Here is a 72,089-nt window from a genome sequence, read left to right on the forward strand (position 1 = left end):
CATGACAATGGTCGCCTGTCGCAGCATGTTTCCTGATCCGCTGCTCAGAGAAAGGGAAACTTTCCGGGGATTCTTCTACTTCTTCACCGACCTTGTCAATTAAACAGAATAATGGATGCACGTGCACGCATCTGTGCACAATGTACAGCCAGTCTGTCCCGCAGGAAAAATGAAACCATTTGATTCGATTTCAGTAATTGGCAGAACGCCGTCACCAGTGTACGTTCTTTGTAGGCAAACAATAACCTTTCTCCACTCCCAGCGCTGCATGATGGGTTGAATATCTGACACGACCGAAGCGGCCTTTCCTTTTACGTAAAGCACCTCACCACTCCCCTATTCACAGGAAAGTAAGTGTAATTTAGGAGAAAAACTCTTCCAGTATCTATAAATCTTTTTTTGTCCAGTAATTTCATATTATAAGCAAACAATGATTAACTGATTTCCATGAAATGGATCAAGCAGAAGCAACCCTCACTGATTTGTAGTAATTTTCCAAAACTGACTCAGCGTCTGCCATAAGGGAATCTGGTTATGTGACTGATAAATACCAACAAGGGGACACTCACAGTTATTTTGCTCCGATATGTTGTCAGATTTCATTAAAAAAATGATTGAGGCAAATGGATTTTAAAATCACAGTCAACGAAGATAGGGTGTAAAATCCAGTCTCTATAAAAAAAAAATACAGTTCATAAAATGTTCATATTTCATCAGAATGTTGAAGAACAAAAACAAATGAATTGATCCAATGTTATTAAATCTCAAAGGTGCAAAAACTGCCATATTGGCAAGCCTAGATTCTTTTGATATTATGTTATATAAAATCTGTAGCTTCTTTGTCAACATTTATAATCTCTAAAATAAGTGAAGTTTTATTAATTTCATGCTTACATTTGATTGTTTCCTGCATTTTACATTTTATCACATGTTGTGGCATTCAAACTAAAAATGAACAAAGAATTTTCTGTCTTCATATGTATCAGACCAACTGTTGTCGTGACTGAAATGTTGACTTTTTTTTAAACTATTTATTCATACGTTTAGTTTCAGTTTCCTTAGGTTAACTTAACAAATCTTCTATATCTCCATACTGAATCAAACTTATAAAACACACATTTACTGAGATACAATCTGAATGTTCTTTGGACTTATTAATGACTTTGTGACACAGCATTGATTAGATTCATAAATAATTTATTTTAGGAGATGTCATACGTTTATTATTTTATCATTACTGTCCAACAAACTGAAGCCTCAAGTATTGTTGCATAACACCAACCTTTCTATCTCTTCCCATCATCCTTCTCTGCCCTACAGCTAATTGGATGATTTGGCATAAAGCATTGAAGTGTGTGTGTGTGTGTATGTTAGGGTAAGTGTGTGCATATTGCATAATCTCTTATTTGAGGAGTGCTTGAAAAGGAAGTCAAGCACTCTTCCTACAGGGTGCTGTCAGTCATGCCACTGAATCTAGCAGCGGGACTAAAAACAGAGAAACAGAAAGACATGATCTAAAAGAAAAGTAAAAATGAAAGAGCGCCGTGCGGATGCACAACAGGGAATCACAACACCCGTAGGCCAGCCTCGGATCGGCCCACTGGGACATGGCTGTCAGGACACAACCAGAGCGGCTGTGGAGATGGGGAGAGGGAAGGGTGAGGTACGAGGGAGGAAAGGAAGAGGCAGAGCTGAGAATCGAGGCGTCTGAAGACCTCTGAGAATTAAGAGTTAGCGAAAAAAGAATAAGAAAATGTGCAAAGGGAGCTGAAATATCTTTCAATGCAGTGAGTCAGCACCTTTTTCCCCCAGCAGGTCACCAACAAAATCAGATATTGAACACCATCCCTACTGAGCTCACATCCTGATAAAAAAAATGTGGTGACATTAAAGTTGTGCATGAATGCATTAAAAGTTTTTTTTTTTTTTTTTTTTTATGAAGGAATTTTCAAACTACACAAAAGTATCTCAAGATGAAGGGAGACAAGTACTGAGAAACTAAAGTTTATCTTAAGTTTTTAGAGTTTAGAAGACAGTTGTACTGCAATTTTTATGCTCATACTTGAGGAACTTGAATAAAGTCACAAGTGAATCTGTTCACATTCTAATAATGTGAGCGACCAAAAACGTGGCATCTGAGTGACCTTATAAAACTGGTGCTCTGTGTAGTTGTTGTCCACAACCTGCAGCTCATCAAATTCTGACACAGCATTAAACATGTTTTTCCCACAGCCATTTCAATAAATTGATCTTTTTCCCTTCAGCTAACTCACCCGACACACACACCCACACTCCCCACTCACTCCTCTGATTTCATTGGCTGAGCTGCAACAAACAGGTCCTTTCTCATGTTTTAAGTTATTGCTTAACAAATCAAGTGATATTTGTATATGTCAGCTGAGGTTAACATATCAAAATGTCTGGAATTTATTTGATCTTAACCTGGTCTTTAAGTCACGAATGTCCTCTCTTTCTCTCTCTCTCTCAATTTTGTATCTAACTTGGAAACATGTTGCAATGCATATTGTTTGAAAGTGATGATTAATCTGCCAAGATTGATGATGATCCTCTCCTATTTTCACAGTACTATGTTTATAGAGTGCCTTACAAAAGTGTTCACACATTAAAAACGCACACTTTTATTGTGATTTATTGGGAGTTTATGTGACGGAGCACAGCATAGTTGTAAAATGGAAGAAAAAAAATCAAATCTTGAGATTCAAGTATTCGTTTGAATCATAATAGCTACAAGAAACTGTAAACTGAGAAGGCGTCAGAGTACAAAAACTCCCACGTCTCCTTTCTCATGCTTGGATTATTAACTTCGTTTAACCAACCTCAGTTGCCTCAACTGTAAAAAAACAAAACAAAAACAAAGGAAACTCTGTAAAAGCCAGTGCTGACGTCACTATTGACTTTGATGACTGTGCATGTTAGGCCCTGTGTAAAGTTGAAGGGGGGTATTTGGTAACAAATACAAAGGTGGAGAAAAAAAACGAGGACGAGGAGGAAGAAAAAGGGGAGGAGGCCTGTGTTTTGGTTTTGACGAGCACAACAAAAGTGTGTAAAGGGTCCGGGCCAGGACGGAGCCAGAGTATAAACATGCAGGAGGAACTAATATGCGTACGCCCCTTAATGAGCATGAATGAACACCAGATTACTATAATTCACGGACAATGGGTCATACAGTGTGCTACGTGAGCTGCTTTCATTGCCCTTTCTGTGTTGTACTTTTTTTTTTTTCTTATTTCCCTTTATTAACATAGAAAATAGAAAATGTGTTGTCATATTTGGCTTTTTCTGACCTTTTCAGTTCTTTTATACCCAAGTGCACGATTTAATCACTGAGTATTTCACGTCTTTTATTCATAGTGTCTATAGGTGCAACCACAAGATTACTGTACTGCAGAAAACGCTTTCCTATTTTATTGATTATGGACCATTAACCAACAAGATCTTCTGTGTAAACACCACTAAGGAAATCATTGTAAAAAAAAAAAAAAACATGTAATCCAACAGTGATGGCAATGTCAAGGTTCGTAAAATAACATTTGCATGAAATTGGATTTGCTTCGAGGTCCTGTTTACGCCTTGAGGTGACATGCTGAATCCCTCCTAAAAATAAAAAAAAGTTCAAACTATCTCGTTAAAAAATATTTAAGTCATATTATTTTCTCAGCCGCATAATTAAACCCAAGTAACTATGCAGACAGGTGATACATGCTAACTTTGGTTCTGTAGAAGAATTTACCTGCTGTTACTTTTCCTCAAATCATTTTAAAATCTAGCTACGCAATACATTACGATCAAAACGTACCAATGGAAAACAAGGATGTCCTACTTGGATTTAGCACTAGGGATGTTCATGCCATCCACTGTGTGATCGAGTTTCTAAAATCACCCTCGCCGGTAGGTTTAGAGTTTCCATTCCAAACTGTTCCACTTGTAAAAGGAAACTCAGAAATGCTGACCCTGGGGATAGCTGTGGGAGCCGGCCAGTCAGCCAACGGAGGGATCACGCAGAGTGGAAGACATAAGTTACCCATTGATATTCCTATGCAAAGTTCATTTTTCTTTTAATTCTACACTAGCTGTATGAACAGTTTTGTCCTGCGCCTTGCTTTTTTTTTTTTTTTTTGTACTAAAAGAGAAAAAAAAAAACCTGAGCCAGCATCAGAATTGACTAAAATCAGAAAGCACTGATGCAGGAAACATTAAAAGGAAACGCTGAGAAGAATAAAGAGCCATCGCCTCCTCACAGACCATCAGACACTTTATGCTTCCTGTAGCTTTTAAAAGAGCCGCACTGACCGTAAGGTTATAAGAGGGTTTGTGCGTTCAGCAACACACAAAGGCTACTGACAAAATAAGCAACCTAAGAATTTGTGCATCATTTCTTTTTAAAATCTTTTTTTTTTTGGCTTTTTCAAACCTCCTGCACTTTCAGGTATGGCATTGTGTGGCGTGTGTTTGGCTTTGACCTGCAGGACACCAGCTCAGACTGCCGTCTCCATGGCGAGGGGCTGTTTCCTGTCATCAAAAGGCCATATTTCCTGTGCTATGGACATAGTTACAGTATAGTACATTCAACACTTTTCTGCATGACACGTAAATCCTCTCACACTCCATAAATGACCTGCTGATGTGGAGTTTTTTTTTTTTTTTTTTTTGCAACTGAAGTGCTAAAATGAAGATTAGACTTTAAAAAGTAATAATAAAGAAAGAAATAAAAACAGTAAACGTGCAGGTTCATCCCTTAGTGTTGCAGCATGTCATACACACATCAGGGAGGAAGCCGTCTTAGCTCTAAAGAGGTTGCATGACTCACTTTCTGATCCTGATTAGACAAAAAGGGTGGAGCCGAGCTGAAAACTGGAGGCTGAGTGAAGTTTCCAGCAAAAGTATGTGAGGAGGAAGCTTCTCAAAATAGCAAAGGCAGGCTTGTACTATTGTCTGAACTGTTCCAGTGTCTTTTCTTTTCCTCTTGTACACTTCATCCCTCCCTGTTCACCCCACCCCTGCATTATACTGAGTGGACAGCAGACACGCAGGCACCAGGGGGGAAGCAGTTTCTCTGCACGCTACTCTTTTTGGATAACTATTGTAATGTATTGGCTCGGAGCTGGAGGAGGGCTCTCTAAATGAGGTGATCTTGCAGATCAGTTTGCCAAACGTAGAAACCAATATCAGTGATTCCACTGGGTTGTATTTCCTAGTGAGTTAATTTTAAACTTGGACTCCAAATGTGCTGTTATCAACATTTACAGCACAATTATGCTCTTTATAAGGTGAATATTTGTTAGAAAATATGTAAGGAGTCCGACCATGTCATTCGCTTGGATGTGAAAGCTTCACATTCTCTATATTTTAATCACCAAAAGAAGCATCAAAGAACATCTCATGAACTTTTCACCTTAGTCTGCAATAAAGCTGTGACTGATTGAAAATGGTCATTTCAAACACAGAAATGCAAAGCAATTCTAGATACCTGAAACAGATTTATTGCAAAATATAAAACCTGTGGTCAGAAATCTTTGCCTAAGAGAAATGTTTTGTCTTCCTATCGTTGTCTGTGTTGTATTGGCTAGTTTAAAGTCACAAGGCGTCTCACAATATGCAAGGACCATTTCTAAAGAATCCAGATTTAAGACTGGAAGTTGTAAAACTTCAGTCCTTCCTGTGTATACCACCACATCATCAACATACAATGGTATTTTGGTGTCATGAAATGATATTTAAGCATACCCGCACCCATACTCCACTCTCAGCTCAGTGGACCCCGTTGGAGCAAGCTGCTGTGCTTTGGGATGACGCCGTTTAGTGATGAGATAAGGATCATTTGTTGGCCAGAGCCACCTACGTCACGAGTCCATCTTCAGACGATGTGTGGATCCATGCGACTCTTTCACTGGATTCCTTAGTAGCCGCTATAGGGAAGCCAGACTGACATGTCAGAGTCTTACATTACAGGGAAACCCTCACCCTGAACCTGAAACCAGAGCAGCAGCCAAAAGCAGCCCAATGACCCACCTGTTTTTATTTAGAAGAGTATCCGAGCAGAATTTGAAGAGTAGAGGAAAATGCATCTGGATTTTCTAATTCAAATGGAATTGAGATTACCCATTTTTTTTAGTGTGCAAAAGTTTTCTTTGCATTTTACACTTATGTAAGACCTACCGAGAATATTTGTTCAAATGCAGATACCCATCGTCTGTCCCGTACAAGATAAAAGCACACACTGACTCTTATTGAGCTACTCTAGACTCATGTATGATTGTGTTGGCAGCTCTGCAATATCTGATGAAACTGCTCTTGTGACGACACTTGACATTTCAGTCGGCATGATGTTTCTCCCTGCACCGTGAGGCAGTCATTATCCTTACATAAGAGCTTATATGGATCTAGCAGAGCCACACAGAGTAGTGAAGGTTTGGAGAAGGCCCAAAACTTTTCAATTGTGCAGGGTGTTTGTGTGAGCTTTTCGCCATGTTTTACGTTTCTATAGGAAACTCTATAGTATCAGACAGAAAATGAAGAGGAGTTAGTTTTGCTGCCTACTCAGAGATTAACACGCAGGAGAATCCCGGACTGAAAACAAACCATGATGTATGTCCTTTACGGTGTGGGATTTTTGTGAGACTTAACTTCATGTATTATTAAACGGGCTAAAGAAGCAAACAAACACAGATCTGTTCCTAGAAATGTACAAATAAAGCCTTTTCATTTTAGTTGACTCACTTCATTACCTTACTCTCCCTTTTAGTTGCTGGTCATTTGGCCCCATTGCCGTTTCAGTTTTGGTTTGTTGTATCCGACTCTTTGTGGGACAAAACTTCCATTGGCCATTGTTGACCTCTCTAGGGGATGTTTCATTCTCACTGTAACAACTATTGATTAGAGGTAAGATTTTAATCAGAGATCACTCAGAAAAAACAGAGATTACTCAGAAAAAAATACAATTAAATTAAAATGTATGCGAGATTTAAGAATTTTTCTCATTGTGGATCTCTTGAATTCGCAAAAAGATAAAGATGCCAAGAGGCATACACTCACACACAAATCCTGAGTTCATTCATTTACTTATGGGTACAGAATGCAACAAAACAGCAACATGTTGGTGAAAACAGGAGTTGCACAGAGCAATGACCTCAGGGCCGCCTACGTATTTCCCCTCCAACCCACATTTAAACATTTGAAACAACAAACATAGAGTAACAGCCAACATTATAGTGTATTACTAATTAAAAATGTACATCCACCAAGATACAGATGATAGGGATTCATGTATTGTTTGCATTAGAATCCTCGAGCTTCTGCCACTCAAAGTGTTATCTCTCACAGTGAGTTCCGATTTAAATACTTAGTTCAAAGTATATTCTTCAACAGTCAGCAACAAAGCAAAGGAGCCTGTAAACAAATCAAATCACACAATTATGCGTACAATAATTTAGCTAAATATTCAAATTGCGTGATGTGTTCTGTTCACATTTCTGATTTCTACACATACAGAACGTGAACATGCTGACGTTTTATTTCACCCAACAGTGAACCCAACAGCCCTGTCACCAGCTGATCTCCTCTCTTTGTGGTTATGTAACAGTGAAGGTTATGTCTAAGTTTGCTCCAATGACAAATTAATTTCACTCCGACTGCAACCAAGACAGTGATGTAACATCCACGTAAAGTCAAACAAATAGCCCTTGCGCACTCATGAGCGCATAAACAAAAGTCATACAATAGTTTGCATGGGAATTTGACAATAATAATACTGAAAAGATTGAAAGAATTAGACAAGTGGATTAAATATTAGTCATTTGACGTTCTTTGTCAATAGGAGGCAGTGTTTCTTCCTCATTATGTAACTCTTGTGCATGAAGCAACTTATTGTAAACAGAAGTTTTTATTCAAACCAAAGGTCATAAAAAAACTAAATTTAATATAAAGAAAAATAAAACATTGTTACGCTTAAAAGTCTTTATCGCCTTTTAAGATTACCAGAACACTGAAATGTTATAAATCACAAGGGTTAAAGCAGACAAGTTTTTTTTTTTGAGTTTTTGCAAGTCTAATAAAATTCATGTACTTAAATGTAAAATTAAATCATTCAACATTAAGTTATTTTCAGAAGATATCTATTACAAACTTTCACCTCGCTGCATAACTGACAGAATAGCACGACGACCAAATCTCTGTTTCTCCAGAATCTGTAAGAGATCAGTGCGAAGATCTCTTACAGATTAGATAAAATACAAAATGGTTAAAAAAAATAATTAAATAACTGTATAGGAGGAGTGTGGTATTTTAACACCTTGAGGCAGAAAGCTGTTTACAAGTCTAGTAGTTCTGCTTTTGATGTTTCAGTACTGTTTGCCTGATGACTGCAGTTCAAAGAGTTCATGAGGAAATTCTCAGGAGTTTCTGAAAAAGATCAATTCCCTCTTACTGCAGCTGTTCTGAAATAGATCAGAGTATGGAGGCTGAAAGCAAACTTTCAGCTCCCTTTGACATCTTCTACAGAACCCTACAGACGACACTCAACCATGTTGCACGTACACAAGGATGATTGACAGCGCTAAGGCCTGCATTTCTTCAACAACAATAGTAGCTCAGAGAGTAGGTGAAAGAGCTTTATTTTTTTCACAATTTACCACTATAAAGTATAAAAAAGTGTACATGTTTTTGTAAGTTACATTCTGTAGCCCTAAGCCTGTTGTTTCATCTTGTTTGAACACCAACTTGAAATTATGCTGCATTCTGTGTACACAAGTATAGGAAAATCAATGTTTTTGTCCCTGCAATTTACCCATCCACGGTTCTATATTTCACTTCTGTTTTTGTGACTTTTGCGGGTAGAAAGTGTTGAATAGCCAAGCTCATTGTCCCAGTTCACACAGCACATCCACTGACTTATGAATGGGCACATATTTGTTGGATTTACAGGATCGTAATTAGCCAGAGAAACACATTTTTCTGTTAGCTTCAAGCAACATGCATCTCCAGGGAGGAAGTGTAGACTGTTGAGGAGAGGAAGATAATTTATGAGAGAGAAGATGCACAAATCAGACGAACTCGAGAAAAAAAAAGGGGGGGCATTGCTTCATCATCAGAAAGGCTAATTAGAAGAACGACAACCTGCTAAAAAAAGTTTTCCTTTTCCCTGACCGTAAATAAAAACATTCTGAGGGCAAATCAGGACAACAGTGGGAAATGTAGAGCCAGGAATAGAGAGTAAAAGAGATAATTGATTAAATGTGGGGAATTTTAAACTTGTGAAAAAGAGAGAAGAGGGAGCGTAGATGAAAACCACCAGCAGCAAAACTGTGACATCCCATTTCCTGTCTGCCTTCCCAGTGTCTCTGACCAGCCTCTTTGAGACAGACTTCTCTGTTCTGTATGCAAGGCATGTCCCCATCCCCTCATCTGGCCCTGTGTGTTCATGTGCATGCACAGGCACAGGCACATCAAAATTAGTCAGTCACCAAGTAGTTTCACTGGGCTTACCGTCCTCAGACCTGTCCCCTATGCTCATTGGCTCAGGAGATGCTCTGCCTCAGCCAATAGCACAGCGGCAAGATTTTATGGTCGTTGTGGTTTCAATGTCAGTGTGTGCATGTGAAAATACTCAGCATGAGGGAGAGGAGGAGAGGGGAAAAGAAAGCAGGACAGATGGTCAGAACGGCGCATTAATCAACACAAATATGTACGCGACAATTTTTGTGTCGCATTCAGAAATGAAGAACAGGCAGTGTAATGAAACGTAAGAGGAAGCCAAGTTCTTTAACTGAAAAATACAATTAACAAAGTCGGTACATGTCCGTTTTTCTCCTCTTGCACCAGTTTATAGGAGGAATCAACTAGGTTGTACTGGATTTTATTTAGGGGTGTCAACAAACTAAACCTACCAATAAGCTTTACAGTCATGCATTACTTTCTTTCAATCTGGCACATAAAATTCTAACATTTGTATTGTAATGTAAGAAACTGAAAAAAAAAAAAAAGTGAACGTGTATGGATACTTTTTCAGTGTTATTTCAATGTTAACTGTAAAATCAGAAGTAAAATGTTTGCAATACCTTTTGATTACCTTGAGTAGGACAAAGAAAACACAAAGTTTAATACCGATCCAAGTTTTTTGCTACACATAGTTGTAACAAACTGTTTGCTTTGGTTGCGAACTGAGGAGACATTTGAACGCGTTTTTGCCATATCAGCAAAAACAGGTTTATTCTCTAATGGCAGAAGCAGCCAATCATTCGTGGGTAACATGCCATCAAGTTCGCAAGAGCTTTCCACAACTTACTAATTTGGCTTAGATTTATAGAGTTTACAGGTAATGGATGCTTTCTCCCACTTTAGGTCCATACGGATGGATGGCTTATTAGATTGTGTATGCTAAATAGACAATAAATCATTTAGCCAATGGAAAAACATATCCTTTACATGCAGTGTGAGAAACATTTGTGCAAAACGAAGAAGCTATTTTTCTGACTTAAACATAACAAAAAAAAAAGTTACATCACAAGCATGCTGTTTGCTGTTTTAAAAGAGGTGAGCACACTGCCCACTCATCTGTTACAGTTGCAGGTAAAGCAAATGTCAGGTCTGATGTTCAGCAGCTCATCATGAGTCACGTTGCTCTGCTTGGCGATGCTTATTTTTAAAGTGTTTATCATTTACACATAAAATTATTCCAAAACAGATGATATCATCAGTGATTAATCAAAAACTGTGCATGTTTTAATAAAAAATAAAATAAAAATCCTGACATGGTTCCTTTTGGGAACAAATACCGCAGAGTGATTTGTTTCGAGGTGGCACACATTTCCGTGTAGCCTTCTCATTTTTGGGGGAATTTATTTTCGTATTTTCTCTTTCGTTGGGAGAATTCAGTTCTCTCCTGCAGCTCAGAGTTCCCTCGAACATGGCTGGAAGATTTCCATTTCAAAGCACCTCTGTAGTGTCTGAAGTCTGAGTCTGGGCGTATTCGCACGTGTTTGAGTCCTCGTGACGGGATGTTGGAGTTTGTTGTAAGTGTTGGTCGGCTCAACACTTCGATAAAGACAACTTTAAAAAGAAATGACGCTCAAGTGTTCAGTGATATCGCTGTTTCCAATCATAAAAATGTAGACCTGTATTTACAACTCAGAGGCGTAAAATTTAGTGGCTCTGACTTTTTTTTTTCAAAAAAAGTAAAAGAGATGAGAAGCAAATAAAATCAAAACCAATGTAAACCAATTGTACTCACATTTCTTGATCTTGCAGCAACAGCTTATAACGTTAAAACCTTTAAGAGATGTATGTAGACAATTGATTTATTGTGATGTAATAAACAAAAGCAGATTATTTGAGATAATGATGTTGTTCTATGTTATGTAGTTCTGAAGTCTTAAAGAGTTAGTCACATTTTGTAAGTGATTTTCTGTTAAGTAATGTTTTGTAACTGTTCCCTGACCCTTAGAAGAAAATTGTAGCATCACCATAAGTTTTTATTTTTGGAAATTAGCTAAATCTTCAAACTTGTGGTCTAGTAGCTGCTAGTCAAACATGAACCAGTTGCTTTAGTCCAGTTTAAAATAACTCAAAATGAAAATATTATTATAAGTGTGAAGCAATTATAAATGCTGCTATATTTTAGCAAATACCAACAATCTGCAAGATATATATATATATTTTACATTTGATGTTAATTTACTTGGTGTAACAATGTGTTTTTGACTGACATTATCTTGGTTGAGCCTGCCTGGAAAAAAAAAGTTATTTTTAGCAGCCTCCTCCCCATTCTGGAACACTTTTACGCAATCACAGAACAGCAATGAACACAGACTTCACCAGCGTGATGAAAAGCAGTTTATATAATAAAATATTCCATAAAACACACTGTTCTAGGGGGAGAGAAAAGAAAAAAAACATTCTTGGCCAAGTATTATGTGGGATTTCCAGCAATCGATTTTCATCACCAGCAAGGACAAGCTGTTTACTTGAGTCACTGAGTTAATTGATGTCACACAGATAGCTGGAAGTTCAGGGGGTGTGGGGGGATAACTTAACAGGCAAGTACAAACATTTATTGGAAAAAATGCATGTACCAAATATATGTTGTGTGTAAACTCTTGTAATGAACAACTTGAGATCTGGACGAGGATGAGGGCTGTTAGGTCAAATGCATCATACTTTACAGAATAAACAATCAAATGTCCACACAAGGTGGTCATGCTTTTTCCAGCTCATCATCCATGACACACTTGCTAAAACAGGGTGAATGTGTTTTTTTGTTCTATCCTCTTGTCACCATGTTATGATTTGTCACAGTGAGAAATGCTTTTATTTATTTCGATTGGAGCACAATCACCATATCCAAGATATTGATTTGATGATTTAAACGTTAATTCAGAACATCATTGAATTTTTTTTCTTCCACGAGAACATGAAATACTAAAACAAAAAAGTGTATACTAATCAAAAAGAAGAAGCCATTTCAGATGGCAGAAATCTAAAAGACAACTGAAAACTGGAAATTGTTAGAATTTTTAGGGACAATTTAATTTATATAACACGAATTAGAAAGTGCTGACAACACTCACAGTATAAAAGACGAATGTGATCTGGAGGAGTATCGGCAATATGGGAGTATATGTAGGGTGAAGGGAGAGAGTATGTTATAAGAACTCTCAACTCCTCTGGAGATAACAAATCCATGTAAAACGGAGTGAAAAACAAGCCTGAAAGAGAAACAGATGAAAGAGAATCGGAAAGTAGCAGAAGAAAGTTATTCTCACAGGAATGGCATCTCGTTACGCTCTCCCCATGCCTGGAATTGTACAACAGTTTTGAACTTATATATAGTATATTTATCATTGTTTATTTAATGCATTGGCATAGAAGAGGCTGTGTATAGTATGTAACTAACCAGTGGGGGAAGAAGCTTCAGAGTGACTAGAATAGTCTACTGCTCATTTGAGAAAAATATTCCCATTTATCTAAACAGTTTCTGCCAAAACTGAATATAAGTGAAGAAAAGACACAAACTTACCCATGCTTTAATTATAGGTTTGGTAGAGAATATATTTACATTTATACTACCAAATTACATCCGTGAACAGATGCTTAATGTTATTTAATTTTAAGAAGTACTCACTGAATACAGAGACAGCTAGTTAGTAATAATTGACAGCTTGTTAATGGACTTTATCAATACACCCTGCTACATCTGGGCTTTTGAGAAAATGTGTAATCTTGATGTGATCCAAAATGAAAATGAGTTTCACATAAAATCCCAGCAATGAAAAAAAAAAAGATGAACACATCTAGTGTAAATGTGATAAAATGTAAAAGAAAAAAACCCCTAAGAGTTCTGAGCACTTTTGCAACACTCTGTGTGCTGAATATCACTCTTGCCTTTGCACTTGTATTGCATTATTGCATGAGCAAATCCAAGGAGGACGCTCACATGATGAGCGTCCTCCTTGCTGTATCATTCTGTGGAACTTATAAAGTTCATGCATTTCATCAAACCCATTTTGAAAGCTCACGGGCGATTTTCAATTCTTTCTTTCATCTTGGAAAAAAATGGACGTTTTCCACTCGCTGCTTTTGTATTTGTGCAACGAGAAACAAGAGCAATGTCCTGCTCTATTCAATCCTTTCATTAGCTGCAATTTGTTTCCTTCTCTATCCTTTCCCCCACCCCTCTTTTTTGTCCTCTGCTCAGACTTTGTTTGACCTAAAGCTGCCTCTTCCTGATTCTTTGTGTTGTGACCTTGTTTGGTTGAAATACTAATGTTCTCTAAGAAGAAGGCTTGTGCTGAACTGAATCACTAATATAACCTTATAAATGAACTAAAGTAAGGACTGCATGTAATCCATTATGCCAGGAAGCTTTCACTTTTATGTTGGCGTCAGAGTCAGAAAATAAATGCGCTGAAAGGATGTTAGAGGAATTAAAATAGTATGTCTACCAAAAAAAAAAAGAACTTTATGTATCCAGTAGCTGTGGAGCTAGGTTAGCCTAACTTTTACTGACAACTCACTTTATGTGTTATGTTTATGAGTTTGTGTGTGTTGTGTACAAGAAAAAGCAGGCTACATTCCTGGGGGGAAAAGACCAAGACTCATATCAAATGCTCTTTATGAAAGAAAACTGTCACCCCCTGTCAGATCTCTCTTTCTCCCTTCATCGCTCTCTCTCTCTTCTTTATATTCGTCTTGCTCCGTTCGCTCACATCTACTCGCTCCCCCCTCCAGTTCGCCCTCTCTGTTTTTCATCTGGCTCTCTATGTCTTTTTCTTAGAATCCGTCAGGATTTCGCTTTGAACCCGCTTCTCCACTCGCTCAGTCCATGTCGAGGGCATTCATGATGAAACTGAAATTTTTGCCTTACATCTGCCAGCCTGCATTTCGCCTTACTCATGCGTTCTACTTCGCACTGAGAGATTAATTCATTCTTCCCTTGGAATCTGCTGGAAGGTTTGATAGGAAGATAAATCAATAAATTGCGTTATTTGCGTAAAATCAACAATTTCCAGCTTTCGTTTTACTCGTGACTTTGAACGTGACAAAGTCCTGTGTCTTTACATCAGCCTTCCTCATCTTTGCTCCATCTGTCCTTGACCCTGCTTCGTGAACCACGGGGGTTTGTGGCTGGTCACTGATGTGGCGCCAGACAGGAAGCAGCTGACCGCATGCGCAGGAAGTTGGACAATAAAGGACACTCTGAATCTTGGGCATGAAGTGCGGGACTCTAGGTATCCACCGTGTGTCTGTGTGTTTGTATGTTTATGTGAGGTGTACACCATTGTTTTCAGTGGTGCCATGTGGCAATGGGCAGGACGGCTGCTTGCATATTTATTAGTCCCATTAAATACATAAATTAGTGTTTGAATGTTTCAGATCAATATTGTTAAATGCAATCAAGTTACAACTGTATTATATCATATTAATTGTCATTAATTAATCAGTCCTGAATTAATTCCTATTCTTTTCCAGTATTCAAGATTTATTTAAAAACCGTAAATGGCTCCTTGAGCTAAAGATGTAAAAACTTAAAATCAAATGTATTACCAGCCATCTAAAATTGTATCACTACCAATAAATACAACAATAAAATCACTTTGAACAACAGAAACGCTAATTAAAACCTATACGCTACTTATTCTAAGAGGATTTATTAATAATGTATGAGCTCAGAAAATTATGACACTGGCTCCCATTCATGCAGTTGTGTTAAAAATAATGAAAACTTGTTCATTAAACTGTGATGAACAGGGATGGTTGACGACATACTAATAAGGCATTGCATTTTGAGTCAAGAATATATATATATATATAAAAAAAAACATGTCAGAGGTGTGAATCTGATAGTTGTTACTATTCTCTGAATCACTGAATTGCACTTGAATAGGGAGTAATATGAACATAAAAGCGTCAATCTTATGGAAGGAAATGATTGGCATGCCACAAGCCACCTCAGGAACAAAGGACAGAAACAAAGCAGGTCTGTAAATAGTGCCGCTGTATGTCTGTGTGCTCCCAGTGGCTCCTGCTCGCTTCCTTATCGCAGGACCATCGACTCCATCGCTCCTGTGAAGTCCACGCTTCCCATTGTTCTTGGAAAGAGTGGAATTTTGCCGCTGGTACAATGGGACAGCTGGAGCAAGGACAAAGAGCGAGGAAAAGTTCTGACATGGACACATATGGAAGGAGAAACGACAATAGGAGAATATCTGAACCCAGTTTATTTTCTGTTTTGATCTACACTGCGTTAGCAGTGGATCATAGAAGCTCACTGCAGAGCCAGTCCGACAAAGACAGGCTTCCTCTGTGTCAACTAGCTTGGTCAAACCAAAAAAACTCAATTCAGAGATAAATGGTCGTATGGCGATACTTGACATCATTAATTAGGCTTTCAAATGATGTATCATGTGACACATCATCCATAAAGCTGATTTCTCGTCATTACACTCATTAGCAGAATGGCTTCTTGACAAGAGAAGGAAGAACGAGAAATTTGCACAGCAATTAAGATAAGAATATGATAAAAGACAGCTGCTGAAATTAGAGAGTTACTAACAGCTGCTATGTAGGTTGTGAGAGAAATGCAGATATTCTGGAAATACAGCACCCAGCAGTTTGTATCTGGCTGTGGCCAATGCTTTCATGGTGGAATATAGTTTACAGAGAAAAAAATAGTTTCTCAAATGCTTTCTAAAACTGAAAACCCTTGGATATAATAAAATGCTCTTTGTAAAATAAATAAATAAATAAAAAGTTCCAGATTCAATGAAGACTAAAGTACAGAGGAATCTGTACAGAGCAGTGTGATGGTTTTGATCTCATAGAGAGCACAAGACTAAAGGAAGGAACATGAAGGTCTGTCGTAAGGACAAGCTGTCTTGAATGCGTAGTTCTTATTTCACCCTACAATTTCAACAATGTTAAATCTGAAAGGTATTTACTGGGCCTGCAAAGGAAGTCAACTAAATAAAACACCTTAAAGAAGATTTAACTAAACCAACCCTAATGTTAGCCTAGCCTTAGCACAAGGTTTTAGGGAGGAATACTTAGGGACAGCAAAATTGAAGTCTGTTATGCACTAAAATCCTTTTTAAAGTGATCATTTTTGAGAGAGGAGATAAAATTGCACATTATCACTCAGAGGAAACTGCTTACGTTTTGCAAGTCTTTTGAAAGGAGCACTCAGTTATGACCCGGGCAAGTATGCCGCATGACGCAAACCAAATGAATTAGTTTTGAGAAAAACAGCTAAAGAAGAATGTCATGACATCTCTGCAGAAATTGTGCACTAGTATCTGCATTCCATGCAGGTCTTTCTTGTATGACAAATAGCTTTAAAGTAAGGCATATATGATATGAAATTGCTTCTGAATAATCATTTCAGTTCTAGATTTTAAAGTCCTTTTCATCGGTCAACAGTGTGTACCTATGGCTCTTTTGCTGTTCTTGTGCTTTTCATTTTCATGACAGATTGAACATTAAGATGAAAAGATATGATAAATTGCCCTTTGAGGTTTGTCCTTGGAGACACACGACTCATTTGCTTCTATGCATGTGCGTGTGTGCGTGTGTGTGTATGCATGACTGTACAGGTGATATGTTGCAGAGTCTCCAGGCTAAACCTTGTCAATCTTCCAGGCCACGACTGCATCAGTGAAAAGGTCAGAAGACGTCTGCAAAACAAGCAGACAGACAAAGCTACTGGTGAATATTTCATACAGTTACTGACACACATACAAAAAAAAAAAATCCCAAAGAGGAGCAACAAAAGACTGAAAAGAATTTGTCTGTGTGTTATTTTCTACAGAGCTAAGAATAAGCAAAGCGTGAGTTACTTTCATATTGAAAGCTTTTGTTCGTCTAATCCTCTATAACTGTGCCAACCTAGATCAGCAAAACCAGTGCACAGCTGGTATGTGAAAAGTTGCTGCTCCGCATTGTTGATCTGCGCACCATGAAATCTAGGGAACTGAATGTTCTGAATGCCACTCAGTCTGGCCAGTCTGAACATTGCAGCTTGAACCGCATACCTCAACAGGTATCGACGGCCAGAATCACTCCCTCCCCTCGGGCTTCTTATAAACTGTGGGTAATGCTGTTTGCCAGTGGCAGTAAGCAGTGGAGGTAAACGGGTAAGGCGGGGTTGTTACACAACATCATGAAACAACATGAATCTGATATTGTAGATTTGAAAATGGCTTTATATATATATATATATATATATATATATATATATATATATATATATATATATATATATATATATATATATATATATATATATATAAATAAAAACCTAACATATATTTTTTGGTAGCATTAAATTCATTGTTGTCACTTAATTCTTGACATGATATGTTACAGGAATTAAACAGAATATGAAAATTGGTTGCTTATATATTTAAACATTTTCAGCTTATTAATCCTGTAATTTATTCTTTACTGTGAAAAAAAAACCCATCCAACAATAAGCTAAAAAGTAATGACTTAAATGTAATAAAAAGGCCTCTCAGGGTATTAGAATATTTTAATCAAGTAAATTTAAGTAATTTGAATCAAATATGAAACTTATATACAATATAGATTCCAGTGAAATGCTAATGGTGTCATCCATTCATTGTCTAAAAAAATACAAAAGATGCATGATAAAAAATGTTTTATCTGAGAAATGTTATATTGTGGCCAAGCAATGTTGAAGAACATTGGTATTTGACTTGTATGTCCAGCAAACTGTCAATGATACTCTACCAAGAGGGTGTGCCACAGGTTGTATTGCTAAAGAAGCCGGCTGTTCACTCATTGACTTTGAACTGAAAGTTGAGTGGAGGGAAAAAGTGTGATAAATGACGGTTTAAAAGCAAAAGTTGTGTCAACCTGAGGCTTGTTCAGAAGAAATCAAAGCCCCAGAGTTTGGAGGAGGAATGGAGATGGACAGAATCCAAGCTGCTTGAGGTCCAGTGTGACGTTTCCACAATCAGTGATCTTTTGTGCGGCTGTCTAGCGGGACATTTCAGAGCCCTTTATGCTTAGGTCTGCTGGCAAGCTTTATGAAGAGGTTCTTTCAATTTTTCAGTAGGTCTTGGCACCTGTCCACATTTGTAAATGAGCCAGTACCTCCTTTAATGAGAATATTGTTATTATGCCATCAAATTTAAGATTGTCAAGAGGAAGATGAAAGACCATGCCGAGCCACAAAGACACATTTATCCATGCAGAGGAAGCTTTGACCTATAGAGCATATATTACACAGTACAGAGATATGCTTTTCAGTAGACTGACATTCCACTGGTGTTATTCTTTATCTTAGTTTGATTATGGGAGAAACTGACATTTGGGTGTCCATTGGTTGTAAGCCATTGACATCATAATGAGCAAATTTTAAATCATTCGCACAGCTTATTAGTAGCCATGTAGTGCTTTTTTAATTAAATAAATATAATCACATTTTCACAGTAATCTAACATAATGTACTTATATGTACATCTATTGTTTGAATTTGCTCATAAATGGTATATTCTCTCTGTAATTATTAAAAACTCTTAATAACACACTGCTGTAGGTAAGCCATAAAATTATACTTTTAGATATAACAGGGAAGCATGACGTGTAGAGAACTGTAAGCAAGATCCACAGAGTAACTCCACAGATTTAATTGGGGTTGTTTTTCAGAGCTGCATTTCCTTCTGGGTTTTAACTCTGCATGTGAGTGCCTGGAAATAAATGAAAGTGAAAAAAGCTAAGACATTGGTATTTTAAAAACTCGAGCCAAGCCTTCACAATCCTTTGTCCTTAAAAATAACATCAAATGAATTCATGTGATGCCAGGAACTTTCAATAGACTACAGATATGTGCTGCAGGTGCATTTAAGACAATTTTGCGAAATGCAATAGCAAAGATGAAGAATAAGCGTCCGATTCTCTGCGTGTGCAGTGATATCACCCCTGCGATTACTTTGCATATCTTACGGCACGCGTCATTTCTTCTTCTTTCGCACACAGGTTACACACACTGAGCACAAACACAGGCGACACATCTAATCACACATCACATCCAGTCACATCAGATGGTGAACGTCAGGTGTGGGAGCATCAGGTGACTCAACCTTCACAACTCCCATGTGACACCTCACACCATATTCCTTCCACGTGATTTTCTTTTTTTAAACCCGACTTTTCCCAGTTCCTATCTGCGGCTACCAACTTCTAGAACACTGTCAATCATTTCAGATTAGAAATGTTGCCTCCTAATCTCCTTTTTTTCCCCTCTTCTGCTGCCAACCACATGACTTGGCTTTTAAAATAAAGACATATAAATGAGATTTTCTTTTTTACTTCTGTTTCATCAGAAGTAAAAAATGACACCCTAGACGGGCTGTCATAATTTATTGTCTGCAGATTACCTAGCATTAGTTTATGTTCAACACTGATTTTAACTTTACAGTAAGATAATGTTACCAACCAGAATCAAATAACCCTATTTTAGACAAGTTTTTGTTAAGGAAACAAACTTTTTTAAACTAAAAGAACATTTCAGCAAAAAAGGATTCCCATCCATCCATCCATCCATCCATCCATCCATCCATCCATCCATCCATCCATCCATCCATCCATCCATCCATCCATCCATCCATCCATCCATCCATCCATCCATCCATCCATCCATCCATCCATCCATCCATCCATCCATCCTTCCATAGTATTTATGTAGTATTTGCTACGTGTTAGTATTCTGCAGAAACAAACACCTTTTGTTTTGTGTCTTCATTTTTGAGTGAAATTAATTTTAACAGGACTCCTCGCTCCCAATAAGCACAGAAGAAAAAGATTAAATTCATGAGTGTCATGCCAAATAAAAACCTCACAAACGTAAAAAAACAAACAAAAAAAGGCTGTCACAAGCTGAGCGTTGCAGTCGCTGCTCTGGTTTTAGCCGAGCGAGCTCTGGGATGATTGTCAGCTCGTGAACCAATCTAATTGGCTCTTCAGCTCTTTCCTTCTGTCTCCTTTGCTCAGCACTGCAGCATTGTCAGTCCCATTGGGAGATCGCGGCTGCACTTTCTCCCACACAAAACAACACACTCGCGCACCAACACAGCTTGGGAGTGTGGCCAGTGAATAAAAACAATTCCCCACCACAACCCCTGGCACGTGCGAGTACCTCTCTCTTTCTCCACGAGATTCAGACCGTTCCTGTTTTTGCAAGCAGGTTCTCTCCAAACTCCTACACATCTCATAGACACACACGCACACGCACGCACGCACGCACGCACGCACACACACGCACCCACACACACACCCCCCCCCACACACACACACACACACACGTCTGCACTCGTGGCTGTGTGTATAAAGCTCATTAGACAATGATAGATTCAGAAAGCTCGAGCTTGCACCCTGGGAGAACCTTGAGGCAGATTACACCTAATTAAAAGGTATGACAGAGACTGAAAATCATATCCACACACACACTTTAAGCAGATACTGACACACAAAATTGTGCTCATTGCCCTATTTATTATTCAGATGTAGTTGTCAAAGTGAATAAATATTGTTTACTTGCTTGACTCAGGAAATTCTGCACTTACTCGCATACTGATACCCTCACACGTTTTTTTTTTCTTCCTATACAACATGCCTCCGTTTCCTGTGTCGTTTCAACACCTTTTCTTTCTGCAGATCATTCACACCCAACCCAGCACTGTGGGTTTGTGAGGAATATCTCCTGTGCAAACCAAGTACTTCTTTTTGAAAACATATGCGTTTTTATTTATTTATTTATTTTTTTCCACAGTAAGTCACATCAGATGAAATCAGGTTCTTTCTTTTTTTTTTTTTTTCCTTTGGTGCAAAAGCACAAAAAGTATTGCTTCTATTTTCAGTGAGGGGAGAAAAACTGTGTATGTAGACCTTTTTTGGTGCAGAGTAAAACTATGGTTAATTTATGATATTCCCTTTAAAGTGGAAGACAGTGAGGGGTGGGGAAAAAAAGGAGGAATGTGTTTCAGAGAACAGTACAAACGGTATACAGTTGACGGGTTGGGGGGGGGGGGGGTCACATGGTCTGGGTATCACTGCCAAATTATGAGCTCACCACCGCATGTCAGTGGTCAGCCGGTTCGTGCCCAGAAAAGATTCACCCTCTGTGAGACGGTGCTTTTCTAAGCAGATGAGCAGAAGTCAAGGAGGCGTGGGAATCAGCTGTGCTTTACGCACCGCAGACACCTCAGAGGCCAAAGACAAACATATGAGAAATGACGGAAAGAAAGAAGTTCACAAGTTTAATTAGGCTTGCACTTAAAATGTTGTTGTTTTTGTTTTTGTTTTAAAAAGAAAACTGTTATCACTGCAGCAGGAGTGCTGCTGAACTGGTACCAGAGGTGTGGCATCCTGTCAACGTTGCTTGCGCAGAATTTCCAAAACGAAGACGAGTAGCGTCAAATGTGCTGGGCGCGAGCCTCTCCTGAGCTAAAACACCAGGCTTTTATCCAGGCTGAGAGGAAAAATGACAGGACTGTTGTGCCTCTAAAAAAATCAGATAAAAGGGCATTCATCAACCAGTAACACAGTCTGATCGCTTCCATGTCGCCCTGCAGTGATGCAGTAATTAACGCTAAGGCAGACCAATCACAAATTGAGTGTCTTTACCACAAAGAGGATACTTGTTAGTAGTCTAAGATCATTTTTTACTGGTTTCATGTTGCATTTAAACTTATTGACTATGGTTAGAAATAATTGTTATTTCTAATGATTATTTTTCATTACTTAATTTTCATAATTTTTTTCACTGAAAATAACCAATAATCATCCAAATAACACCAGAAATGTATCACTTTATGCGTAACGAATCAGTTTTGCTTCATCGATTAATTTGAGAAATGAATTTAACTTGTGATATTGTTATTTTTATTTCAGACAATTACTTTAACTCAAAATGCTTTACACGCTCTGTTCTCAGAACTCGTTTAATTACAAAAGGTGCCTATCCTGCAAAATAACTTTTGCAAGATAGGCACCAGCTTCACAGAAACCCCCACTTGACAAAGAGAACAATCCTAAACTTCACTTAACACTTTATTTGAAGGGGTGTGCATAAGACTGACATGACTCTGTCATTAACATCTGTCATGAACATAAAGAAGTCTTTATGAATGTTTATGACAGTTGTCATGAAGTGTCATTCGGTAAATAATGACACTTTTAATGCAAAGTTGCTCTAAAAGTTGCATTGAAAGTCCATTAAAAATGCAAACTTTGCATTAAATTGTCATAATTTACAAAATCATACAAAGCTGGCACTTAATAATTTCCATAATTTCCACATTATTTGTTTGCGCAGTTATTGTTGTTAAGGCTTTAAGTTGATTTAGTTAATATTTTTTTCCCACCAAAAAGGCAAATGAAAATAAGCTGTATTGTTGTTCTTTAAATGATAAGCACATACCCTGTGGAGCTCATTAGCCGCCTCAGATTACAGGTCTGTGCTATTTCTGACCATCAAACAGCCTCACTTGGCTTCCCAGACTTAAAGTGTCTGAACATCAGAGTGAAGAAAGCATCAGACATTCACACAAATCAAAATCCTTTCACATGTAAATGTAGCTTTCAATTTGTACCCTTTATTTTTCATGAGGCTCCAGCTATTTATAACACTTTATCACACCTGTATGAGTTTGAAGAAAAGCTATGATTTATTGATTTTTCAACTGGTGTGTAACATTTAGCAGAATCTGCAATTAATTATTCAGTAGCTACGTTTTTTTTTTTTTATTTCACCAGAGCTGCTACGAATCTTTTCTGAGATCACAGAATTATTCATGTGCAATGCAGCTAAACAGTTGAGAGAGAATCTGTTGTGATTATGTAAGGCTGTGCTGCTGTCAGACTATGTAATAGCACCCCAGAGCCCAAACTAGGTTGTTGTCTTGATCCTCCTGACTGGACTCAGTGAAGCATTCCACTGGTGTTTTTATGCGAAGCATGCTGGTTTTTTTCTCCTTTATTCAAGAGACTTCATGAAATGAGGCACAAATTTAAAGTTGTGATTTTTTTTATTATTATTATTACTTCTACTGTGTAGAAATTCCTGAGCCAGGTTTATTTCTCATTTTCCTATTAATAGCTTTTTTTTTTGTTTTGAAAAAGTCCATCATTTTGGTGGTGATAGCAGAATTTAATGAAGCTATATAACAGCAGCAGCTGAAGCAAATGTTGATAGTAAATCATAAATTGGAAATAAAAAACATTAGTTCTTCACAATAAGCTTGTTTTTACATTTAAAGTTATACTACCAGAGCACTGCCCGGTCAATGTTTTCACTCAAAAGGCAGGAATATGTCTTTCATATGAAGCTAAAAGAAATTGACTCGCCTAGCGAGTACTAAATTTATTCCAGTTGAAAGGTCAACACATGCTGCAGACTACTGTTTAATTTAGACTGAGTGGAGGGACAGTGATTGCACTTTATTATTCCCCCTATGTCATCAAATGCAGAAATTTAGTTTCAGATAAACTAGGATAGTGCTAATAAAACATATTACGCTATAATGCGCTACAATAACACAACAAAATCACACAAAAAAAACCCGTAATGGAAACAACCCCTCAACAGGAATATATCAAAACAATAGCAAAGTAAAACTTTGTGTCATTTTGTGTCAAACATTTTTTAAATAATATCCATGTCTACATCATCAGAGACAGAGACGCACTGTGGTATTAAATAAAGCATAAAAACACACTGAGATGAACACAGAAGAAGGGGCTAAACAATCAATCAATTTAAAATCTTGCATCTTTAATACAACTTACAAATACTGCTGAGAGTTCTGACAAAGTATGAAGGGTTAAAAAAAAAAAAAAAACGTAACTTTTTTTGTATATTATTTGATCCTCAGCCAAACACCCAGCACTTCTTCAAACATGTACAACCAGAACAAGGAATCATTCTCGTGGGATGTCGAATGAGGAAAGTTAAAGTGTTACGTTACGGGGCCGGCGGCCAGAGCTCAAGCCCAGCTGGAGCAAATCAGATGAAGCATGATTAAAATGTTCTCTCTGTGCGTTAAGCCTCCGCAGAGTTAGCGTGAAGAGCGGGCAAAATACAGGTCTCACTGTTCTCTGTAGTCCTCGGCTGGGACAATTTTAGCCAAGAGGAAGAAGACCTCGGAAGAACGAGGTGTGACAGAGCGATGGATGGATGGAGAGGAAACGGGAGGAGCTAACCTCAACTGCAGAGGAATGATGAGTGGGGGGGGTTGGAGGGGGAGTGGGGAGGGCGAGGTGAAGATGAGGAACGGTGATGAGGCAGGATGGAGAGAGAGAGAGAGGAGAGGAGAGGAGGGGAGGGGAGGGAGGAGAGAGGAGGCAGCAGCTTCTCACTGCAGAGCCTTTCATTGATAAAGTAGCAGCACTGCAACTGGACACATCATCCTCCCCTCATCATGCACCCACACACGCCTCCTGACTTCTCCTTCTCAGATCGTTCACCCACGGTGCATCTCAAGCTGTTGCACCGCTGATGACACACACACTCACGCACACACACATTCCACTCAGTGGCATGTTTTCGTTGAACAGCAACCTCATCTCGTCTCTCTCTCTCTCTCTCTCTCTCTCTCTCTCTTCTCTCTCTTGGTCTGTCTTTGGGAATGAAGACTTAGTTGAGGCAGGAAACTGAAGGGGACACCTGTAACCTGACGAGAGGACTCGCTTCTCCCTGTTTGAGACTCTCCACAACAAAACAAAAAAAGGCTGCAGTGGGACCAGTGGAATCAGCAGAAACAACAGCAGAAAGGTATAGAGGGAGGTGGGCATGACGGCACATTCCTGAGTGATGCGCCGAGCAAAAAGATGCATAAACTTTGCACATTAGAACAGTTCAGAGATGCTTTGAGTGTGTTTGTTTACTTCGGTAAACAACACTTGCTTCCTCTCCATCAATCTCCATGTGTCTGACCAGTTATCACCTTCCCTTCTTCTCTCTGTTCATCTTTTATCCTTGTTTTTTCCCGTCTTTGTTGCTTTTCCAGTAATAGAACACTAATTGCAGCATCCTGTCCCCCTCTCTTTCATTCTGCTCCAAATGCCTTTTCCACCTTTTCCTGTCTCACTCTCTTGTGTATGTTTTTTTTTTTTATTGCCACACAGAATCTCTCCCATGTTTTGTCCCTTGTTCTCTCCCTGGTGCTTTAAACATTCTCTCTCTTGCTCCCTGCCAGTCCTCCCGTCACCCTGGGATCTACGGAGACAAGTGGAGTGCCGGTGTCGGCCATGAAGATGGTTAACGGAGGAGGAGGAGGGGGTGGTGGCGGTGGCGGAGGAGGAGGTGGAGGAGTTGGAGGAGGAGGAGGAGAGAAAACTGCCTTCTCCTTTAAGAAGTGTTCCGCTTTTCAGTTTGTCAAGAGAAAGGTGAGTCTTTTTTGGGGATGATTTTTGTAAATTTGCTATTTCAGGCACCTATACATGCAGCTGTTCCCAATCCATCTCTGTCTGCGTGTGTGCGTGTGTGTGTGTGTGTGTGTGTGTGTTTGTTTGCGTGTGCGTGCCAGAGATGATGTCATAGTCAGAGCTAAGCCACTCTAATCGGGCGAAAGATTGGATTCCTTCTGTGTCTGTGTGTACAGTGTGTGTGAGGGTGTGTGTGTCCTAGCATGTGTGCGCGCGCTCCACAGTCGCTGTAGGATTAACAAGTGTGAAAATCCTTCAGTTCAGCCTGTTTTGGACCATCCAGAACATGATGCTGCTGTGTTGTCCCGGTTTCCTAAATGTTCCCAGTCTGCATGTAATGATGTTTTAGTTAGCTTGTTTGGTGGTTTTTTAATGGCTCAGCATAAAAAAAAAATTAAAAAAAATTGTCGAGAAATAGCATTAGCAAAATTTAGAATTTCTTCACAGTTAAATGCTGAAAATGATGGCTTGTTGGAGCCCTCTTTAATCTATTGCTCCTGCTAAATTGTGGAAGATACCAAAGCATCTCTCTGTTAATCTCAACACAGAGCACAGCACATATTAGGAAGACAGTTGTGGAGTTTAAGGTGTAAAACAGGAATAGATCATAAAACAATGTTCAAGCCTTGAGCCTGTCACAGAGCTCTGTTCAGTTCCTCAAACAAAAAAATTTGAACAGCATGAACAAAATCGAAGATGGAAACAGTACAAATGCTCATGGTAACTCTGGAGGAGTTGCAGGGATCTGGAGCTCACAGACGAGAATTGGTCAACAAGAAAAAAATATTTTTAGCTTAATCTACCAGTTTGGGATTTAAGAACGAGTAGTGATAAGAAAGCCAGAAGAAGTTCTATTTCCAGTTTGCCACAAGCCAAGAAGGAGACAGACCAAATATATGAATGGTGCATCTTAATGCAAAATGTTGCACAAGGTAGAATTAACACTGACCATCAATCCCAAGGACCCATCCCTAATGTGAAACATGGTGGTGGCATAATTATGCCATGGGAATGATTTCTTTTGTAACAAACTTGAGGCAGGAACCAAAACCGTCAGAACTGCAATGGAGAAGCTTAGATCAAAGAATGACATGAATAACTGAGAACCTGATTACAGACTCTTATTATGCAATTAAATTCCAGTCCCTACATGTGCAAAAATGGTGAAGGCATACCCTAAAAAAGTTACACTCATAAATGTGGGAAATATTCTGGTACAAAGAACTAACTCAAGAAAATTTGAGAACAGTTGTATTTCTTTTGTGTGCGCCTCTTATATAAAAGCTTAATAAAATACATTGAAGGGTGTGGTCACAATGTGACAAAATGTGGAACATATCAAGTGGTGTGGATACTTTTTATACCAGACCACTGCCACACTTGTCCCTGCTTATGTAAGAGGCCAAATAGGCTTAGATGAGAAACAACTGCGGTGGCCATGTGACAACTTAAATGGACATTCAGAGAAAACATCAAAAACTTAGAAAAAAAATAAGCTTCATCTTTATATGACAGAAACATCTCATAATTGAGGACGCATTCTCTCTTTGTTGTCGCATGTTTTTTTGTCTTAAAATGTCGTCAGTGGTAAAAAAAAAAAAAAAAAAAAAAGCCTCCTCATTAAAAAGTGAACCCAACCAGCTGTCCTCTGGATCCTCCGGCCTTAGCGACAACAACAAAATTACATTCTTTAGCTCAGGCTTTCAGGAGGGAAAAGATTAACAACGTGAAACTCTTTTGCAAAACCAAGGAAACAAACACATAAGAAAATCTCCTCATTATGTATTTCAGCCGCCATTACCAAATGCAATGATAACTTTTTTTTTTTTTTTTTTTCCTTTGAGTCTTTCTACATTTATACGGTTCTTCTGTCCTCTGTGCTGTTTCTTAAACCAGATGATAAAATTTAACAGCTTGTTTCGGCTCTGTTGTAAACACTTCGTGCGTTGTAGTTTCTCATAAAAGTTTCATTTTGTTGGGGAGGAATTTGTTATGTCATACCATGTGAAATCTAATACAAATTCATTAAATAAACAGCAGAAGTAGTGTCTTTATATTTGAGGGTTTCATATTGAAGATATATATAATGAAATAAACAGTGTTGACTGTCGAAAAAGTGAGGCAACACATTGGTCGGCCAGAGGCTTGTTTAGCTGATGAGCTGAAGAGTGCTGCATGCTGTAATTATACCGGGCTTGACAAGCAGCGCAGCTCTTGCTTTCCCTAATCTGAATAATTTACTGCTGAGATCAAACAGAGCTTCTTGACCTCAAGTGGTAATAGGAAGGAAGCGACTAATATTACTCCAAGCTTGTGGAAAGTGCGTGGACTTGATGCATTCACTCCATAATGTCTGTTCTCCCCTGAGCAAACAAGAAAGCATGTGTTTGTCTTGAACAAGATCCCAAAGTGCATCTGGTCTGTGTGTGTCTGTCTGCGTGTTTGTCTGTCTGGCTGTCCGTCCCTGTCTTTCAGCCTATCAATCTATTTAATGATCAGTTTGGATTGAACTTCATCCTGAGGACAAGGGTAAAAAAAAAAGCCTGGAAGCTTTCAGCCAAGCATGAGCTCACAACCCTAATTAGGCACAAGGATGTGAGCAGGAGTCCAGGCTGGATCCTCTATATCTCTGTTGCAACAAAAGAGAAACTATAAAAAGAAATCTAAAATATCAATATATCTGATTGAATGAGAATGATTTCATTGGTCATTTTTGGACCTGGACACTTCAACAGACAGGAGGATGATGATGCATGTAATGTTTGAAGCTGTGATGAAGGTGAGCAATTTGAGAAATACTCCTGTTGAGATGACATCAGCGATTTTGGCTTTTTTTGTGGTGTGACTGTGGCTAATTTGTTAGGTTTAAATGATCTCTGTGTTGTGTTTTTCAAAAGCGATCAAAAAGTTCAATTTTTTTCCACAATTTGTCATGGTACAAGAACAAACATATTTATTTGAGTGGGATTTTGTGTGTGAAAACTGGCTGAACTTAAGCAGGTTTGCCTAGATGATACAACTGGCAAATACAGCCCCTAAAACACCTCAAGCTGCTAACAGTACCATGTGGGCTAGGTCCAAATACATGCCACACTTTTAAGATTTCCACATGTAAAATGTTTTAAAAGCCATGGTGAATTTTCCTTCTACTTTACAACAATGCACAACTTTGTTCAAGGTAGAGCAGATCACCTTTTTGTGTATGATATTTGAAATGAAGTTTCAGGACTCATGCTTATGTCTTTCTGGAGATTCTTACATCGGTTTGTTTTCCTCGCCACTCCTGTTATTTTTGCTTTCACCTGCTGGCTTGTTTTTTCAGGATTGTTCTTCTTCCTCTAGACCCAACAGGTCTTGACATGCTGTCTGGCTACCCTTGACTTTGGGCACTTAATCTCAGTGCGTTTTGTGTGTGCGTGTGTGCATGTGTGAGTCTCAGCTGTCTGAACTTGCTCCGTCACACACAGGCCACAGCCCCACGGTGTGTGTTTACTCAGTGCTCAACACGCGCAGCATGATGAGTTTTCTCAGAGTCTCTTTCTAAAAGACCTTTCTCTCCTCTGTCAGTCATGTGCTTCTGTTTTTGTCTGGCTCCTCTTCACTTCCACTGTATCTTTCCTTTAAAACTGCACACACTTGCCCACACTCAACTATGCACTTTTGCTGTTTTTTTTTTTTTTTGGCAGTAGTTCTGGGGAAAAAGCTGACTCACTGTGTACTATTTGCATTGTTTCTCAATGACTGACCTGCAACTGTGCTGGGTGTATACAGTTTGCTGGCAGTGCATGCCTGCAGATCCATTCGTAGTGTGGACCCAACAGAAGTATATCTAATGATTATCAGAGTATAATGGTCCAGTAATTCATGTGTGTTTTTCCATCTGGCAGGGCCTATTCACACCTCTTTTAAGTTTGTCTGTGTGACCCTCCTGAGCAAACGTGTAATTTGAAATAGCGACTCTTTTGACCTTGATCACACACTGCAGCTGGCTAGGCTGACTGCGTGTGTGTGCGTGTGTGCGTGTGTGTGTGTGTGTGTGTGTGTGTTTGGGTTTGTGTGCGACAGGAGAAGACAAGTAAAAGTAAAATCAAACAAACAAAGGTGAATTCAAACAAACAGAGCTGAATTAATATTACCGTTTCCTGCGTAGGTTCGGAGGTGGATGAGGAACCCCAAAGTGAGCGTGGAGAAAACCCAGGGGAAAAATCTTCTCTATGCGTGTCCAAGGTGTCCCCTGGCTGAGGACCTGTGGTACACGCACTTCCCCTCGCCGTACGGCTGCTGCCACTACGCAGGCCTGCAGGGATGCCATTATTACCACCAGGAGCTCTGCTCCCCCTGCACCAAAACTGGACAACCCAGCGGACATGAGAAAGGCAAAAGCTGCAAGGTAAAAATATATACAAACAGCGGACAATGTTTGTGTCACCATGTCTCTGTATGTGTCACAACCATTTCGTGATGTCACTCTGACATGCTATCTCTAGCTTTTACTTTGCTGGGTCATTTCAAACCACAGCCCTGAAAGCAGAATAGGATGTAATATTTTTAAACTACTTCTGGGTTTTTTACCACAGCGTACCTGAAAACTTTCTGTAGGCTTCCTCCAATTTTCCACAAACCTTAGTGTTCTCATTCAGCGAATTCATGTTTTCTGAAGAGTTTTGCACAAAATCTTTCATCGGCTATAGCTTGGTTTTATTTATAAATTTAGCCATTTCTGACTCTTAATACAGCTTATAGTAATTTGAAGCAACAAGAAGATTGAACTCTGAGTTCTAAAGAGTCCTTCAACTCTCATTTTTCTTCAGTGCTAATATAAAACATACCTGCAGTCAAACATGGTGTTGGTAGTGTGATGCTAAGGGACTATTTTGCTAATTATACAGGGGGACAGTTCTCCAAAGCACACCAACAAGTACAACTTTGATTGGCTCAAACCATATGACAGTGAAAGTTTTACAGAGGTCTGGTCAAAAGCAATGTGGGTTGAATCCGTGGTCACGATCTTTCATGTCAACTGGGCCAAGTTGCCATTGGAATAATTGAAAAAGGATGTGAAGTACAATTAAACTGAATGATTGATAATAGTATTTAAAATGATGACTTCATATTCTTTGAAATACTGGTACACAAACATCCAGCAAATCTTAAAGTTCTGTAGGATCGGATTGCCTCATTACAGTGACAGAGTGTAGGAAAGTGTTTGAATAAATATTTGAACTATGAACAAACAGTTACACTACAAAATAATAATATTAAAAAAACAGTCAAAACCACATGCATTTTGTATTTAAATTATTCTTCTTTATGTAACTATATCAAATTATTTATGTGATGCAGATTCAAATAGTCTCTTATGCATGCAGTCTCCATCAAGGAGGTGAGGCGGTGCATAGCAGACTGTTTTATGTGCTAAAAAAAGTGTATAATCTCCATTTACTCCAGAATGCATGTTGTGAGACCGCGGGAGGCAACAGCAGGCACAGGAACAACATACTAACTCCTAAAGATCTCAGCCAAGACTCCAGCTGATTATGTTATTGCTCTTCTTTTTTTTTCAAACATCCCACTCCTCATAGGTGAATTAATCTTTGATGATGCCTTGTGATAGCTTTAGTGACCGTGGAACTTGCTGTACTTGCCTTTAAATAATATTTAACCAAATGTAGAAGGTACAGTCTATCAAGGATTATCAGGACATCATGCCCTAATTCATTGTCTGTGATGCAGCGGGAGCGGCTACCCACTCACCTGCTGTTTGAACACACAATAATTTTCCGCCTCTGGTCTGCAGGTGGAAAAGTTTTGTAACGCCATAATTTCAGTCGTTTCAGTTAACATCAACATCGCAAGAAAGAAGCCAGGGAAGGAGTGGGTAATAAAAGGATTCTAGAAATTGCTTTGTTTCTCCTTGTCCTGTCTTTAGGCGGCACCATGATTGCTGTTATGTAATGCAAAAAAACCCAAAAAACTAAAGCAAACAAAATACTGAGGCTTACTGTTGCCCACAGTTGGCGAGTGCATCTAAAGTTGACAGCGGGACGACTGAGTCCAGCCAAAAACGCTGGAACTGTCAACAAATGCCTTGCTTTAACACACGTTACCGTAATGTCACCATGATCTGGCTGCAGCTAACCTTCTGCTTGTCACTCGCTGCACCCGTCAGTTCACTCCGGCCTTTGTGTCTGTGTGTGTTTTTCCAGTTTCCTGGGCTTTATGAGGGAATGAGTCATCACCATCCCATTGAGGCTATAAGCAAAACTCTTTCGGAGTAAATACGAGATGTGTTGCATGAGACGGTGTAAGGTGTTTGAGGAAATCAATTTTCATTCCATTTTACTCCACTTTCCATTTTCTTTTTGTGGCAAGTGGGTAGCTTCTTCTACATCACACAGTACCATGTGTTTTACCAAAGCAACTGTAAAGAATTTTTTTAATGGGGCTCTGAATACTACTAGCAGGTATGTTTGTCTACTAGCCTGCTAGTAGTATTTGTTTTTTTTCTAAATCCGGAGTATCAGCAGTTGAAGCTAATGGCTACATTGAGAGAGGCCAAAATCCAGAGAGGACTTTTCCCATATCAAAACAATTTGAATATCAAAAATTGCAGTAGCAATTTTATGAGTCTTAAAACAGTCATCACATTTTGTGGTTATTTACAGGTATTATTTACCAACAAAAGAAGTTGGAGGCAGTGTCCCTCCAACAATCTTCCTTTGTGAAATGCCACATTGAGGAAAGAAACATGCAAAAATATTTCTAGAGTGACTGCCTATAGTATTCAAGTAAAGCAGCATAAAAAAACAATGCTAATTCGAGGGGGTAGGTTAAAGGGAACAAATTTAGCTGATTTCTACACTCTCTTATTTTTCTGTTAGTTAATTACTCGGGTGTCTCCAGTGCGTGTACTGTTCTTAGTACAAGTTTTACACAAAAAGCTTCCACGTAAATGACCACCCAAAGCAAAAACACAAGGACAATGCTGACGTCCTTCAAGCTGCATTTGGATAAACAGCAATTAAATTTTTGATCTCTTTGTGGTTATAAGATGGCCCTCTTTGATGTGATTTCTGATATGGCTTACTATCTAGAATACTCTGAGATAGTTTAAAATTACCATCCATTCAAAAATCCATCCATTCATTTGGACTTGTATTAAATAATAAAGATGTCAAGCGAGTTGGAGGAATTATATGAACCACTCATAGCCTTTTGACAGATACTCACTTCAGAAAATCTTAATCTGTCCCTTCAAAATTGATGAATCTGTCCACAGCGTCTCTTATCTGAGAAAATAACTTATGGGTCTGCAGAAATACGGGGTGTTGCGTTGAGGTTAGAACACCCTGCACAGAGAACCCAGCGGTGATTCTTTGCTCTAGAGCAGTGGTTCTTAACCTTTTTTGAGGCCGAACTCCCCAGTCTCGTATGCGCATTCACCGAACCCCCCCCCCCCCACCACACACACACACACACACACACACACACACACACACACACACACACACACACACACACACACACACAAAGAAAATAATTTGCGGTATTCTGATATATTAATGTAATTATATTAGTTGTATTACCTCCCCCACGCCACTAGAGGCAGTACCAACCCCGAAAAGATGTGACTAAGGAGCAGATTTAGACTACAGAATTTGGTAAAAACGGTGAGCTTTACTGAAGTAATTAAAGACACAATCAAATCCATGCTGAGAGTGGAACTCCTTCCCGCAGCACTGATTGGCTAAGCAATGTAATGTGATCCTCTGGAGCAAGTGATGGCAAAACGGGGCGTCATCACGACTTTACACAGTGTGTCTTTACCTCCGCGGCAGAGGCTCCGCCGAACCCCTGAGACCGACTGATCGAACCCAGGTGAAGAACCACTGATCTAGAGTGCAATAGAAGCATTGTGTGAAACTCTGAAGAAAAGGCCTGATGAATGATTGACAGCCACATATTTATCTAACACAGTGGCAGTCAGAGTAGATGTCCTCATCTGATATTGCACTTTATTCCCAAATACTACATGTCATATGTTGTACATCAACACGGTGTTTCGTAAACACAATATTGCATCTTTAAATGTTCTATCAAAAGATTTTGCAAGTCAACCCGACCCTTCCCCCTATAAATGGTTTAGTAAACACCTGAGGAGCCTGAAAGTAATTTTACTTACATGTAAGTCTCTGCTTTGCCCTGATGGAGGCCACCCGCATCCTGGCTCAGATGCAAATGAGCGAGGTTTCATCGTGTGATTTATCAGCCCATCAAGGTGAATTGTCGCTGTCAAAAAGTCGCAGATTTAACAATGTTTCTGATAGGCACTTGGTGATGAAAGCAGGTTTTTCTTTTTGTTTTTTTTATTACCTTGCTTTGCTTGGTGTGGCTTTTCTGCTTGTGAGACAAGAATTAGTAATTTTTTAATCAGCACTTGGCAGCGGATGTGCTGTTGTTGTGGACGGCTGCCAGAGGACCTGGGACCTGCATATGAACTGGAATTTAATTTGCCTCGAATCCACAGAGAGGAAAGAACTGATTAAAAAATAAATACTCACTGAAATCAGAATTTTGGTGAGTTTTAATAAGCTTTTTATTGTTTGGAGAGAAAAAAAATCCTATCTGATAGATATCAGTATCAACTTTCTCTACTCATTAGAAAGCCAACACAGCATCTTTTTCTTCTAAATACAAAGTGTCAACAACATTAAAAATACAAAAAATAAAAATAAAGCTTGACCCTCTGCTCTTTGGCCTTCACCCCACTGACACTTTTGGTGACTGCAGGGAGAAAAGGTTTGCTGCAAGCAGAGGAGGGAATGTATCATGACAAATAGAGAATAACGTCTGGTTGTAGCGTTAGAGCTGATGTGGAAGACGCACAAAGAGAAAACAGTAGAAACTGAGAGGATAGTTTATTCCAAACCAGAAGACGAGGCCTTGCCATCTGCCCTGTTGCTGCTTGAGCATGAAGAGAAATAAAAGCACCATAAAGCCTCCTGAAAAGAACATCCTGTGGTGTTCTGTGTATGCAGCAGCCGGAATTGCCATGCACACTCACACACAGAAATACAATGCAAACGTAGCCATGACACTAATCTCTTGAGTCAAGCCTGCACTGTTCCGTATGAGGACTTGATCAAAACGTAAAAAGAACATGAAATCTCAGTGAGATCTGCTTGTCCCGACTTGCTATCCCCTCTGCGAGGAGTTTTCCTCAGTTTTCCACAAATCTGAAGGTGCTGCCGAGCTTCACAGTCGGTGGGGTATTTAAAAAAAAAAGAAAAGTTAGCAAGCAGGAACATACTAACAGCTTCTGGGCAAGTAGTCCGGTTAACCTGATAAACATGTTTTTAGACTCTGAAAGGAATCTGGAACATTCAGAGGAAACTCAAATCCCGACGGCAAAGTTCGTGTCATTGGCTTTAACTGCAGAATGTTCCCAAATTCTACAGATATTTTTACTTATGTTATGGATGACAGAGCCCTACTTAACAACGATGACTGTTTTCTCATATACACAACAACACATGGAGTGACATACCGCTTATTTACCTGCATTTAGCTATTAGTCACTGCTGTTTGTACTGTAAAGACAATCTACTCCTGATTATTGTCTGTACGCTCATGCGTATGCTTACAGTTTTAGCAAATAAAAAAAAATGTACCACATATTTTTATTCTACTCTATTGAAAAAGACAATGAAGCATATGTAAAAGCGATTCAATATGAAGAGATATGATTTTGACACGCATCGTTGCTTTGATGGATTTTCATCACGTCGGAGCAGATTCATGCTTTTCTACTGTAAACATGGAAGATAATTTTTGCATGCAGCATTAAACCTTAAAATATGCACACATTATGTCTGACTGAATTAGGACTCCTTGTGAGAACTTTTTTTTTTCAAAGAAATTGCAGCAACAGGATGCTTGAAGTGTTAATTATCTCGCACTTTCCCGAGTGTAGCTCCTAGCCTTTCGACTATTTCCTATTTATAAAGTAGAAAAGGCTGCATTTTATTATATAAAAGCCTGACTAAATCCTCCTATCATGTAATATCTTATACTGTACGTTATGTAAGGCCATAACTATTACCTAAGCTATCCAGCAGTGCCATTTTTCAGGGCATGCCTTTGTAGCCTGGTGTAATTATTGACGGAGTGATGGTGTTAATCAGTGAGAGTACTTGGAAAATCCTGAACTTCTCTGGCCCCATTTGAGTTTGCTGTCCAAAAGTCAGTCATGCAGGAGAACGGAAGGAAGGCAGGAAGTGAGGCAGAGAAGATGAAGGCTGGAGAAATCCAGAGAGAAATATGAAGCCGAGTGTGTCCAAGAGGAACAGAGATTTTTATCTACTCCCACGAGTCCCTGTGAGATGTGGATGACTTTTGATTCATCCTCAGTCAAAAGCAGCGATAAAACCTCGGGTCTGAATCTAAAGATTAGAAAGCCGTGCCTCGTTTGTCAGTGAAGTTAAGCTCAATTTTGTTAATGTTCTGTGCGAGTCAGCTTGATGATTTTGTACTTTGGTCCTCGTGGACAGAAACTGCCAGCTCAGATGAGGTGGCAGATGATCAGTGGGTCATGTCCATTTATGATAAGTATGTCAATGAGTCAGGTGGCCACGTGTCTCGCTCTCCGCAGAGATAAAGCAGCAGGAGTTGCTCGATGGCATCCGCCTCTGTTCTCCATTGGGAGCCACAAAATCCTCACAAGCTGAATCTTCAATGGACTTATTTGAAACAGGTCTTTCTTAGGCGCTGATTAAAACAAAACGATTCGACTCTATGACTTGGATTTGAGTCTTAGTTAAGTCACAAAACTTGAGACTTGACATAAAGACTCAACTCTGACTTGAGGTCTGGGACTTGAGTCTTGCTGCTACAGTCAGGAGGAAACACATTTATATGAGCCTTTAAAATCTATTGTTCACAAACAAACCCGATTTATAAAGTAATTCCTGGGATTTAACTTGAATTAAAGCCCTAGAATCAAGTCTTTGAATTTCCACTCAAAGACTTGACTCTGGACTTTGACTCTTTGTTCTTCAAAGAGCCGATACTTGATTTGGATTGCCCCTTGAAGAATACAGACAGGGGGTTGGACTTATCGATCCAATAACGCTGTGTTTACTCAAACTGGCTCTAAAAGACTTGAGATTGGACCTGCATTTGGAGAAAAAAAAAATCCTGTTAAGGATTAAGAAGGCAATGCTAGGGAGCTGAAAAACAAGTCAGGTGTTAAATCAGTCTTTGTATGTAAATGAGACCACAGAAGTATAAATCCTCTAATTCTTGTCTTGCACCCTGGCTGTAAAGTTTTCTCAGAAAAAAGGTTCCATGTTTCTGCGGTGCATTAGACTATATTTCTATGCTGTCAAGATTTGGTTGTTGACGTCACGAAATTAATCTACAAGTCCGTATCAGCGAGGAAGCACTTCTGGATGGAGCAAATGATTGACGCGTTTAGCGTCAGATTTTAGATTGCGGCGCTTTACTAGTGACCAATTATTGGACATTATTCAGGTAAGGCCGTGAACTCTGTACTCCAGTCATCACCTGTTGAAGGCTGAACTTTAAAAGACTGGATGGAAAATCATGGCCGATGTAGTTTTTCTAAATACAGCCAAAAAGATAACAGCGAGCTTGGAAACTTTTCAAATCAGTTTCTGAATCAGTTCTTTTTTCACCTATCAGGTCACACAGCCCTGAGAGCCACTCAGTTGGATTCAAGCTTTAGCGGCGCTTGCCATGAATTGAATTCCTGTCAAAAGGGGTTTTAGTAAGCCTTGGGAGCGAGGTGGCATTAGGAGGTATGCCCCTCAAGGTCCAATTAGAGTTACAGCAAGAGTACAGGGAGCCAAAAATCCCTTTCCAAAAAGTTGCCTCGCCATGCATACTGTATCAATATCGGGGCGAAATGCCTTTCATTCCCAAATTCTGTTTGTGCCTTTGTGAACAGTTGATTTAATTGGCTCAGAACTTCCTTTTTTGCCTTGTTACAAACCTCAGCAGCCCCACTCTTTCAAATCCTTTGCTTGGTAATAAAACAGAGGAGGTGCCAGCCTAGCTTCAGCGTGAAGCAGGCTTGTGTCAGTTTGGCCCAACTCCAGCTACTGGCAGTGCTTGCAGGAGTTTATTGTTGAAACCACAGGTCTAATCAAAATCCAACTTGTATGCATTACAACGTTTACATTTTTGTGTCGGTATTTCTTTTCTCGTCTCATTCTAACTATATTCTTTCTCTATCGATTCAGAAACTGGCTTGTATGCTAATTAGATAACTCTCCCTAGACCTGGAGAACGGACTTGCTTAACATTCATTAAACATAACGTTCATCCTTCATCCAGTTAAGTTTTCTGGCATTAAAACGAATGTGGTTTGAGCAGTAAACTGAAACTAGCATCTCATGACCTCTCATTTTTACCCCAAGCAGATAAATATACACCAGCTAAATATGGAGAGGCCATTCATTTCCATTGCTGCTGCGGCATTTTACAGACAGACCTATTCTGCACCAAAATAGCAAAATAGCTCAGCTGCAGCTACCAGGCGTTCCTAGGATATGAATAGATGTTTGTTTTAGATTTGTTTTAATGAAATCTATCTTCAAAAAAAACTTGCAAATCTCATGACAAAGGCATTTGATAGACGGTATGCATTATTGCCTATTGTGCGTAAAGATTATATGTTACAACTAAAGCATCAAACGTGTTTGTGCAGCTATTGTTTTCGAAACGTGCAACCAATCAAAAGGTCCAGCGTCTGAATATAGGTCATTTCTGACGCTGTGCATCATTGCTGTCAGCTTGAACACTTTCAAATTTGCAAGAGTGTGGGTTTAGATGCTTTCTCAATCATCTGTGGGATTGAATAAATGGGTTGCCAGATCCTTTAAAGAACTTAACATGCAAGCTTTCTTGTTTTCTGACAGCCTTTGAATGAAAATGTCTGAAACCCTTTGATTTCATCATCGTCTGTCGCAGTCAGCTGAACTTTTCTCCTTGTGAACTTTATACCTTTAAAAAAGATCAGTGCACTTATTTCTAAAGACTTCCTTGTCCAACTGTGGTGTTGACAGCATCCCAAACAGTTGAAACAGGAATTTCAAGATCTATGGCAATTACATTGTAACGATCTCAACTGTCCTGTTTGTGGACAATAACGTTTGAAATTCTCACAGTGGCTCCGGTGGTTGATTTGCTTTGACTGGGACGCTAACTTCGAATCAGTCAAACAGTTGTTGTTGATGCTTACGATGGCTCATATTTGTAAGTCTGTCATTTGTTTACGGATTTCAAAGTCTTGGTTCAGCATTGTTCATTTGCATCGATATGTAAAACTCTTTACGTCACAGATGACCTCTGACCTTGCTCCCTTTTCCGTACATCGTTCAGTCCTTCCTCATTTCTGTCCATCTGCCATTGCCAAATAAAAATGACAAAATGACAAAGAGAAAGGGCTAGAAGAAAATCATTATGAGGGATTTTGGAAATGATTGTTGTCCTAATCTCCTTTGGGAGCCTATCTCCCATCTCCATGCTTCGGAGATGAAGCCAAAACTACTGTATCACTAAAGTGCAGGCAACAGCAGCCTGATTACCCAGTAATAATTTTATTTTTGTACTCCCAGAGACAAATCTACATAAACCGCTTGTGTGGTTGGGGTTTATCAAACAAACTTGACAGCTGAGCTTGAAATTGACCTAATTTGCTTCCTTGTGAATTGCATGCTGAGCAGTAATCTACTGTAGCCGATCATTGTTAGCAGGGATTTCACTCTGATTCACAATAACAAGTTGTCTCATGCCCAAACGTTACTGACATTTAAAGCTGCTGCATCTGCTTTAACATCCAAATGACATGCAAAGAAACCAGCCGAGTGAATGATTGTTTAAGTACGGTTACCGTTAAACGCGTAAGTGTTAAAGAATACGCAACGTTTTCACCAAACACTCAACTATTAGAAACTTTGTCTTAGAGCTTCCTGAGATTTAAAAATGAAAGAAAGTAATCATGTCACAAAAACAACCAAAGTCACAAGCAGTTTTGATGTGATTTTCCAATCTTGAATTCGGAATCCTGCTCATCTGGTCATCCCTCTTCATCTGTCGGATTACATTTCTTTTTCTGTCTTGTTTTTTTTAAATCAATTTTTTTTTTTTCACTGGATTTTACCAGCATCTCTGCTGCCTAATCTCCCACATTGCACATGGTGTATTCACTGTTGCTTCTCCATTTGGACCATCTAAATCAGAACTTATGCTTCTTTGCTTATGCTTCCTCGCTTATCCACAAGAGAGAGAATGAGAAAGAACACAGTGAGGGATGGGAGGTTTCAAACAAAGAATGATGGGATGAGTAAATGAAGGTAGGGTACAAGGACAAATGCAAGGACATAAAAAAGACTCTACTACAGAATTGAGGTAGAAAAAAGTAAGCAAGAAATAATTTAGAAAAGAATTAAAGAAAGGAATGAGACAAAGAAGGAAAAGGGTAGGTAGGATACAAGGAAGGAAAGAAAGAGGAATGAAGGAAGGGCGCAAGGAAGGAAGGACATGGTTGGGAAAAGAGCTTGGAAATAAAAATTATATATTTTTACTCTTACGCAGTATAAAAAGTAATAAATGTTTATTATTCTTTTTCATTCTGTTAGATAAGTGATTAAGGACTGATTGCTGCTTTACCCTGCACTGTTTCTGACTCTGTGCCAAAAGGAAGTAAAGGTCAGACTTTTTACGTCGAGTGTTTTCACAACTTATGAGCAATAAAGACAGATAGACCTTAAAGAGGCCAGGCTGGAGAGCACTGAGGAAGATTTTCTAACGAAGTGCGAGTGAGGGAAATGTTTTCATTCCCTGATTTGTGAAGCCATGGGTCTAACTTGGACATCCTGGCTGTAGAACGAGAATTTCCTCTGTGTGTATTGCATCATGAGCTTGTGAAGTTAAAGGACAGATCTTGAGGGTTTTACGCAACTTAATCACTGATGGTGACAGAAAACAAGGTCAAAGGGCAGGAAGAAGGGGTTGACAGAGAGGGGAGTCTGTCAAACATGTTCACTTATTCTCTCGGTGTCTGTTTTCTTGGCTCCCATTAAGGAATGTTGAAAAGTTTCCCTGAAGATTGCATCATAAGTAGCCAATTAATACACTATCCAATGATTCATTCACACTTAATGGCAGAAAACCTCTGCGGGAACATAATCACACACCTACACATCACTCTCTCTTTGACATCCAGTCCTGTCGTATTTATGAGCACGAGGGAGAAAAAGGAAAAGTTTTTAGCTGAGCTGCAATTCTGGTCTGGAAGGCAGACAACACACTATTCTCTCTCACTCCTACTGTATGCCCAGGCTATTTTAGAGGTAATGCAGAGGGTCGCCGGGGCAGCAGCCTTGATAAGACTGCAGTCTCTGAAGCAGTTAGCTCGCTGTGCCAAGGACACACTTTACCAAACATAAGAGCTGCTCTGGGTCACCGGCACATCCAGCTATGTAATTTGGTTTCCTCCAGAGCCATTCACACCTTGACCTCGGCTTCCGTTCTCCCATATTGTACGGCAGATTCGTCTAATCTCTATTCAGTGCGTGTGTGCGTTTCAGTGTGTGCTCAAAGGACACATTCCGTTTCTGCTCGTGATATGTATTCAGTCAGCATTGCCAGACACATGCTAAATGGTGATTGAGGAAAAAAAAAATAAAATAAGGCTTGTGGGAAGATTGTCCTCTGGAGAATGTGTCACTGCAGCTGTCACATAGGAGCAGATTACTGCTGAGCCTGACACTGACTCACTCACTGCCTCCTGTGCAAAACAAATGTCGCTGTAAGATGTTTTATTCATGAAGTGGGGACGTTGACTCTGCTGGTATCAGAGATTTTTAAAAAAACATACAAACTAGCGAAACATGCCCATGTAATTTAGTTTAATTCAGTTCATCTTACAGTAGCAACTCACGATGTATGTCACTGTAAGGCATTTTATATCCAATTTATATCAATAATTGATATTATTCCAGTTCTTTTCTGTACTTTCAAATAATATTCTTGCTATATACACTATTGTCAAATTCAATTAATCACTTAAAGCCGACTTGTAAAAAGTTTTTTTTGTTTGTTTGTTTGAGAGTCACTGGCCAGGTGAGTTTTCTATTGAAGGAAAAATTGTCAACCGTATTAACTGAAAAATACGTAAACAAATGTTTATTCATAGTCACTCTGAATACCAATCTCAATAAAAAAAAGGAAAGTTTTACAAATATTTAACAATTGAATAATATTTTTGTTGCACATTTGACGATTAACAGTTCTAACATTATGCAAAAAGCTTCAGCAAACACATCTGCCTCGTTTTCAGCTTGATCAAGTATATAATATTATAACTACTCTGAAAGTCTGGGTCGGATTATGCCGCAGCAATGATTAACTTTTAATTTATTGTCAATATAATTAGACATTTGCCATCTGTCATGATGCGAAATAAAGAGCTAATGGAAAATTTAATGAAGAGCTCTACTGCTCTATCTGCTGCGGTATATTGCACCTAGCAAGGCTGGCTGATATCTACACCTTCAATAAAAGAACAGGTGGACTGACATTAATGGTAGGATATTTGAAACTGGATAAAAAAACCATCTACCACTTCCACATCTAGATTTGTCCAGGATTGAACATTAACCTTTTCTTTCCCCTCGAAACTATTATAATTTAGGTAAATATTGAAATCACAGTGGCTGTTATGTAATGGGCAAATAATCATTCTTACAATAATGTTTTGTTGGCTTTTTGTATCCGACTTGTGTAAATAAATATTCCAAATACACCCGTTTGCATTTTCCAAAAATATTTCTGTTCAAAGCATTACAGCGCAAACAAAAAGTATAATTCCCCACTAATTTGCAGGTGCGGAAATGGAGGATGCTCTCCCGCCACCACAACGAGAATGCAGGCAAACCAAAGGAGGCGGAGTCAGACGTTCACATGGACGGCTGTCAGTGCTGGGCGCTTCACACCTCGCCCCTCCTGGCCAGCCCGGTGATCCTGGAGTGCTCCATCTGCAGTGGACCCTACATCAGCTATGGCATGGAGGACAGCTGGCAGCCCCGTCAACGTACTCAGGTTCAAGACACTGATTAAGTCACTCTTAAAAGTAGAGACACTAAAGATGATTCAAGATTTGCATATCTTGGTAATATCTGAGTAGGTGTTGCTCCATTACACTGGAACATGAATGTATTGTGTAATTACTCCTGAGCAGCTGTAGATGGAAATTAAAAGTTTCGTAGTTGATATTTGGAGAGCACCAAAACATGAACAAAGCTAGATAACATAAATGTATTAATGAAGAATATTGACCATGATCACTGATGGTGAGGAAACTATTCTTTCTACATAAAACTTAATCTTATTCAATAAAACTCAACAAGAGCTTAATTATACTAAACAAGCCAAATACCTAATTCCAGGACAGAAAGTGTTGACATCATCAGTTGTCCTCTTCAGACATTTCTTTAAAGTTAAATGCGTAGCAAGCCGACATAGTCAAAGTTCTCTGGTCCTTAAAGTCATTGTTTTTACACTTCATATGTTAAAATACCAAACAGTAATATATGGGAACCTATTCAAACCCATCGGTTTAAACTACAGCTGGTCACCATGGATACTATGAATGCAGGTGGGAGGAGAGACATGTCCTAAAACAAATGCATTCAGCAGATTACTGCAGAACATATTCAGCTGTATACATTCAGTTAAACAGAAAGAGTCTTCAGTGTTTCTCGGGAACAAACCAGGTAGTCGACTCTGCTGCAAAACGCACAAATCCATGATTCTTATAAAAGTGGAAGAATCTGAAGGGGAACATACAGGATCTCCAATTACATGTGATTTATTTCTAAGAAACTTTGTTAAGAGATAAATAATCAAACAAACATGAGTTTTTCTGAGTTTATTAGAAACTACATGAAATCCCTTATGAATCTCTTGCTATTTGTTAAGGTATTCTGGAAGTCACAGTGTCACGTCATTGATGAGAGTTTATCATACTATGATGTTAAGGAAAAATTATTCAAAATATAAAATTAATCATAAGGCAAATTTTTCATTTTCTTTTTTCCGTCAGTCGCACCAAAGGAAAAGAAATGCACAGGGAAAACATTTCCATCTCCTTGTTTAGTGTTTTGTAACTTTCCCGGCGTTCTCTTGAGCTCTACATTAATCCTCCTGCAAACTCTAACATGCACACTCTACTGGCTCAAAAAAGCCAAAGTTAGTCTTCTTTTAGAATAATAAATATGACATGAAATATTGATGATTAGAAACTCCTAACTCTCTATAGCTATCTCTATGGATACCGCTCCATCAGACCTCTGCTGAATTGATAAACAGTAAAAGAAAGAGGGCATGAGAGAAACCTGGGGTGGGGGTGGAGACGGAAGATAGTTAGATTTTCATGTAAATTTAAGGAGAACAAAGAAGGCATAGATGGCAGAAAAAGGAGATGTGAGCAAAAAAATCGATAAAGGAATGAGGCTACTGTTAGCTACACAGCTTAAACGGAAATCAAGTGACTGGCGGCAAACCACTGAATAAGTGAACAAAGAGATGAAGCTGAAATAAACTACACGCACATAAACAGACAATACACATGCCTCTTATGAGGTTGTCTCAGAAAAAAGCCCCATGGGAAACCACACAGAGTTGCTGGGGAGAATCCCAAACTAGGCTAAAGCTGAAAACAAACACAACGCACTTTGGAAAGTTGTTGACTAGCAGCAACATCTTAAAAAAACAAAAAAACAATGTGTTGTGTTATCGTAACCCTATCAGGACAGTTTTATGGAAATACCACTGATAATTCCCTGAAGGGTGTTTAATCATGTTGATTAAAAGAGGAAAGTGGAGCAGGCCTCAGTAATAACTGCGGTACATTGCTTTACATTTTTAATTCTGTGCCTTTCTGAGAGCCACTTTCAAACCAGTATGCTTTATGTTTTCATTAAAATTATTAAAAGATAAATTAGCTGTCAGATAGCTAGAGTTTGAAAACTTCTTTCATTTTACCATTTACTTGCACTGGAAACCCCTGGAGAAGCACCTTGTTTTCATCATACACAGTTTGATCACTGAGTCAGGCTGCCATGTTGTATTTTTGGGATTTTTCTTTTTGAGAAATTTCACAGCTTGAGCCTCAAAGCTTTAGCTCACTGTGTGTACCAGCATGCATCCAACTCAACATTTATATGGATACTCAAATATCACAGCAATGACCTAATAAGAATTAGTGAAAATGATGAAAATTCATTCACTTCAAGATGCAGGATCCCTGAATGCCTGAACATTTTCTGATTAATTTGGATAATAACTGTATAACAACTTAGTAAGGGGATAAGGGTTATCTTTCATTATGAAAATGAAAGAAAAAAACATTCGCTAACATCATGCAAAAGTAACTTAACCTACCCCAACATAGTTCAACACTGTGAATTCAACATTCCAATAAATGATCACTATTCTCATCAGATGTTGCATCAAAATTGGCAAAATTGCTTCAGAGATGTGACATGACTTGATGTTTCACAAAATGCAAATCATTTTCCCATGTTTTGATTTCTCTCTTAAACTTCTCACTTTCATATTAGTCGACCTGTAAAAGAACCAACTTTTTACCTTAGCAAATGTCATTCTTTAAAGATTGGCGCTCATTTCATTACCTCAGAAAATAGTAGAGTTGTGATCGAAGCGCAAATCTGCATTAACATACTGACTTATTGAAGTGAATTCAGCCCGATGGCTTTTAAATGATTTATTCTGGATCTCTAGGGCTTAACACAAATTATTTATGAACGAATTACAAAAAGAAAAGATCTTTAGAAATAATTGTTTCTTCTGTTTCTCCTCAACTTGGACGTATGTCCACTGTGTAGTTATTGGTAATTTGAAGTGTTTTGCAATGGTTATAAAAGGACTATAGTAAGGCTTTTTAATTCACCCCAAACTGAAAGCTCTTTACTTTTTCTCAGAGGAATTCAAAAATTCACAAAACCATCATTCCAGCACTGTGGAAAACAGGAAAAAAAAATCCTGATGTGCCTGGTCTTATGCTTTTTTTTTTTTTAAATCAAATATTTTTTTAAAGCAGAAATTAGGTTACAGTTATACAATAAAAATGCATTCTACTGGGATAAGTATATACATGCTTAGTGTTGAATACTTTGATAAATTGTTTTTCTGAGAGTTTCCTAATTTCTGTCCCCAGGCAATGGACCTGTACTACCACAATGAGTCAGAGCAGGACAGCTACTGTTGCCCTGGCGACAGCAGTGAGTATTCTGCAACAAATCCTGTTGTTTTTGTTCTCTAATTCCTCCTTTTCCTCCCACCTTGTTCTTTCCATCTGTCTGAAAGCTGTGTGTGACTCTACAGCCGTTTCCATTCCCCAAGTTTAATTACTTTTTTTTTTTTTGCCTTGAGTTTTAAAAGGATCCATTTATTTTGTTTTGCTCTTGCAATGTTGTTAACTTCTCTTCCAAATCCGATGACTGGATCTTACTTCACCACTTGGTCCTCTGAGCCAACCTCCAAACTGCTGGGATAATTGCTGTTGTCAAAAAACCTCAGATTACTGTTTGTTTTGTTGAATGTGCCAAAGCAGTAGTTTCAGACAGAGTGCTGAGGACAGATCATTTTGCACAAAGCACAGTGACCTTCTCTGTTTACAACCCCAGTCCAGCTGTTGATAGCGTGTGAACTGGTGTCATTGCCGCTTATCCTAGATATGAGCGACCAGGTGCGAGTCCATTTCTGTTTATTGCCAAAATGGCAGTAAAGTCACTGAACTTTAATTTTCCATGGCACTCTACTTTAGGAGTAAAAGACAGTCCACCATAAAGGACAAGAACTAGAGTGAAACGCACTGGTGCTTGGGAATGTGTGTGATTATGTGTGTACTTACACTTACATCAGACAACTAATTGCTGTTGGCTAGTTGGTGAATCGTGCATTCAAAAAGTCAGTTTGAGAACCACTAAGAAAAATTTTTCGTTGTGGCCATTTCTGCAGTTTAAACTTGTTTTAATACCTGCTGGAAACTGTGCCAAGATTAATATAGTTAGCTATCGTATGGAGTATAATGTAGTTTTCCCCTCCCCTACTTGTTGCTGCAAGCTGTTAGCTAGTTGTTTCTGATGGCAAAAGGAATACTATCAAGTTTTTAGACATCTAAAATTATTTTACAAAAACTAAACTGTCAGAGAAGAAAATATTGTGCTGAAAACATAAGTTAATTGCTGCTAAATTTGGCTTCATTGTTGATTATTCATCATGAACTGTAATAACAGTCAGTCTCATACATCGTGAGTGAACACTACATTAGCAATATACATTGAAATGCACAGCTGCATTTGTGTCAGTGTTGATAAGCAGAAAACTGGGCTAGTAGCTCTGTGCAACTGCAGCGACTTTAGTTTAAGATCTGTGTACTCCTCATGGAACATTCCCTGGAAGAAATGTGACAAGAGACACTTTTTGATCAAAGTGCTTCAGATTGGCTGTGGACTGCCAGTCAGTAAAGAGAGTTTTTTTTTTTTTTTTTGGAGCGTAGAGAGAAATCCAAGCAATTATAGAAGCTGCTGACAACCTGCTCCTGTGGCCTCTGCAGTCACACCGCTACACTCTGTCGACCCTAGTTCAGCAATTAGAGGCTTTAGGAGAGCTTAAAAGAGGTACGGTGCCGCACATTTGAGTCATTTACAACAAATTAGTCATGAGTGTGACAATATGAGCAAAACAGAAACATAAAAAAATAACAGTAATAGAATTTTATATATATATATATGTATTTGTGTGTGTGTGCGTGTGTGTGTGGTGTGTGTGTGTGTGTAACACAGAGCTTTTGATTAAAAGGACCCTTAGTAAAAGCAGCAGTAAGTTTATCTTCCAGCTCCAGTGCAATGAATCAGCATTTATACTCCAAACTGTGGTGCTGCTCTTTATCAGGCACTATTATTTAACCTGTAATTAAGCCTGCATTTGACAGTGTGTGTGTGTGTGTGTGTGTGTGTGTGTGTGTGTGCGTGTGTGTGTGTGTGTGTGTGTGTGTGTGTGTGTGTGTGTGTGTGTGTGTGTAGGTGTGTGTGTGTGTGTGTGTGTGTGTGGGGGGGTGTGTGTGTAGGTGTGTGCGTGTGTGTGTGTGCGTGTGTGTGTGTGTGTGCATGAGTCGGCTCGTCAAATTTCTTCTCCCAACATTCGGCCGTAAAACTCACTTGTACTAGCCTGCCTTAACAGCTTAGCAGGCACACCTACTCAAATGCACGCACATATTCACAAATAATAGGACAAACATGTACTTTATAAATCCTTTAAAGATACTTCATGCACAAGAACACTGAACATTCTGAGGTGAATGTTGCAACATGTCAGATGCGGTTGTTTGTTTAATGATGACGTCATCACCTGCAGTTGGAAAAGAGGTAAGATTCTTTACAACATTTCAATCTGTTTCTATTCTTTGCTTAGAAATAATGATGAAATGTGTGGTTGCACTAATCTTCAGGTCCTCCGGTCCCTAGACTTTGACTAGGCTATTCAAAATAAATATATGGACTTCTGAGGTGCAAATAGGTAGCACAGTTTTCAAATGTTACTTTGTCAAAAAAAAATAAAAATAACCCTGGAGCAATTATTTACCATTTTATGTTGGTTTATCACATAAAAAAGTTATATGTTAAACTTTGCGACTGTAATGTGACAAGATGTGATAAAGTTCAAAGCTATGAATATTGCTCATATGCTCCAAGAATGTTTAATCTAACCTATCCATCAATTTCACGAAATGTAGCATTAAAGCAGATTTACTGCAACTCTGCTCCTTCAAGAAACATGCCAACAAATATTTCATATAGAACCTCAAACCTGGAAGCTCCGACCTGCACGACTTCCCATCGAAGGAGCCGAGATGATAAGTTAGGCCACGTATATATGTCCATTTATACAATAAAGGCCTAGCTGTCCTCCTTAGAATAAGAGGGTTTTATGTAATGCTATCACTGAGGCTTATTCACATTCATCAGCAGAGCGTCTGATTCCCAAACATCCTCTTTATCTTCGGCAGAAAAAGCGGTCATTACCACAAAGATTTGATGGACAGATGCTGTCTGACTCAGACAGGGTGAATACGAGGACGTTCTGAGTGAGTATAGTGAGTGGGATTTTTACTACAGTTCTCATGTCCTGCACCAAAGCAAAGCCTTTATGTCCTTTCGCAAAATGGCCCACAGAGTGTTATGGAAAGTGTGTGAGTCAGTGCCTTTGGTGGGTTTGAACGCACTGCCACCGCTACTTGGTTATATAACCCACTCGTGCCAAGAACACACATAAAGAGGGGTAACAAATAATACACAGATTGAGTGTTTGTGGAGCCTCCACTTGTTTGGGGCCTGGGCACTGAGCAGCCTGTGAACTCAGAAACAAATGAGAGCCAGAGAGGAAAAACACTGGGAGGAATCGCCCCCTCTCTTCTTCCGCTGCCTCCTTCTCGTTTTATTCGGTTCTTTGGTATTTGAGCCTCACATGCAAAACCCGACAGAGGAACATTTACTCCAAGAGAGGTAATGTAGAGTCTTCTTCAACATCCTTTTTACCCTTCAGCTATATCCTTCTAAAGGTTTCTGCAAAGAAAAAAGAAGCTTGTCACCGCTTTTTTTTTTTTTTTTGCTTTCCAGGTAGTTTTATTATTCCTCTTTCGAGAAAAGAGGAACACTTGATGCTCGGCACGTGTTGTTTACCCTTGCTGATCTCAGTTTGTGTCCCGTGAGGATGATGTCTTTGTTCCTTGTGCTGTGAAAGATGGCACCGCTGCCACCTGTGCTGTATCAAGGCAACAAAAAAAAAAAACGTCTTTGTCAAACCGAACAGTATAAAAGTGTAGCAAAGTTTCTGGCTGTGCAACGAGAGAGAGACATGAAGGACACCTTGAAAGGGTTTAGAAAGAATGCCCTTTCGCTGTCACCGCTTTGGAAAAATGTATTCTCGGTTGTCTCTCTGCAGGTGTGCTTTGTCCTCCAGCTTCTCTTTGTGTGTGTGTGCGCTTTTGACTCCCTGCAGGTTTTATTTGCCCCCTGAGCTTTGTTCATTTGTGTCTGTGTGCATCAGGTGGCTGCAGTGGACAGTTTAATGGCAGCTTTGACCTGAATTATTGAATAAGAAGTGACATCAAAAAAAAAAAAAAAAAAAAAAAAAAACAGAAAAGAAAAGAATAAAATGAAGGTCATTTTTAAAAATCCATCCGCATTAGTTTCCTCTAAACTATAATTTAGCTTTGACGGCTTGCCTGTCTTTGGATCTCTTTGTCTGTCATTTAAATAATAACTGTGCAGAGTGCAGCTGAGACACAAAAGCATGAATTTCCACCTCCAACTTTGTGAACAGTGGCTTCCATGAACTGCCTTTAATAAATCATCAGAGGGTGAAAGTCATCAACTGAGATTTTGGCATTTTCAACTACATGGATTTTCTCTTGGCTCTAAAACTTTGAGGCTCAAACTGACACAAAGGAAGACACAAAAACAGGCCTGTTCTTGGCATCATACAAGTTTTATGTTTGTGATTATTACTGTCTTAAAAACTAATTGAAGAGTGGAGAAAAAAAAAAACAAGTGAGCAAAAACAAATGTAAGGATTATACATTTGTTCCTGTTAGATAGGCATTGATATCACAGCTAATTGTGATCATTTCAATCAGATTGAAAATTCTCTCACTAAAATGTATGTAATTATCACAACAAACATCATAATAAAAGGATGACACATTTATTTTGAAAAAAAAAAAATCTTCCTCACACTATTTTTAGAAAACATTTAGGTCTGTGCAAGTAGTCAAAATATTAAAATAGCACATTTATCAGGAGACGGGGTTAATAATTGTCAATGGTATTCCTTGCCAGCTGCCAAACCTGAAACCCCTACAAACCCAGTAAATTTCCAAAGCAGGGTCCAGTGCATGTGTGAACAGTCTCAGCTGGGAATGGCGAGAAGAAACAAAGCTGGGTGAAAGATCTGTTTTTCTAAAGAGGAAAGATTTTTTTTTTCTTTTTTATTACACTGACAAACTGGGGAAGTTGAACAAAGTCAATTTGTGTACAGGTTGCATGCATTTTATTTGAATAAGTTCAGATTTCTGAGTAGAAAATTGGGAGGTTTGACAACTAAAAGGGTTTTAAAGAGCAAAGTGAAATTTGAACTGATTAGTCTGTCCACCCATGTTATTGAAAATAAACCAAAAATACCTTTCTAGATAAGATGGCATGTAAACCGTCTCCCTGCCTACCAAGTCCATCCATCCATCCATTTTCTTTACACCCTTGTCCGTCAATGGGGTCAGGAGGGGTGCTGGTGCCTATCTCCAGCTAACGTTCCGGGCGAGAGGCGGGGTACACCCTGGACAGGTCGCCAGTCCGTCGCAGGGCAACACAGAGACAAACAACCATGCATACACACTCACACCTAGGGGCAATTTGGAGAGGCCTATTAACCTGACATGTTTTTGGACTGTGGGAGGAAACCAGAGTACCCAGAGAAAGCCCACGCATGCACAGGGAGAACATGCAAACTCCATGCAGAAAGACCGGGGCCGGGAATCGAACCCAGAACCTTCTTGAACCACTGTGCAGCCCCCTACCAAGTCTGTACTCTATAAAACACTGGATCAACACACACAGATCACTTTGCTCCCAGTGACATGACCTCAATTAGCTTGGATTATGTGCCTCTCCACTTCTACTCCACACTCTGTCACTTTAATCTCTGAACACAAAAGGTTCAGGAATGGGACTAGCTACTTCTGTGTGATTGCTTGTGCAATAGTTTTTCAAACTCAGTTTTTTCTTCCACTCAACCTTCTCAACCTTACGCTTGGATACAGCTCTCTCTGCAAACAGCCAGTTTCTTCAGCATTGGCTTTATTCGCATATGGTGTGCCCAACTTCCCAGTTATAAATGCAACAATAACATATACTGAGTCTGGTATCCAAAATGGTTGCCATGCAGTGTGTAGAATGTAATGAAACTAGCTCTTATCGGCTCTTCTTTATCTGATTAAACCATTATCACTCACTGCACTGCGAAATATCAGTTTGTGGACATATTGTGTTAGAGTTTTAAAGCATAAAATGGAAAGAAGTATATTACGTTGTTATTGGTATGTATTGCGAGTAGAATTTAAATCAACAAAACAAATCCGAATTTTTTTGGATAAGTAATACACTACAAAATCCCTGTTTATAGGATTCAGTTTTGAGCTGACAATGTACTCCATTCTTTATGCGATGGATGGGATTTGAAGTGAGATGCGGATGCCGAAGCTGGACTATTGATTTGGTTTAAACAAAGCCCATCTCACACTGGGTGCTCTGCTCGCTCGTTGACATTTTATTGTTTCTTGTCATTTATTGAAAGAATGAGGAAACAAAGGCTTCTAAATTGTTCTGTTGGCTTTCTAATGAAACAATTGTGGATGCTGCGGCTTTTATGAGGCTTGAACTTGACAGTTGATCTCACGGGAAGCATTTGAAGGCTCCATTCATTCATCGTATTCCCCCCCCCCCCTCCCTTGCGAAAAGTCATGCAACCACCCGTGAAACACAAAACCGTGGAATGGAAGGAAATAGAGGCGGTGCGTCTCCGCCCTGATTAAAATGAAGAAAAAAAAATGCTGAAAGAAGCTCTCCAAGAAGAGGAATGCGCTGTAGTTTGATTACATCGCTGCCGAGAAGCCCGCAGCCTCTCTGCTTGTTGTGACCCGGGAGTTAGAAGGCATCCTTATGAAAGACAAAACGGCCTCCTTGACCTGTAAGTATAAAAGCATTATTTCTGGGGAAAATCACCAATCTCTTTTCCTATGCAGTAGTTAACAGCTCCTAACCCACTTTCTGTGCCCGAATGAGAGAGGGAAAGCGCAAGCAGACATGAGTTGCTTAACATTATTCGGCGACTTGGATTTATGATGCACTTATCTATGGAAACTCCTCGTTGATAGGGGGTCCGGTAGCTATAAGTGCCTCGGCAGTCTTGGCAGCTGTCTCCTGTGACTTGTTGAACTCTCTGGAGCTGCTGCAGGCAAAGCGTAATGAGAACTCGTTCGGAGCTTAAAGGTTTGTTTGCGTTTTTGTTGCCAAATGCGGGACCTTTATGCTTCACTGTAATACTCAAGGCTACGTCTGTCACCGCTGTTTGACGTGACGGCGGCGAAACCTGTTCACCGCCGGTTTCGACGTCTGCGACTGTATCCATTTTACGCACGGCGATCTGTTCCTTTGGACGAAACTTGGCAACTGACGGTGATATCTTCTTACGTAGAGTTCACTCTCATTCCTCAGAGGGATGTAGGTTAAACTTGAGCCAGGTGTTTTATATAACTGCTCCTCACTTGACGCTCCAAACTTAGCGCAAAGTTGTGTTTCTCTCCCCTTTCAATCATATTCTAATTGACTTCTCGGAGTGCTGTGATTCCTTTCTGAGAGGCAGCTGTTGCAGATTGTTTTTTTAATTTCTTTTTTCTTTTTCTTCTTCGAGGTGTTCAGGAGTTTCTCACTCTGTACTTTTCCACTTGCAGCGGCTTTTCTTGGCATGTGGCCTCCCCTCCTCTCAGGCTCTCCCTCCCCTCTTTCCTTTCTTTTGTGCCTCTATGGCACTTCTCTGTTCTTTCAGGGAAGAGCCAGGCACGCAAAACCGATCAAATTATTATTTTTGTCTTACAATTAAACGTATTTCAGTAGTATTTTTGTCGCCTTAGTATGGTGAACTTTTTTAAGGCAATACTCAAAACTGATGCAAAGCCATATGTTTATATTCTAGTTTGTATTTTAAAACTGAAATGTTAGCGGAAGATTTTATTTTTTGCATTTGCCGGTTTGTGCGGACTTAAGATGTTGCATAACCAGGGTAGTCACGGAATTGCACAAACCTATGCGCAAGCAGAAATGTCCCAGTTAGCTGTGTTTAGTAAGTTTTTTTTTTTTTTCTTTTCCTAAACGCCAATGACGCAAGCGCACTGGAAGGTGCGGCACTGACGCGTCAGCGCGCAGATGCCCTCTATTGGTCTAAAACGGATCGATCACCTCATGGTGTATTTACCGAAGCTGACTGTTTCCACGCCTTCCAGCAGGCGTGGCCAGCTCCTCCCTCCTTAGGCCTCCTTATAAAACCGGGAGGCGGAGGCGTACAGTTACAATTTGTATTTTGGACTTTGACGAGCGCGGAGTGGATCTTGACGCTCACCATGACGATCAAAACAGAAACAGAGAAGCCTGCCTTGACCTACTCAAAGACGAGAGGGCTTGTGGAATTAGTCACTGGTATGGACTAAGACTTGACGCGTTGAAGTGATCCTGTACCCTTGTCCGTTTTTATTTTTGGAGTCTTATGTATTTTTCTTCTTCTTTCTTCTTGTTTTGCAGCTTTTATGAAACAGAGGAAGATGGGTCTGAACGACTTCATTCAGAAGCTCTCCACCAACTCCTACGCCTGCAAGCAGTGAGTACCATCTGACTCATGTTATTGTTCTGCCTCCACCAGAGGACAAAACGTTGGGAAACCCGAAGCTGAAAATCATGTGGTTTGTCCTCTGGCGGAACTTTCTGACCTAATCAGACTCCCAAATCAGCTGTTTGATGTCACTTCAGAACAACTGATTATTGTTTTCTTTTTGTGCTCAAGCTTTCTGTTTTGTTTTTCCTCCAGTACTGAAGTGCAGTCCATCCTGAACTTGACTCCTCCACAGGACCCCGAGCTCATGAACTCAAACCCCTCTCCTCCTGTGAGTAGTACACTTTTTTTCTTTTTTTCTTTTTTTGGCGGGCGTCTTCTTGCATCGATGCGTTCTGACTAAACTTTCATCTGTTCACGTTTGCATCCTCACAGCCCAGCCCATCCCAGCAGATCAACCTCGGCCCGTCATCCAATCCCTCAGCCAAGCCCAGCGACTTCCACTTCCTCAAAGTGATCGGCAAGGGCAGCTTCGGCAAGGTGCTGCTTGCTCGTCACCGCACAGACGACCAGTTTTATGCAGTCAAAGTTTTACAGAAGAAGGCCATTCTCAAGAAAAAAGAGGTAGGTGATGACATGCTCGCATCTGGAAATGCGCACATGTAAACAGCTCGGTGCGTCACTTAGGTGTGTTTGTGGTGAAGCTCTCTAAGCCCCCGCTGCTTTATTTTGTTTTCATTTCAGGAGAAGCACATCATGTCAGAGAGGAATGTATTGCTGAAGAATGTCAAGCATCCATTCTTAGTGGGCCTGCATTATTCTTTCCAAACAGCAGACAAACTTTACTTTGTCTTGGACTACATCAACGGAGGAGAGGTGAGTTGTTCTGCTTAAGTGTATCTCTTAAGGGAAACTGAATTAAAAGAAGCAAAGATGGTAGAGAAGAGAGTGTGCGTGCATTTCATTTGCGTAGATTTTTAAATAAATGTCATAGTGCAAGTTGAGAAGGAGCCACACAATACAAAATCCCATCAGAATGAAATGCCGCAGGAATAAACGGGGAGAACATTTTAAAGGGTGAAGTCTGGCAACAGATTTTAGAGAATGACTCTTGTCCCTGTGAGGCGCAGGGGAAATCCGGCAGATTTTTCTTTCCTTTTTTGTACTGGGGGGGGGGGGGGGACACCGCTCAGGAAGCCATGGGGTGGGCTTGGACAGCAGGGAGAGAAACTCGGCTCCAAAATTAGCAGCGCCACAGAGACTGTGTGTGTCTAATGGAGCTAATTTCCTGCGATTGTTGCACAAGCAAAGACAGTGCTGATTAAATATGAACCTCATCAGGAAGTGGAGCACATTTACTCTTCCTTTTTTTTTCTTCTCTTCCCCTTCATCCTGCTGCCTTAGCTCACTCTCTCTCTCTATCTCTCCACCTTTGGCTTTGGCTTCATCTGTCAAACCGTTTTAAGCTAGTCGCCTTCCTGCCTTTTCACTTCCTCCCATCCGGTTTCCTCTCTTCGCTCTGTCTTTTTTTTAAATCAGTCTTTTCTCCTATCGATTTCTTTCTTGTTCTTCCTCTTATTTCGACATTGTAATTTCAGGAAAGCAAATATTAATATAAAACCTTTTTTTTTTTAATTTTTCCTTGTGTGTCTTTCTTTTTCTGCAGCTGTTCTACCACCTTCAGAGAGAGCGCTGCTTCCTGGAGCCCAGAGCCAGGTTCTATGCGGCAGAGATTGCGAGCGCACTGGGATACCTGCACTCCCTCAACATCGTCTACAGAGACCTGAAGCCGGAGAACATCCTGCTGGACTCGCAGGGCCACATCATCCTCACAGACTTTGGCCTGTGCAAGGAGAATATCGAACCCAATGGGACCACGTCGACATTCTGCGGTACGCCAGAGGTAAGGATACTTTTTTTTTTTTTTTTTTACTTGTAAGTCTTTATTGCTGCTGTTATGCCAATGGTTTGAGTTTAATTCCTTTGTTTTTCTTTATAGTATTTGGCTCCTGAGGTGCTACACAAGCAGCCATACGACAGGACAGTAGACTGGTGGTGCTTAGGAGCTGTTCTTTATGAGATGCTGTACGGCCTGGTAAGTAGCTCCTGATACTTACAAAGTCTCTCCTTTAGACAATACACACTCAATGCATCAACAATGCTTAGTTGGTATTGAATGTTTTCACCTTGCCACCTCTGCAGCCTCCGTTCTACAGCCGAAACACAGCAGAAATGTACGACAACATCCTGAACAAGCCTCTGCAGCTGAAACCCAACATCTCCAACGCAGCCAGACACTTGTTGGAGGGTCTGCTACAAAAAGACCGCACCAAGAGGCTGGGCTGCACAGAGGACTTTGTGAGTATTCATACGTGCGTTTTACTGTCCGTGTGTTGATGCGTGCTGATGGACAATTTTGAATGTATTTTCCCCGTATGTTTTCCTCAGATCGAAATCAAGAACCACATATTCTTCTCTCCTATCAACTGGGATGAGCTTAATGCCAAGAAGATAACGCCTCCCTTCAACCCTAATGTGGTAAGATTCTTAAAATGCTTTTTGATTTAGCAGACTATTAGGCATGGGCTGTTTACTGGTATCGAGGTATTACTGAGGTGTTTTCATAGTTATGGCTCCGATATAGCAAAATACATTTTCCTCATGGTGTTTCTGTGGTTTAATGTCCTTTGAATTGCGTGTCAGAGTTATTGTCAGTGCATAGAGTAATGCAGCATTCCCCATCCTGCACGTGCTGCTGTGCACCAATAACCAGCTGGCTGAAAGATGGCCACAACTTTTGCTCTGCGCACAAGTAAAATTTCTAATTTCCCTGCTAGGTATTGCGACTGCTTACAGAAAACACAGATAAGCTGTGAGGCTGAGGCTGTCACACACCTATTTGAGTGCAAGTCAAAAAGCTGCTTGCCAAGCTGTTTTAAATAGCATGAATTTTGTGTTGTCACCTTGACACCATTGTGAAAATTTCATACCGGCCCAAACCCAGTTACTTTATTTTACTCCCTTATTTATGCTTGCGCAACAAGATCAAAGTCATGGAACATCTGCTGTGTGATTCTGAGCATGTCCAGTTATGGCAAAGTGCTGGAAAGCATCACTAATCCTCTCTCTCACCCTCTCTCTCTTCCCTTCTCTCTCTCTCCCACAGACGGGACCTAACGACCTGCGGCACTTTGATCCGGAGTTCACGGACGAACCGGTTCCAAGCTCCATCGGCTGCTCCCCAGACTGCGTCCTCGCCACTGCCAGCATCAAAGAGGCAGCCGAGGCCTTCGAGGGCTTTTCCTATGCCCCATCCATGGACTCCTACCTATAGGACTCAAACACAGGCACTCAGTGCGGACACTGGTTTTCACTCACTGGACATAGATTCACTGTGCCATGTCGGTGGACTTGCGTCTCGATCCCCGCCCGTTGTTTCCCATCAGATTGATGGTTTTACTCCCAAACCAGGCCCTGTGAGAGCCCATCAACAGCACGTGTACCTGTCATCTTCTCTCCAACACTTGAGTGCATTTCAGACACTCGCAAAGAGGGAATGTCTGCTGTAATTAATAGGTTGGGATTGTTTTCCTCCATTCCCGAGTCCCCTTTGAGTCTTAAATTCCCACACTTTTCCTGGTAACGGAGGACTTTTGCACAGAGTTCAGGCAGCTGAACGGCTTCCTCTATGTCCCAACAGACAAGCACACAACAAAACTTCCACCTTTTGTCATAAGATGAAGGCTGGACAGTAAAACAGTAAAAATAAAAAAAAAACCTGGAATAAATTTCCATTCCGTGTAGCGAAAACATCTTCCCTCCACTAGGGGGAGCTACATCCTTAGCTTGACCAGAGATGTTATACATTTTTGGTGCTTTTGTTTCTTCTCTTGTACTTTTTTTTTATTATTATTATTATTTAAAAAAGGGAGTCAGAAGAAGCTAAATGTTACAGAGGGGGGCGTTCCATTTCTCTTAGAGGTGCCTGTATCTTCTCTCTCTCCATCAGAAGTCAAGTCATTTGGGGTTTTTTCTGTGTGGGCGCCGCAGTTTCATCTGCCTAAGGCAGGTGAACTGAGATGAATTATCCCTCTTTACTGTATGTGTATATGTATATTTTTTGTAATCATCTGACGATGTAGCACTAAGTTTGAACTTGTTTGACGTAGGGACTCAAATGATGTTTCATACCTTCATTTGCACATTACTGATGGAGAGGTGAAAAGAGAGCACTGCTGCTGGGCTGAGAATGAGCGGCATGTGTCGAGGAGTACTCGTCCAGCACTTTTAGCTTTCCGGCCACGTCCCCCCTCATTTAGTCTTCCAAATTGCCTCACACTGATGTAACGACAGCCTGCAGACAGGCTCATAAACATTCAAACTGAACATTCCACTTTAATATTGCTGTAATGCATTTTGGACGGTATTTAAGTTTCTTGTATATTTGGAGTCATGTGTACTAGTTTTAATGTATATTGAACAAGAAATTGACTAAAGGTATGCTTTAATATGTATATGTAACTATTCATGTTTAATGTACTGTAAATTGTAAAATTGTTTATGTGACCATGTTTGGTTTGCAATAAAAGTTTAACTTTATTACACGTTCTATCCTGGCATTTTCTTTGTGTCTTATCATCTTTAAAAAAAGTAATTTGAACGTTAACTGTGAATTTCCATTCTACCTTTTGGGAAAAAAAAAAAAAACATTAGTCAATCAAGGTATTTTCTTAAAGTTACTGTTTAAACTAAAGTATGTGAGGAATGAAGCGCAAAGGGTGACATTTGTTGGAAATGACTTGAGCTGTTTGACTAATGTCCCAGATTACAGCGGACTTTCTCCCCCTCAGTACGTCAGCAGTCTTACACAACAATCAGAGTCATATCCAAGTGTTTGAGTCCTTGAAGTGCTAATAAGTAGAGGGGGGGAGGGGTTAAAGTAACTGAAAACATGCTTAAAGGACATCCAACAAAAATCGGTCTAAGTCTCATCACATTCGATTGTGGAGTTCAAAGCGGGGGTGTTGAGATGAAATATGAAATGGTCCCCCGTTAAAGTCCAGATCCTCCAAACCTGCTTCATCCTGTTCAGAACGAAGTGTTTGTTGGAGCCCATCCCAGATGTCATTGACTAAGAGGCCAGTGCACACTCTGGATAGGTCACCAGTTTACCAGTGTTGTGTCTGTAGTCAGAATGTGATTTGTTGCCACACACTGGTGTATGTCTGTCTATGCATCTCAACACTGGATTTTATGACAGTTAACCTCGGCTAAATAGTTCAAGACAAGTCAGTTTGGACTTGGCATTCTCAAGTCAAATCTCAAAATGCCTCGATGGGATTGAGTTCTGGACTTTGACTTAGTCCTTTCATCTAAACAATCTTTTAGTAGCTCTGTCAGTGGGTTTAGTGTTTACAGTCCTGGAATGTGAACCGGCCTCTGAGAAATTTAAGGCCATCTACTTTAGAAATTCCACCACTTTGTCCTGAGAAGGTAATTCATCCATTTGATTCAGATGTTGAACAAGGGACACATCGAAAAGTTGCAGGACTCTGGCCCTCAAGATCTGGATTTGAAGATTCCTGGTCCATAAGATGCTGTTAAATCTCTTATGTCATCTAATCATGGTCTTATTGATACTACTCTTAGATTATTCACAAACTGGCCTTGTTTATTTTGTTGGTTGTGTTGGACTTTATTGTGATAAAATTTCCATTTATAAAACAAAACAAAAACCTTCTACTTTCCACTTCTGCACTACATTATATTGATCTATCAAATAAAATGGAAAGTACCTATAATTCTGTAGACATGAAAAAGTTCAAGCAGCATACATTCATTTGCAAGACACTGCTAATACACTATTGACCTTCATTAACTCTACTCACATCAAAAGAAATGCTAAAAACAACAAAATCCTACACATGCATGGCCCTCATCTTGCTAACATTTTATTATCACATTTTACAGATGCAATGCACATTATGCAGTCTCTGTGATCCACTGTCATCTCCTGGCTAAGCCATGCAAATGAGTCGCGTGAATATTTCTTTGCATCTGACAACATTTTCCAAAACACAATGAAACTGAAGCTTGACTTTAAGCAGGGGTTTGTTTTCTGCAGGAGGCTCGTGTCTAAAACTGATAGCAGGAAAGGCTACAACTGCAGTAGTTGTACTCTGTCTTTTACATCTGAATGTAAATTTTGGTTTCTAACTTAAAGAAATTATGTTTCTTAGATGATTTTACATATTTTTATGTGAAAAACACTGTCTGTTTAGGCAGCTACAGATAGCAGTGTGTCCACTAGATGGAATCCCAAAAGGAAGTTAATAGGGAGTTAATTTAGCTTGTTTACCTGCTTTCTTTGGCATCATATTGTATATTATTAAAACATTTTTTTTCTTTTTTTATGCTACCGTAGGTAAGCAGACCAGCCCTAAACATCAGAGGTATAACATCACCAATACAAGTCAGATGAACTTCCTGGAAAGGATGTGGGGTTCAGGTTAGTTAGTGAAAACACAGAGGTTTGCGTAATGAAAATAAGTCTTAAATTTACATGGAATCTTACAAACACCTTAGGTTGCAATAACAAACCCGGAGAAGAACAGGGCGAGAGCAAGGGTCAAAATGCTGCAGGCAAGGGGGATGGAAAGTTACAGAAATGGAAAAATTGCTGGGGTTAATTGCAGCCAAGTTTATCAGAGCTCCAAGCAATAAAGGGAGAATTATGACGAGTTTATAGAATGGCAAAATACCCTTGGTTTTAGGAACTTGATGTTTAGTCTCAGATGCATGAACTCAACTTGTTCCAGAATTATTAGAACCACTGCTAAAGGTTTGCCCAATTTCTGCCAAAGAAGCTGTGATACAAAGTTTCACAGCCATCCTCCAACAGTGAAGAACTGAATGTTTTTTTTTTTGTCTTTCTCTTAACATCCTGGTCACTGAACATGGTGGCCAGATAATTTGAGTCCTCCAGCTTTGTTTTTCACTGTTACACTTGTTTTCAGTTATTTCTGTAGATATATACATGGACTCTGGTAGACAGGTTTTTGCTGCCATTTTCAGGCATATAATGGTATTCAGACATATGTGTCTTTGGATGTTCTCCTGTTTTCCCTATTTTGAAGAGTGTCTAGGTGGAATAGGCTTCTGTGCTTAGAAATATAGATTAAACTTTCCTCGACACACTGATCGACTTTAAAATTGAATAGAAATGGTCATAAATTACATACAAGTATTTATTGCATTATTTTAGATTTATTTCAGTAACTGGCATTTCCCTGCCCACACCTACCCCTAAAGGTAATGCTAAATGTTCATAAAACTCCATATTTTTTTCATAAAAAAAAACATATTTTGATTATATCTTTTATGTTGGATTTGCTGAACGCAAAGGAAAAACAATTCCACAAGGGGGCGCCATTCTACTTTTATTCACAGCATGACTTCATCACAGGAGCTCAGTTGCAACACAGTTGTTTTCAGCCTGTACAATTTAGCAGACAGAGTTAGGTAACAGGGAGTATTGCTGTCTTAGTACAAACCTGTGTTAGCTTGGACATCGCTGGTCTACAAATTCTGTACTACTCCAGTTTAGTTTTCTTTCTTTCTTTTCTTTTCTTTTTTATTTTCCAGTTTGCTACAGTTTATTTTTAAGATACAAATTCAGAACAAAAGTTGCCTCGGGGCACTTTGTAAAATAAACAGAATCAACTGATGTGGACGCAACCATAAGCAAATAATTTCTTAATTACAGCTCATTTACTTTTTTAGTTGTAGCTCAGAACCTTGCATTTGTTTTACCAAATAATATCCAATGTGACGAAACTTTCTCTAAAGAACTATCAATTACCAGTATTTGTAATGGTATAACAATTTGAAAAGATAGTAATTTTAGGTTCATGATGGAGTACAACTTCGATCAAGAGAAAGAAAAAAAAACACTTGTTTTTTTCTTTTTGTCCAATAAACTTTTTGTAATTTAATGTCAGCTCTAATCTGCAAACATTCCCTTGTGCCTGATGTTAGATACGGACATGGTTCTTAATAATTATTTAACTTTATGAATTTATACTTTCATTGTCTCACTGACATCATAAACCTCTCGTATTTAAGATTTATGAAACTATGGAGCAACATCTCTCTCAACGTGGAAGCTAAACTAATTTGCTAAGCTTTGCTCGTCAACGTGATCCTGGTGACTGAGCAAACCTATTCTGTGTTACCGGTACAAGAATTCCTAGAACAATAAAATTAGTGATGCTTTAGCTAAAGCAAAACTGCAAAGAGGCTTCATGTGCACATTTACTATGCTGAGTCAAGCACAGATTTATGCTGCCTGGCAAAATGCAGCATGATTTAAAAAAAAAAAACAAAAAAAAAACATTTTGTAATATTACAAACTGAAACGTATTTTAATTGAATTTTGACTGTGTTAGACAAACACGAAATAATGCTTAGTTCTGAAGTAGATGGAAATATTTTACAAATAAAAATCTGAAGTCTGATATGGATACTCTATATATTCACTACCTCCTTACTCTGATACTTGTAAATAGGATCATGTGGATGATTTCAGAGTAGTTCATATAAATCATCCAAAAATGAAAAGACTATGAAACACCTGCAAAGTTACTAAGACATGGTTCTGCACCTTATCTGACAAGCCAGTTAAGGAAAGCATAAAATGAGTCCATCATTTCTAAATATTAAATCAAATGTTCTGATCAATTACTCGGTACTGGAGAAGCCAAGTATGTTTTTACTCTTACTTGTGTAATTCCTTTAACGGCTACATTTTACTTTTTACTTAAGGTAAAAAAATATGCTGAAGTAGTTCTGTTCTTACTTGAGTACTATTTTTGGCAACTCCACTCGCCTCTATTTATGAGTAACCTATCACCAATTTTGATTTTCACTGCTAGTACTATTTCTCAATCACTGATTGATCAAGTTGTTCATTATCCTCTTGTTATGGTCACTGTGACATCAGCAGCTTTGTACAAACAGTCCTAACAACGATAACGCATCATTCATCTTTTCAAACAATAAACTGGTTAAATAAATGCTTGAAAATATATTGTGTGATATAGTTAGCCAATTAAGATGCATCTGGTATTTGTAGCCCAGCATGTACTTCATTTGAAAACATTTTGCTCGTTGTATTTTGTGCAACTTTGAGAGTTTTAACAAACACTATCCTGTTTTGATGGCTCACAGCATTAAATGTGACTAAATATATTTTTACATCAGGGGGCATCTATTGAACTTACACAACAAATGATTAAGTGTTACGTAATCATAGTTGCTTTTGAACTTTAATACGGAAAAGTGCAAGCTCTGCCAACTTTTGCTAAACTGTTTAGTTATAGATTGTTTATAAGTAGAGAATGCACCTATTGTACTGTCCCTGTTAATCTTTTGAGTGTCACTCGTATGTGTGTGTACAAGTAAATTGCTCGCTACCTTTCTGTCCACAATAATGTATGCATATACATATATGTAATTTTATTTATTTTTTTGTCATAATACCCCCAATAACTTAAAACTACTTTCACCCCTTTTTTCGGGTCTTACAGATATCTGTCTGCTCAATGACAAATGTCTGTAAGCAATCTATCTTGAATTGCATTAGTATTCAGGTTAGGGGAACATACAGGTTGTGGCAGGTTAAACAGCATTTTCCAAAAAAGGAGTCTCCACCCAGTAAACTTGGCATAGCAAATGTTTTTGGCACCATTTAATTTCACTTATTAGAACATTTCTGAGGACATTTAAAAAGGGACCTACCAAAGAGTGAGTCTAGATTTGAACACGGGACACGTGTAAATAGAAGCATTCAATGGCATCTCGGAAATATAATTACTGTGAATTAAGGCAGGAGATAGACATAAAAAAACTAGGCTCTGAAACTACTAACAAACTACCATGAAAAATTTACTTATTATAATAAACAAAACAAATTGGTTGGGGTACCTGTGTACAGTAATACAAACAAACACTACGTGATCTGACTGTAGTAAATTTGGTGTTTCTCACATAAGGTGAACTAAACTGTAGTCAGTAGAATATGGAGTATTATGTTAATTATCATGGAATTATTCCATTTAGTATGATAATATAAACCAAGATTAAGGAAAATGCTAATGTTAGCTTACATGCTGTCAGTAGCATGTGTGGTATCACCAGGATGTTGATTTACATTGACTTAATACATTGAGTATGACAAATGTAGCAAATAAATCTAAAGTTAGCTGAAATGCTTATTTTATGTTGTTAGCATGAGGGCTATCACTACTATCAAGTGACTAGCATGTTCATGCTACAAGTAGGATGAGGTTTATAACTAGCATGTTGACTAACATAAAATTTCTCCATTCAGTGTGAAAACATAGTGTAAGTTAAAATGAGCTAAAATGCTAAAGTCAGTGTAAATGCTGTCAGTAGCATGTGTGGTATGACCATTATGTTGACTTACATTGACTACATTCAGTATGCTAAACATAAAAAATCAGCTCAAATGCTTTTTCTTTTTCTTTTTTTTTTTTTTTTTTTTTTTTTTTAGCTATAAAACCATTTTTAGCATGATGACTATGATAATGAGTGACTAGCAAGTTGACACTACCAAGTAAGATGTGGGTCATCACAAACATGTTAACTTACATAAAATTACTCCAGTCATTTTAACTTAGTTTATAAGCTAAAATTTGTTCAAATGCAGCGTTTCGAACCGCATTAATAGTGACGTAACAAAAACAAATATCAAAGGGATTGAAGTGTAGAATAAGTGACTGCCATGCAATGCATGGGGCAGGTCCAAACACATAAACAAGCCATAAAAACATCCTGTCTACAGGAAGACTCTGACGCCAAGATCTCAGAACCACTGCTCTTTCCGCTCTCAGCTTCAGAGAAAAAAATATATACGGTATATATTTTTCTTTTCTTTTTAGCCCAAACCAAACACATGCACTGACATATAGGCAGCCAATTTGCACAATACTGATAGATCATTACATTTGTGTAGGTGTCAGGAGACTGGAAAGATACCAAAGCCAATTTGAAATTGTTTTTGAATAACAATAAAGTTAGGAATATGTAACACTGCATTCAAAGAACTGAGGCTGATAAGATATCAACTTAAATATGCTGACATAGTAGAGCAGAAACTCTAGCAAGTAGGCCACCCCCAAAATTCTTGGCTATCAGATCATTACGTAACACATGAACACATTCATACATACAGCCTTTATGTCTTCCATGGGAACAACTTACATCTGATTTCAGCTAATGTTATCCACAGCCATTACTTATCATGGGCATTAAGGATATGTAGGCTATTTATCCCCTTAAGAAAAATGTTACCCAATAGGGTTTCTGTGTCAACATCTCTACATTTCAGTTACAATACTTGGAGCACAAGCAATTATCTTGTAAACCTAAATGAGGGGGTCACGCTTTAAATCTTGCAGGTCAGATGATCTGTAGGCATCTCAAGTAGGTCAAACACAAACATATCATTCCAGGTATGGGAAAGGCTACATTCTGTCATTTGTGAGGCAGCAGGGCAGGTGTGACAACTCAGTCCTGAAACATTCAGGATCTCAGGACTGACAGCAGTCATCTGAGTACCTTGGATTAACTGCAGGTGGCAAAATGTTTTTGTTTTCATTCCCTGTATGTGGGAAAAAGCAGTATTGATACAGGTGTATTTTATTGTTGGTTACATATAATGGTTATAAAAAAATAAAAATAAAAAAACATCTGCTACAATGGGTTGCACAACGAGATCAAGTTAATGTATCAATTTCACATTTGCATTTATTTTCTTACAAACATAATGTCCCATGAAGGTTCTTAACGCTTAGATACGCTCCGACCAATAGTAATGCACATTGGGAAATCTTGAGGACAAACCGACTCTTCCTATTGGTTGACAAAGGCATAAAGGGGCGGGGTTAAGAACATGCCTCACCATAACAAGAGTGAACGCGTGCTCTGACACGAGCTCTACAGGAGTTTGCAGAACTCAGCCCGGTGAGGAGGACCGAGGAAAAAACACCAATGGCCCGACCAACGCGAGTTTAAACCAACCGCAGTTTTGACAGCTGGGACTTTTAGGTAGGACACTGCCTGACTAGCTGTCACAAACCGAAACACTTCTTTCTTCCACTTTTCAAGTTTAACTTAGACATACTGTCCTGTAGCCAAATCTTACATGTGCCTATTTTTTTGTTTTATTTGAGAGTTAGTGAATATGTTTGTATTATTTACACGAGGAGAAGGAGGGTCAGCCTCAGTTACAAAAACTTAACTCTGGTTTAATAATTAACCCTAACCTTTAAAATAAACAAATAAATAAATACATAAATCAGGAATAGTTAGAAGCAGCTTTGATAAGTTGAAAAAGAAATAAAAGAATAAATTCCTACAGGGCAAGTTGGTAATAGTTTGATAGTAAAGCCGTTTATGCAGTCAGGATCTTTTTTTTTAAAGTGATGTATGACTTACACTAGAAAGCAGACGATAGTAGTTTATTGTTCTTTTTTATCGATCAGCATGCTTCCGCTGTATTGACAGAATCCACGTGAGGAACTAGCATCAGCTGTGTGATATCTGTTTACTTGTCTTGATCAGATTTCTGTTCAAATGTTGCAGAATTTACGTCACATTTCTGTATTAATATTTTTTTTCACACTTCTATTAACAAGACACTATTACGGTCTGATGTCGCCCAATTTAAAGGTCTGTTCTTTTGCTTGTTTATTGGCAAAATTAATACTGATTATGCCATTTAGGCCTAGACATACTCCTCTCTCTCTCTTCGTTGATAATGGACCCCAACAATGAGACCAAGAAGACCCCCACTCTGCTGCCAACCCCCACTCACCTACCAGACAATCATGCTTCTGAAACCCAGAGGCTGACCCCACCCAAAGGACCAGGTAAATACACACACACATACACTAATATCATGTCTTAAGCATTTAAAATTAAATTATATATATATATATATATATATATATATATATATATATATATATATATATATATATATATAAAATAAATGAATGAATTATAATTGAGCTGATAACTCCAGATATCTTGAAGGGATCAGATTTGACACAAACGTCTGATAAAGAGGTGTAAAAACCAAAGGGTTTTTTAAAGTCTTGCAGGGTGAGTCTTGTACTTTCTACTCATTCTTGTTCTATTATTTATACATGACATTATACAATTTAGCTGTATCAACAAAAATGGCAGAGATTATCAGTGGAAAGGGATAAGAATGATTTTGCAAAACTGATTGCTAAAGAACCTTACGCTGAAAAGTTGCTGGAATGTTGCCGTCAGCTATTGAGTGAGCACTGATTCATCTTCCTGATCTCTCATCAAGTCTTTCTTTCCAAATCCCTAACTGTGGTCTTTTTGTGTGTAGTGTTGTCTGTACAAACATTTTAAGGCATTAATATTCATTATTTATTGTATGCTACATATTTATGAGCTGTTGGTTGGAAAAATAATAGTAGAAAGGACAAGGATGTGCAAATACAAACTTTGCAGGGACTTAAAATAAATGTGAGAACTATTATCAAAATAGTTTGAAACTTATTGCATAAAAGACTGACTCAAAAAGTTTTAAGGTGGAGAATTAATCTTGAATTCTTGCAGTGGGTGTACCTGTTAGCTCAGTGGCATACTACTGTTCTGCTGCCAATCATCTTAATCCATTGAGGCTTCATAAACACATTTGCATAATATAAAAATGGTTAAAATGAGAATTAAAGTTTATGTGTACCAAAAGCAAAATAAAAAGGAGTTCAGATAGAGTGCCTTAAAATAGTACACATTTCCCTTAATCTTTTTCACGCTACAATCAGAATCCTTTTTCTTCCATTTTTTTTTTGTTGCATTTTATGTGACAGTCCAAACAGAAAGAAGAGCGTAAGGCCAAATCCATATCTCCTAGTCTGCCTTTGTGTTCAATCAGCCACAAAGTTTGTGTCACAACTTGTGTATAAGTTACAAACTGCTTCCGTACCGGGAGAAGAAGAACCTCTCCGAAATGATGAAGTTACACAAAAATGTTACTTAATTTAAAAAAAAAAAAAAAAAAAGAAAAAAAAGATTTAAAATGTTTCTTCCTCTAGATAGTATTTATATTATTCTGCACTCCCATCAGCTCTGACTAGCTTATCTGTCCCTGCTGGGAAAAAAAAAAAAAATCCACAATATGACGCTGCCACCACTATGTTGCATTGTGGGGTTGGTATGTTCAGAGTGAAGTACAATGTTAGTTTTCCACCACTCATTGTGTTTTGAAATAGATTTTATTTGGTCTCATCTGACCAGAACTTCCTCTTTCCAGATATTTTCAACTCCAAAACAGGAGATCTTATGGTTTTCTTCTTGCCATTTTTCCATAGGCCAAATTTAAGGATGCAACTTTAAAAATTGTCTTTTTGACAGATTTTCTTATGGGATCTGTGAATCTTTGCAGATCACCATTGACCTCTTTGCTACTTGACTGATTAGTGTTGTTTTAACCAAGGATGTTTTGTGAGGTGTGCAGCCACGCTGTCCAAAAAATCAAGAGGTGTAAATACTTCACTCCTATCCAGTCTCTTTTCACGTAACAACCTCCTCCACACCGATCCCCATGCCCTGCTCATCCACTCACTTAGCAAACCAAACAAGTAATGCAGTAGATGTTCTCGTTTAAATCAACGCATAAGTGGTGTGAGTTTGCAAATTGGTGATCACTGAACCAAAGACAAAGTATTAGCTGCTTGTGCACATTGTCCGTGGTGAGTTCCTCCAAAAATGCTGATTTATGTTGATGCCAAAAGTTGTTTGACTTTTTTCTCACTTTGACCTTTGGTGGAGCAGTACAGGCATTTTATACCTAAGATTTTTAAATATTAACTAATCAGACTTATATGAATCAACAAAACCATCAACATTAGATGTATTTTTAGACTTTTTTTTATTAACTATTACATATTACTTAAGATGTAATTTGATAAAAAGGCTACTCAGGTACTGACTAACTGTTCAAACGTATCATTGATTTGATTTCATTGGTACAAAAATTATGTAATAAGACCTACAATATAGTTTTATGTGCATATGTACAGTTACATTTCAATAAAAAAACATTAAACGCTGCTAAATCTATTTTAGAACATGAAGCTTATGAAACTTATAGCTACTGTAGCAAAGTATGTGAGAACAGCGCAAAGTACTTTTAGTCACAGTATATACTGCTTAGTGTGTAGAAAATTAGAACAGTGGATCCTGTCTCACTTTAATGCAAAGTGTGAGTGTGTTTCTGTGTCTCATACATTTAGTTTTTTATTCAGTGAAGTGACTCAATTTCTAGCTATTTGAGTAGCCAAAAAATTGTACTCAAATAATAGCAACATTACTAAATCAAATATTTAGGGATGGACCAACATGAAAATTTCTTGATTAAACATGCTCAAATTAAAGTTAGGTTTTTCCAAACAGATTTCAGTGTGACTGTGCCTTAAAATATGAATTAACATTACAGATTTTAGGCACCTTAAAAGGGTGAAATAATACTGCAGGTCACTGGAGGCTGGAAGCTTTGTCGTCTTTGCAGCCTCCAAACCTCTCTAGTCTCACGGTAATGATCCCACTTGCGTATTAGGTAGACACACAGCTGCTCAGAAGATTGCGTTATCATTTCTCCTGTGAACCTCCGACCTGTATTTCCACAAAGTCAGCAGGGTTAAGGCGATATGGTTTGTGAAGATCTAAATCAAAGAAAGCTTCTTTGTTTAAAGAAAGACAAAAAAAAAAATCAAAAACAAAAAGCAGCAAAATGTGGTTTCATCATAGTCATATCGCAAGTCATCTCACTACGATATCCTGAAAAGCAAATGGATTCAATTCAAATCCAATTCAGTTCAAATAAAGTTCAATGAATGCATTCAGATTCTGATCTGGTTACACATATACCAGTTCAATCAGGTAACATCAGATACAGTCAGACTTTATGAGCAAGAAGCTGTTGACTGATAAAAACTGTTCCTCGTTCAGGAGTTCAGCTTATATATATAGCTTAACGTGACGATGTCAGGTTATCACGTTTCTGTCTGATAATTAACTCCAATAATATTTATAGATTTCGTGACTTGTGAAAGGATTTATATTGATTGAGTGCTTTTATAGTTTTAAATGTTTTTTTTTTTTTTTTTTTTTTTTCAATTTGATTTTTAATGTGATACACCAATACAGAATAACAGCTACATCTGTAGTGGAGGAAGAAACATTTTAACATGTTGGCAAGATAGCTTTTGTTAAAAGCTTCATTTGCATTTTGATACATACAGCTCATACCAGTGGTAACAAACATGTGGAAAAGGCAGTCTGGGTGGATGAGTAAAAACAATTCTGGCCTGTGTGGCAACAACTTCACATATAGCACAATATGATTACAGTGAAACAGAGCGGTGACTGATTATGCTGTGGGGATTTCTTTTCTTTAGCAGGACAGGAGGAGCTGGTCATAGTTGATGAGAAGATAGATGGAGCTGGACAGCTCTGGTAAAAAAAAAACAAAAAAACAAAAAACAAACAAAAAAAAGCTGTTAAAAGCTGCAAAAGGCATGACACTGTGGTGGAGGTTCATCTTCCAGTAGAAAAAATTACCCTAAACATTCAACCAGAGCTAGAAAGCTTTGGTTGACATCAAAGTGTTAAAATGGCTTAGTCAAAGTTCAGACCTACACCCAATTTTTAAACTGTGGAAAGACCACATGATTTGTTTTTCCAGACATTCTTCGACTAGTCTGACCATAGCAGTCATGTTGTTGTTGTTGTTGTTGTTTTCTCCATACTGTTCAGACCATGTTTGTAGAATTAGTTTAGATAAATGTGTGAGAAATTACTAAATGACACAAAACATGTCAAGTTTTTCAAAGCTAAACTGTCCCAAACAACAGGGACAGCCGTTTCTTTATTATCACGGTTTTCTGACATGAAACTGTAATCTTTTTAATCAAAGCTGCACTTTGATGAGTAGAAGTTTCTTTGTTCCCATTCAAGCAGCAGTTCCTGGAAGATCAGCACATAAAAAAGTGTTGCAACTTAGGTCCTAAAAGTACTGGGACCAGGAATAGGAGACTGGTATTTTACTAAACCCCGCTATCCGATCCCTCTGACAATTCCTCTCTTTTCCCCGTTTCTTCCTTCAGGCTGCAGCTGGCTGGTGGTGATCGCGGCCGTGTCCGCCTCACTGAGCGGCTTAATGCTGGGCTATGAAATGGGCCTGACCTCTGGGGTCCTGCTGCAGCTGCGGAGCGTCCTCTCTCTCTCCTGCCGAGAACAAGAACTTCTGGTGAGCTCCCAGCTGCTCGGAGCTCTCCTCGTCTGCCTGGCGGGGGGCCCCATTCTGGATCGCTACGGCCGCCGCTGCTCTCTGCTCCTGAGCGCCGCCCTGGTGGTTGGAGGGACCATCGTGCTAGTCGCTTTGACTTCTCTCGTAGCTCTCACGCTGGGCCGTGTGGTGGTCGGAATGGGGACGTCTCTGTCAGGAACTGCAGCGTGTCTGTACATTGCAGAGATCTCGCCAAGGGAGCGTAGGGGCCTGCTGGTCACCCTGTACGAGC

General features: G+C 39.0%; 2 protein-coding genes across 4 annotated transcripts in view; both read left to right on the forward strand.

The window, feature by feature from the left end:
* Positions 1-25,764: 25,764 nt before the first annotated feature.
* Positions 25,765-59,043, forward strand: sgk1 (serum/glucocorticoid regulated kinase 1). Of its 3 annotated transcripts, XM_015001847.2 has the most exons (13): positions 25,765-25,917; positions 30,107-30,346; positions 42,868-43,083; positions 46,223-46,286; positions 54,417-54,492; positions 54,700-54,775; positions 54,880-55,068; positions 55,189-55,320; positions 56,111-56,347; positions 56,444-56,539; positions 56,647-56,802; positions 56,893-56,982; positions 57,611-59,043. In XM_015001847.2, the coding sequence occupies exons 1-13, from the start codon at positions 25,780-25,782 to the stop codon at positions 57,776-57,778; spliced, it is 1,878 nt and encodes a 625-aa protein (XP_014857333.1). In that variant the 5' UTR covers positions 25,765-25,779; the 3' UTR covers positions 57,779-59,043. The 3 variants fall into 3 exon arrangements, with proteins under 3 accessions (XP_014857333.1, XP_014857335.1, XP_014857334.2); XM_015001849.2 differs by lacking the exons at positions 25,765-25,917; positions 30,107-30,346; positions 42,868-43,083; positions 46,223-46,286 and adding an exon at positions 52,673-52,809; XM_015001848.2 differs by lacking the exons at positions 25,765-25,917; positions 30,107-30,346; positions 42,868-43,083; positions 46,223-46,286 and adding an exon at positions 52,986-54,314.
* A 7,217-nt stretch (positions 59,044-66,260) lies between these two features.
* slc2a12 (solute carrier family 2 member 12) overlaps positions 66,261-72,089 on the forward strand; it is a 10,200-nt gene continuing 4,371 nt past the window's right edge. Inside the window, exons 1-3 of the mRNA XM_015001852.2 lie at positions 66,261-66,573; positions 67,251-67,397; positions 71,676-72,089. The exon at positions 71,676-72,089 is cut by the window's right edge and continues 882 nt beyond it. Coding sequence (XP_014857338.1) covers positions 67,286-67,397; positions 71,676-72,089 — 526 coding nt within the window. The 5' untranslated portion in view covers positions 66,261-66,573; positions 67,251-67,285. The remainder of the gene's footprint in view (positions 66,574-67,250; positions 67,398-71,675) is intronic.

This window comes from Poecilia mexicana, unplaced genomic scaffold, assembly GCF_051168715.1.
Source record: "Poecilia mexicana isolate PSO_F unplaced genomic scaffold, ASM5116871v1 scaffold_21, whole genome shotgun sequence".
Lineage (NCBI taxonomy): Eukaryota > Metazoa > Chordata > Actinopteri > Cyprinodontiformes > Poeciliidae > Poecilia > Poecilia mexicana.

Coding starts and splice junctions, on each gene's coding strand:
- sgk1 (XM_015001847.2), top strand. CDS start 25,780: ATGAAGATGGTTAACGGAGGAGGAGGAGGGGGTGGTGGCGGTGGCGGA. Junction 54,493..54,699: donor AACTCCTACGCCTGCAAGCA/GTGAGTACCATC, acceptor TTTTTCCTCCAG/TACTGAAGTGCAGTCCATCC. Junction 56,983..57,610: donor CTCCCTTCAACCCTAATGTG/GTAAGATTCTTA, acceptor TCTCTCCCACAG/ACGGGACCTAACGACCTGCG.